We start from the raw sequence: 68,746 nt of genomic DNA, 5'->3' as shown, positions 1-68,746 counted from the left end.
AAAGTTTAAGGAGAGATTCTAAATAAATTCATTAATAAGTAAAACGTACCCTGGTACTCTAACTGCACTCAATCAAAAGAAATCCTTCAAGTTACTCTTTAGGTTTCTCTCTTTCTCATCTCTCTCTTACTCTTTCTCATCTCTCTCTCACTTTCTCATCTCTCTTTCCTTTTCTCTCTCTCTTTCTCTCTCTCTTTCCTATGCTCTCCTCCCTAAACTTAATCAAGTGATGAGGGCTGGAAACAAGGCCTGGTAGATAAAAGTGTTGGAGATGGTAATGATGCCAAGTAATGATTTCCCCAGAGGAAATCTGATCTATTGCCACAGGGAAGAGAGGGAGAAGAAAGACCTGAGGGAGAGACGGAAGGGAGGGCGAGAAAGAGAGAGGGAACGAGGGAGAGGAGGGGAGGGGGAAACCACATCAGCATTTCATAAGAGGCACCTCAGCCATGAAAGGGAGCTAGAGAGGGAGGTGGCAGTCGTATTAGGAGGAGAGCGTTTCCCATCACCCCATGGGTGACTCTTCCCCTAGCTTCCTAGCTTCTCTTTCTAGTGTGTGTGTGCCTGTGTGTGTGTCAGGGGGGTGGGGGGTTATAAAGTGCTTGTGTACACTCAAGGAGGGAGGAGTGTGTGCGGCAGGTGAAATTAAACAGCTGAAAGGTGTGATTTAACAATGCTCAAAACTCAATAAGTATTAGATAAGCAGCAAATTAGATGTGTCTGTGTCAGGGAGATGGGAGGGAGGTGAAAAAAACTCTCCTTCGATCGATCGCATCGTCAAAAATTAATCTCCTGCCCTGCACCCCGGACTCACTGCCAAGGTTGGTGAGAAGTAAAGTAATAAGCACACAGAATATAACTATCCCCCTTCTCTCTCTCTTTCTGTCTCCTTCTCTCTCATCTTAGAACCCTACTCTTGCTCTCAGTAGGGCATTTTTTTAACATGGGGTGGCCCTACCCATGGCCCCAAACACCCATCAGTGCCTCTCTCCCCTCTCCTCTCTCTAATTGGGACAGATGAATGATAGCTCCAACTCCCCCTTCTGCACCAAATGAGGGATGAGTGACAGTTCTCCCTATTCAAACCAATCCTTTTTTTCAACCCTTTAATGCTAGAATGATTTCTCTGTATATTTAGCTGTTCATCTCATCTTGTAAATTAGACTTTATTGTGTTGTCCACCTCAAATTTAAAATTAAAAAGCCAGTAACAAAACATGAATGTAGGTACAAGATCCTGCAGCGGTTGTTGGCTATCTGCAGTAACAGAGCTGTAGAGCTGCTACAAACTGCCCCAGCTCTGTCGTGCTGGGCTGGCAGAGCATCGAGTCTAAAAGGTGACAGTGCACTCTAGCCCATTTGCACTGCATTAAGTCTAACTCCCGGCAGGGAAGTGCCTCTCTGCGTTTCACCCCCTCTTTACCCTAAAATAATGGGGCTCTTTCGCAGCTCAGAGATGCTCTCGCAAGCTGCGCACTTAACAGTTCGCCCTCATCACCTGCCTCTCTCCTCGCCAAACGCCGCCCAGCTGATCTCCAGGAGGGATTGTGCCATTGTTTGAGCCACACTTTCCACAGCTGGCACGGGAGCATGCTATTGCACTGTACTAAAGCGAAGCCCCCATTAAAGCCACCATTAGCCAAGGTGTTGCCGTGGCTGTGGAGCTGGGCCGCAGAGGCTGTCTCCTCCCTCTGCAATACGCATGGTGCAGCAGCGCCTAAATGGGAGTCATGCGCCTATGCATGTGAAAGAGGGGCAGGCAGAGAATTAAGCAAGCCATGCATGTTTTGGACAGGAGTTAACGTGAAGAACACTGAGATGCTCTCTGTCTGTCTGTCAAAGAGAGGCGGTGTCTGGAATTCGAGCGGGAATTTATTTTCGCCTCCAAATGAGTTTCTCCTGTGTTCCTGCCTTCTCTGAAACGGTGCCGTGTGTGTGTGTTTGTGTGTGTGCGTGTGTGTAGAAGCTATTATCCTCGGTCTGTTCAATTATTGATCTGCGAGTGCCACAGGGTGAGGGAGAGCGCAGAATGCGCAGACCAAATAAATCTTTGTTTGGACTTTTTGGGCTGTGTCTCCATCCCTCTGTCTTCCTCAGCCTCCCATGATCGGAGCGAGGCCCGGACTGGCTGCAGCTCTAGGTTCAGTTTACATCAAGAGCAGATCAACCCATAGAGCTAAGCCTGCGACTGGGAGACTCGTAACAGTCCCAAAACTGACTCAGTGTCAGAGAAACACTTTAAAGACTTCAGGAATTTCATTTAGTAGGTTTGAATATATATAAAATGCCCCCCCCCCCCCCATGTATCTCATCTGGACGCATCTGACCCTGCAGATGCCTTTAAGCTGCCATGTTATCATGATTATGATGTGCTTTGTGTCTGGTAGACCACTTGTTCACTGTCCAGACACGAACCTTTGAGATGGAAAGAATCTGTATTTCCTGTGTCATATTTCCAGCATGATTGAAGTCCCAGCCACTTCCTTCACACCCCTTATATTATCGGAGGTAACTTTTATTTCTTTCATAAAAGCAGGCAGATTTATCTATTATTAACTCTGCTACTCATAATGGCCACATTTTATGTATTGCTGAGACAGGGTTAAATGATTTGCAGTTAATTAGCTTGCCTCCAGGTTATTGATTTTCCTTCAGGAGGCCGTCGAGCTTTGAGCAGGCACTCCGAACAGCTCCGGCTCGCCTTCTGAGAACCGCTGCTGAATGACTGGCTGGTCCGCAGGCTGAACGCCGTCTGGATACACTGGAGTTGCCTCCGTGAGCAGTCAGGCTGTTTCACTCTGCAATGGTTTTAAATGGCAGATTTATACAATATATCTTCTGTGCTTGAGACCGGAGCGGGGGTCAAGTGCCGAAGATGGGGACTCTGAACAAAAAAAAAAAAGTTTTGGTTATGCATTTGGCGGAGCAGCGGCTCAAACACACGTGCGGATGGGGTGGTCACGGCTTGGGCCGAGGGGAAATCACGCTCGTCTGCGGGGCTTTATTACAGCTCAAGGACTGGAATGTGATGCGGGTATGCCCAGTAGGCTCATGAAGCATGCTGATGTTAGTGTTTCAGGAGCGGCGGTGGCATACAGGACTGCTCAGTCCAGGCATGTTCACACAGGATGTAAAAAAAAAAAAAAATTTAAAAATCAGCCCAATCAATACGACAATATTGTCAACTAAATCACACGTGTGCCTCATTCTCCCTGGACACTCTACTAGTCTTAAACATGACTTGGTCAAGGTAAATTACCGTACACATTTAGTGCTATGCTATAGTAATGTTCCGTACTGTTAGATTTGCTCTGGACTATTTAAGTGAATAAAGCTTGCTGACTGCAGTTGGCCTCTGTAATGACAGGTCAGGAATGTAGAGCATGGAGCCACAGTAAATTATCTCAGTGGTGGAATCCTTTTGTTGTAACTTTGCATCAGCGATATCTGCATGGTCAAAAGTGTTACTACTGAACAACAGGCACACACTATGAAGTGCTGATCAAATCAGTGAAGCACAATGGGAATGAGAGTCTGGCAAAGAAGCAGACATCAGTGATCTCAGTGTTATTAGGTTCCCAAACAGAGACGGCTGGTTTTCATTTGAGTCTGCTCTCTTGTTCGTCACTATTTCAGAGTTGAGTAATGAAGTTGAATGTCTACTTCAAATGTTAGGCACAGCTGTTATGATCTCTCTCTCTTACACACACACCCACACGGGGGGGGGGGCAATGAAATATGATGGTACACCCCCCCCCCCCCCAACTTGGCTTCCACTGAGGTGGGCTCCCTGACAAGCATAAATTATGTTAATAGAATGGAATAAAAAACACTTTATTCCAAAGGTTTTAGTACTTTGAAATGTCAAAATGATGTAGTGCACTACCTGGAGAGAAGTCTGAAGCTTAAGTTAGAACGCTAAAATATTAAAACAAGAAATTGCGCACTCTCCTGAGGAGCTGAAAAAAGGTGAGTGAAAAATGGAGAATGCGCTAGTGTGTTCTCCCTGGTACAGTTTTCGCTGTTCATTAATTGATCAGAGCACCAAATATAACTTCCACGTAATGGCACGGTGGAATCTCGTAGATACCGCAAAGTTATTTGATGGAGCTTTCATGAAAGGAAATGCCATTAGTCGTGCGCATTGTCCTGTTACCTACATCACCTTGCTCAGTCAGTGTTATCTGAATGCCAAATTATAACTATCAGCCAATTTGGACCTTTGATTTAAAGAAAGTTGATTAACTCCAAGGGTTTTTACATTTGGGAAGAGTAATCTGATTAGAGGTTCTGATGGAATAGTGTTTTCTTCTTTTATTCTTGTCCACATGAGATACAGTATGGATGTTTGGATTTAAATTGGGGGAGTGGTCCCACGGCTCCTTCAGCGGTGGCTTCTTCAAAAGAAGCGGGAGAGGTCCACTGCTAAGCAGCTAAATGAACCAGACCCGGCATGTTAATTGAACCGTTCCATTGTTGCCATGACAAACTGGCTATTGATTGATCCTTCGCGCCCTCGTGTGTCCCCTTTCTCCAGTGATCTATGCTCTTTAGTCCAACGGCTGCATTTCAGCTCGGCAAAGACAGCACGCGCGAGGAAGGGACAGGGGCCGAGAGATCTGCACGGAGAGAAAGAGAGCGCGTGTAAAGGTTGGAGAGGCTTGGTCGGGGTGTTCAATTACTGCATCCGCGAGGTTAAATCAATAACATTTAAATTGCTTATGGTAATCACCTGCGTTCCAATCACTGCGATCAGCATAAGCAATCTGCTGACCCCAGCCAAGCTTTCACAGCACGTCCGCACCAGCACTCACGATCCCCTACCTGAAACAAATGGGCTGCGCGTGCGCGGGGACCTGGGGGGGGCTGCGGGAACCCGGCTCCTGCGCATGGGAGCCGCTGGCTGAGGAACATGTTCTAGAACAGCTGCAGCTTGGTGTGCCACATGTTACACGCTGATGTGGTTGGACAGATTAGTGCCTCTACACTTCAATCCACTACAGAACATTTACGGATTTTATGTCGTTTTGTTGTACACATTTTCCAGTTTCGTTTGGTTAACACAAGTGTTGTCACCATTTAACAATGCTACAATCAAACTATGAGGGCAAGTTGCTCTAGATGTATATGTAATCAGCCCATTCTTTTTTTTTAAACACTGGCTACAACAGCTGTCTCAGTGCTGCCAGCAGCCCAGCACTCTGCTGTCCAATATGACACATAGCATCAAGGGACAGAGGTCATCTTTTACCACTGATGAGAGTACAACCAACTATGGACTGAGAGCCCCTGGCTACAGACAGCACATGGCAAAAGTAGTATAAAGACTTGGTTCTTAGCAGTGCAGAAACATTTCTGCTTACCAGGGAAAATCACACCAAATCTGATAGGCGTCCGGCTGCATAATTAACAGTGTAATATGATGACCATCAAAAGGATGATAAAATGTACATATATGACAAGTGTGACCCAATGCTGAAAGTGCAGAAAAAGTTGCTGCAGGATGAGAGCGAGGGAGCAGCTGTGAAGATATTATTTACTCTTCATTATGTGGTCATTCCATTATGGTCTACTCTCTTTCTCAGATTGAACTGCTGTTCCATCACATCACTCACTGAAAACAAAAAGGTTGTGTGTGCGTGCGTGATCTTGTGCCTGTGACCATTATGAACTACCCTTTGGCACTCTGGGGCCTGGGCTGGATGCAGTGGCATCCATGGCGTGTTACCTCAGGGCCTCAGCTACTGAGCTGTCCCCCTACCATCGCCTTCTGCCCTCAGCACGTCCACGGCGTCGCATACCGCAGGTAGTGAGATAGTGAGGCTCAGGCACAAATTGATTATAATGCGTTGCATCGTCCGTAAGTCGCATCTCAGCAAAGCGTTCATTAATTTTTCAAGACCCAGGGAGCCATTGTGTGATATAAATCTGTGCTGCACCTCAGTGGTGGCTCACGCCACCACTTTGAAGTTCTGCCTAATTAAGCCCCTGTACAGTTAATAAGGCTGACAATAAGGCAGTGGGCAGATCTGAGGAAATATATGACATCTAGTATAATACAGACCCAAAGAGCATAGATACGTTCTGATAGATTCCTAGAGCAGGCACAATCAGTCAGTTCATCCTCCTCTGAATGTATCTCTGAAGTGAGTCACACTGACCAAGAAATCCAAATAAGTGCAAATAAGTGAATCCCACAGGCCCTGAGATCAGTTTTGCAAAGTTTTCAGGACTGTTCATTTTAAAAAGAAGAAGAAGAAGAAGAAGAAGAAGAAGAAGAAGAAGAAGAAGAAGAAGAAGAAGAAGAAGAAGAAGAAGAAGAAGAAGAAGAAGAAGAAGAAGAAGAAGAAGAAGAAGAACAAGAAGAAGAAGAAGAAAATTCCAGTTTCACCAAGAGGCCAGGTGCAGGCCTGTCCAGCCAGCCCTGAGCCAGTGGTGTGGGGAGAGTGGGAGGATCACTCGCTATTGATCACAGAGTAGGGCTCAGGCATTCCTCATCTGGCTGGGCTGTAAAACGCTCGGCTTGTCTGAAATATTGCAGGGCCTGGAGCTGGGCATAGACCCAAAGCAAATGAACGACAGCCCATGAACTGTATGCATGGCCGGGCTCCCTGGCCTTGGAGCTAAGTGGCAGTGTTTAATGTGCTACAACTAGAAGGCCATGTAAAGCAGACAGCAAACAATCAGAGCAGTGGAATGCTATGCCTCACCTTGATGCAGAATATGATATGGCTTTAGTGTCTGTTGAGCAGACAGAACTAGTTTAGGGCAAATACTGGTGCCTTTGAGGGGTTAAAGAGTAGGCTACACGAGGCAACAGTGCTTATCCTCCTGTAGTCCAGAGTGGTACTGAATATACTTCAGTTGTGTAGACTGATGACTGAGCAGTCTATCACTTCCCTCTGGCAGTATCTTAAATAAATTTAAGTTCACAGGATCAGATCTTTGGGATGTAGGTGCAGTGGATGTGGACATGTAGTCTGAGCGTGTGCAATACTTTGGGTTTTCAGACACCTCCCTCTAGTGGACAAAAGAAACATCGCTTCTATTAACGTCATTTTAAGAGTGAGATCCTATGTAGGGGCTTTTCAAGTGATCTGTCTTTGCTCACTCTCAAGCTTAGTCTGTACCAAAGAATAGAAATTTAAATTTGAAAAATTATCCATCTACAACTATGTATAAATTATTGCACTCACTCATACTTTTTTTTCTCAGAATAAACTCAGAATAAACTATTTTACAAAAACTAACCTACAGAAATGCTTGATATGAATGGCATAAAGTGTTTGCTAAGGTAAGCAGCTTACTTACTGAGCAGGTCATCATTGTCAGCCAGTTATCCAATGTAATTCACACTGAACTGAGCAACACTGGGTAGACAGATTTGCTTTGCATTTAAAGATAGACTATAGTGGTGAGGATCCTGTAGGCCATAGAGAAAGTGATGACCATGCTCACCACCCAGGACAAGCCCCATAGGACATGCTGGAAGTGCAGCAGGGCACTGGAGAGGTCAGGCCCGTCAGACTGCATAGCAGGCTGACCAGCACAAAGGGAACAATGTTCTCCAGGTCATTCTGATGGCAGCTGTAGGTAGAAAGGAAATGTTCAAAATTCAGAAAATGCAATTCTGTGAGCCTGACTGGAAAACTGTTGATCAGTCACCAAACAGAAATACTGCAAATGCTGCAAATACGTGATCATAACTGTTTGCATTGTATAGCCCATATAGCCTACCTTTCATACCCTACCACTGACAAACGGGCTGTACTTTATACCGAAAACCAAAAACAAATGACTGCTGTACCTTCACACATGCTTGACATCAGTGTCCATCATCTTCTTCCTCTCCTTAGCAAAGCCCCCAAAAATAACCTCCATACTGTCAATCACCTGTGGTATTAACCTCCACAAAGGAGCCAAAAAAATATATTTAATTAGTCATAAAACCACCATATAGGCATATAAAGTGCTTGGAGTGTTTGCTCAATTTTGATCAATCAAAACTGAATGCAATAACAAAATATTTAATTGCAAAATGAATGGAGTGTATTCAGGTCATCAACGTGAAGTTGTATTTTTATTTCCTTCTTTTGAAAATGGACCTATGAGGTCATGGGATCCATTAGCATCATTTTGAGGGTGTCTGTTGTTGCACAGGTGGAAAAGGCCATGAAGACCTCGCTGTCAATCATGTGCACGATTTCTGCCATCTTTATTCGGACTGCACTGGCACAATTATGACTGAAATGTTACAAACAAGCTAGACCTGTGCTGCCCAAATCTGGTTTTTGTAATCTACCACCCTGGTAGATTAGCTGCAACCCTAAATCTAGCACACTGGGTTCTAATCTTAAAATGTTACGGAAGAACTTCATTAAATGGATAAATTCTGTTAGATTAGGGTTGGAACTAAACTCCGTAGGGCGGTAGATCACCAAGACCAGATCTAAACATCCCTGATCTAAACAATCTGTCAAACCAAAAACAATTTTACCAAGCCATCATAGCAGAGGACAGCGAAAGTAGAATGTTTTCTACTTTTGTTTAGACACGTGTTATGTCGCGAACAAAACGTATTATTTCTGTTGCCTATTTACCGCCAATGGAATGTGTTTTTGGTATAAAAAAAAATACATGTGCTATACTAGCACAGAGTGATGAACAACTACCACTTTTGCGATTTATAAAGGCAGTTCTTACCTTGTTATAATTAATAATGATATTTAAGTTTATTGGTATTTAATATTGGTATTTAAGTTTCACTGCAGTAGAATGAGTAAATAGCGCGGTTAGACGTCAAAGTACTTTTGTTTCAAGAATGCACGCACTCAAACAACTATTCGAAAAATAAATGGAGTTAAATAATAAAGAGCAACCTGAAACGTTTTTTATGCATACATTCTTACTGAAAATCTGCTCGAACTTTTATTTTAAGCGTTTGGGGAAAGTGTAGAGCGTTTTTGGGCGTGCCACAGAATGCTTTTGGAATTGGTCCACAGGACTGTCTTGCATGTTACGCAATACTCATGCTTGAACGTGTTTAGTGCACAGGGGGCGTGTGGTAGGTAAAGGGGGTCAGTCCATCATTAAAATACGCAAAAAAAATCTTTAATGACTTTTCGACACTTTAAAAATGTGCTTCCCAATCGTAAGTAGCCCATACACTTGAAAACGTATAACCTTTTTTTTTTTAACACAAGTTAAACAGTTTAGCGTTTACTAGGAATTCCGTGTGCACGAATGCCACTAGCGTGGTGTGGCCGTATACTTTATTGCTGAGTCACAGTGAAAACGTAATTGCCAACAGACATTCTTCTTCGTAGACATACGCTGCTTTGCTGTTATAAGTATTTTAGCATGCGAATCTGTATTCTACTATCTAGAGGTATTTCTATGTATAAAAAAAAACAGTTTTGAGTAAACTTGTTTACACTGGATAGAAGGGTGTTTGTTTCTATGCATGTGAACAGCATGCCGTGTTACATTAAAAGTAACACCATGACAAGAATCGGCTCTGGTAATTTCTCACAGTGAATTCTCCCTACAGCAGTAGTATAGTGGTGAGGATCCTGTAGGCCATAGAGAAAGTGGTGACCATGCCCACCACCCAGGACAAGCCCCTGCTGGGCTGGGGCAGTGCCATCACGTAGGCCAGCGTGTGGATGAACCGGGAACCCACAAACAGCCGGAAGTGCAGCAGGGCACTGGAGAGGTCAGGCCCCGTCAGAACATAGAGCAGGCCAATCAGCACAAAGGGAACAATGTTCTCCAGGTCATTCTGATGGCACCTGTGGACATGATCACAAGTGCACTGCTAGCCAGTCACCACACCAGATGGGCACACCAGATGGGGAGACAAGTCATTATATATGAGATATTGCACCTTCTGACACGTTCCACGTCATCATGGGTCCGCAACATCTTTTTCTTCTCCTCTGGAATTGTACCGGGCCAAATATCCTCCAAGTTTGCAAATGTCTGTTGGTGAAAAGACTTCACTTCTTGCAAAGCTCATGCACAACAAGAAATTCATAGCTGTAACTGTCCTGGTTTGTGGAATAATGCAATGTGTACTGAATACCAGTTCAAAATTCCTGTAAAATGTCTTACTAGCAGATTTTTCTCAGCAAATGAAACGTGTGTATACAGATGTCTTAACTACCAGTAAACACTGGTGAGCCACATACCTAAAATACTGTTTCAGAGGTGAACATTCCTGAAAAACCACACCACTGCAAGAGGAGCTGATTGAGCTTGTGATCATTGTTAGCTAACGAATCCGGCTTTATACACCATTGCTAAAGAAAAATTAATTAAATATCCTGTGTTTTGTACAATACCTTTCTGGTGATCCTGAAGTATGCAGTCAGCGGAGCCATTAGCATCATTTTCAGAACGACAATGGTGGCATAAGTGGAGAAGGCCAAGAACACCTCGCTGTCAATTATGCTGGCCATTCCTAAGCTTTAAAACTTTCTGTCAAGAATAAAATTATATTGCAATCACCCAAAGCAAACGCTCTCAGCACTTCAATCTGACCTCAGTTGTAACTTTAGAGAAGCAGGTTTTCTCAGTCACCTGAATAAATTAGCCATTATACAGACTGTCCAGTAGTAATGTCCCTTAACCCAACTCCTAGTCGCACAATCTACCATATTCATTAGTCTTGAGCTATGACTCAAACAATCCAACGATCAAATACATTTTTCTTAAAATTCCTGGAGAGGGCATTATATCCTACACAATGTACGCTGATGTAAACAGTCATTACAGGTCAAAGGTATGGTAGCTAGCAGTAATACTCAACCGGTCCCACCAGTTAAAAGGTAGCTCTAAAATAACTTATGAAAACTGCCATGAAAGCCTGTTGAATCTGTACGAAAGGACACTTCGAATATGACGGGTTGTTATTAAAGAAGAGAATGTATTTATGAAAGAAGAATTTTTCGTAGTTGATTTTGCAGTTGTGTCTTAGACACGAACATCGGGTTTTACAGCAACGTAATCTATATTTGAATAATAAAATGACCTTTATTATCATGCTATTCCACTGTATGAAAACATTTGATTATTAACTTTCCTTTAATCGGGTCACTCCGTTTGGGGGGAGCTATGGTCCGACAGTTTCACTAAGACAGATATCCATATTAAACCTCCCGGTTGAGCGAGTTGTAAAAATGATGAAAGACGTTCTGAGCTGCACCGATTGCGCATACAATATTCAGCGCATGAATTTTAGACCGAAATCGTTTAAATCGAAATCTAGAAAAAATGACCAAACTTACCTTTTTAGTGCAGCAGACCGAGACTGAACCTACGCAAAGACTAAGAATGCCTAGACAAATCAGGGGACAATCTATGGGACTATGCTGACGTTGTTATCGGACAACCTACTTAAAGTGAAGCCAAAAACTTCGACGAAGGAAGTTGTTCCTGAACTTTAGTCTTGTTGCAATGTGAGTTTATCTGTCGGACCATACAGTACAGGGGCGCCAGCTTTAGAGCTCAGCTTGGAGTGAGATTTGTTCCCGGGAGAGGAGTATTTTAGGAGTACTTTTTACACAGTGATATGCTTTTAAAAAGTGTAAAGTGTTCACAAGAAGTGTGCGACGTTCATTTACATTTATTGAGAATGTCAAAACATTTTACTGAACAGTCCTTAAATGTATCCTTAAAACCACCCTAAAACCTACTGAAATCCTTAAACCCAACATCTGAAATTTTGAACAGAAACAGGTTCACAAATTTTCGTGTGCTCTGGTGTAAGAGCTGGAGGATGATTTTGCAGCCTTGATCATTGACTGGAATAGCTCCCACTTGAAGCATGACTTCAAGTCTGCCATCTTAATTGTCAATAGAGATGTGAGTATTCCTTGGAGGGCCAGGTGGTTTCTAGTTATTGTGTTGTTGAAGCCTACCCAACAAAATACCCGCTTTGCATTAGCAGTGAAGTGTAGCAGCACAAAGTTAGCGATGGTGGAGAGAGTTTCAAATCTGCCCACCCCTGTTACCTGGAAAACATGGACAACAGGGTTAAGTTGCACAATTAATACATTGAGACAAGTCACTGAAAATAAGTTCTGGTTTTCGAATGAAACATTGCTGACCTTGTTTTTTAAGTTTGTCATATTGGCCCAGAAGCCCTCAATGTCTGGGTCTGCTGCCAGGCACAGGAATTGTCTCACAGTCTAGGAACTCATTCCCCGTGTGTCATGTTCCTGTGGGCTGAGGTAGGGGAGAAGGTGAAAATACCTTTACTAAAGTACATAGTTAAAATATTCTAGTCACTCCATATGAGATAAGGGAAAGGTGAACAATACTAGCTGTTCAGTACAAGTATCTTTGTTTTTATTTCTTAATTCCTGAAGAAGGAAATATATATACACACACACACTGCTTGGCCAAAAAAAGGTCACCACCTGGATTTAACTAAGCAAATAGGTAAGAGCCTCCAATTGGATAATTACTGCATGGGTGGTTATGTTTCAGCTGGCCACAACTTATTTAACCCTAACTGATGCAGTGAGTAGTTTTTCATTTGTTAAACAACCATGTTGAAAGACACATCCTGTGATTGTGGAAAAGATGTTAATCTGTTTCAGAAGGGTCAAATTATTGGCATGCTTCAGGCAGAGAAAACATCTAAGGAGATGAAACTGCTGAAACTACTAAAATCGGGTTAAGAACTGTCCAACACATTAGTAAAAAGTGGAAGGACAGTGGGGAAACATCACCTTCGAGGAAGGAATGTGGTTGGAAAAAAATCTTGAATGATCGTGATCGGCAATCACTTAAACGTGTGGTGAAATCAAATCGTAGAAAAACAACAGTAGAACTCAGGGATATGTTTAATAGTGAAAGTAAGAGCATATCTACATGCACAATGTGAAGGGAACTCAAGGGATTGGGACTAAACAGCTGCATAGCCTTAAGAAAAACACTCGTCAGTGAGGCTAACTGGCAAAAATGGCTTCAATTTGCTAGGGAGCATAAAGATTGGACTCTGGAGCAGTGGAAGAAGGTCATGTGGTCTGATGAGTCCAGATTTACCCTGTTCCAGAGTGATGGGCGCATCAGGGTAATAAGAGAGGCGGCTGAAGTGATGCACCCATCATGCCTAGTGCCTACCTTACAAGCTTGTGGGGGCAGTGTATGGATCTGGGGTTGCTGCAATTGGTCAGGTCTAGGTTCAGCAACATTATGTGCCCAAAGAATGAGGTCAGATGGCTTCCTGAATATACTGAATGACCAGGTTATTGCATCAATGGATTTTTTCTTCCCTGATGGCACAGGCATATTCCAAGATGACAATGCCAGGATTCATCGGGCTCAAATTGTGAAAGAGGTTCAGGGAGCATGAGACATCATTTTCAGACATGGATTGGCCACCACAGAGTCCAGACCTGAACCCAATTGAGAATCTTTGGGATGTGCTGGAGAAGACTTTGCGCAGTGGTCCAAATCTCCCATCATTAATAGAAGATCTTGGGGGGGGGGGGGGGGAAATAAATATTGACATTGCAGAAGCTTGTGGAAATGATGCCACAGCAAATGCGTGCTGTAATCAAAGCTAAAGGCAGTCCAACAAAATATTGGTGTGTGACCTTTTTTTTGGCTAGGCAGTGTATATATATATATAATATATATATGTTGTTGTTGTTTTATTTTTTTTCTTATGTCTCGCTTAAGCAAGGGGTCTCTCAGAGACAACCGCTATAGTGCATACTCTACAGCTGTCACCAGGGCCAGCTGAGTCGCACCCTGGTGGTGTAGGTGACATTCAGTTTATTTCCTGTTAGGCAGATACAGAAAACAATCAAATCAAAAGTATTTTCATAAGAATACATATACTTTTCCTTGAGCTTTATCTTAGTGGTTTACTGATACTAGTCATATAATTCCAAAAGACAGTGTATTACAATCATACATATACAGTGCCAATCCAAAGTCTGCATCTGCCTAGTTGTGGGCAGATTAACGTTTTGTGTGTGTGTGAAATTATGAAACAATCAGACTAATCACATTATTGTATTTATACATAAAGTTCAATATAGTTGAAAAATGACATATCAAGCATGTCCAGGCTTTTGACATTTACTATGCATGCTTTATCTTACTTTACTTTGCACTAAATTACAAATGCCTACATTTCCTAGAATACAAAATGCAGGAATGCAAGTTTCAGTCACTTCTAGATGTAACTAATCTAATAAAAATATAGATGAAGGATTTCTCTTGGGAAGGAGATTCAGAGAGCTGAAGGCTGGCATGAAGTAGTGGTCATGGAGTCAAAAACACCCCCTGTATCCTCCTCAGTCTTGGTTGTTTCTCCTCTTTAAGTGAAAGAAAACAAAGATACTCATACACATACTGTTCATTTCAAGATTGCACATTATAGAATAGATATGGATATTTGTTAACACTCATTGATTTAAAATAGAAAGTGGAATTGGAAAATTGATACCTGCCAGAAAGCCTTAGCAGTTGGTGCTGCCTTTAAACCAAAAGCCCACATTAACCACAACATCCTCTGGATCAAAATTTGACACCTCCAATTACATGTTTATTTAGTGAATTCCTCCTCTGTACATCATCTAAATATTATATATTTTTATTGTACCCTAGAACACTTGATGAAACTGAATTGCGTTATCTGATATTCATAGCTGTATTGTCTACAGAGAGGCCAACACAGGTGCACCATGGAATGATATTTTCTTTTAAAGTGACATCAATATTTTGGAAGATGAGCTCTGCTTGGCTAGATCTGGTACCAGTTGTGGTGCACATACCAAGGAATCGATGGGCCATTTTGTTCACATGAACACACACAGTAAGGGGGTTCATCTTTTCTCTTCCTGTACTGACAAAAGAATTAACCCATTATCTTTGGTCAAATCAAACAAATACATTAAAGTGAGCTCACATTGTTACAAAAATATGGCCAGAATAAAAAAAGAAAAGAATGTTCACTGGATACCAGGATGTAATGGCATTTTCTTCCTACCTGTGTCATTTGAACCATCTATAATGAGGGTGTAAAAACTGTCTCTCATCAGCATTACCAGGATGTTGTCAAAACATGGGGTCACTGCTTTATAATACAGGAGGTTATGGTCCTTGGGCATTTGTACTCCTCTGCAGCAGCTGGATCTCTGAAGCATTCTTTCATGATCAGTGATGATGATGATCATAATATAACCAGTGGTGTATTATGATTTGTCAGCATCACAGCAATGTTTAATTCTGCCCTCCAAGTATATAAGATACATTTGCATTGACATTAGATTTTGAATTACTTAAATGTACACAATTATTTCATTCAATAGATGCCAGCTCCAAGAAGGCAAACCTTTATTTAGGAAAAATGCTTAGGAAAACTAGTGTCATTACCCTCCACTGTATAACCATAACTGCACTGTGCATTACCAAGCTTTAGGTTTTTTGACAGATTTTTTAAAAATATTTCATCATAAATATATATTTTATATAAATAATACAATTTGAGCTCAGCTGTCGTTGACAGTCGTTTCTTTAGAAAACATTAGCATCTTACGTTAACTATATGTCCACATATTTCACTGGGACCGTGTTTTATCACGTTTTAATCTAGAAACGATGTAAATAAGTGCAGCAGTAACTCTGCTAATCTCTACGTGGGCCACCTCTGCAACTTTACACCAAGTAAGTCTTAAAATTAGACGAATGACCGTTACACTTATCATCATGCATTTGTTTCTCGCAATGATGTTGTTGCACGCAATGCTGTTCCTTCACTTAAAAATCACACGTGTAGGTGTGTGTGGCGTGAGACCTGTCTCAATCGTTTACTGCGTGAGAGTTGGCAGCGCCGTGTAGCGCTCAGCTGGCCTTTGAGACACACATTGGCAATGCAGGAAGTGTCGCGAGTTTGTTCAGTGCGAGATGTCTGGAAGATCAGGATGCGTTGATACGCCCCCTGGCAATTATTACCGTTTCTTGTGAATATGTCGCCCGAATTTTGTTTTCTCAGCTGTGTCTTATCGCTATAAGGAACAGTAAATTATGTGTCAAGAGTGCAGTGAATACGTTTTGTGTTTAGGATTTTTTTTGTATGTACGCTCGCAAACTAAGCTCTGTCTGTGGTATCCGCCACTGCAGTTTGGACCGCCGTGCCATTTACACAGACTCACCATGGACACGTTAAAGTAATCTAATCATCTCCAGAGCGGTCAAGTCTTCGTGCTCTATTGAGCATGGTAGTGTGCGGAGTTAGTCCCCTCTCCAGAGGAGTGATAAACAAGGCCTGTCCTTCACGATTGCGCCGTCGCTGCTCTAGACACCGCTCGTCCTGTTGCCATTGTGCCACTTTCTGGAATAGGTTCCAGGTTCTTATCTCACATGGGACATTTTCTCCTCTCCATGTGTATAAGGTGTCGGAGAGAGACGATGCAGCTTGGAGAAGTGTGCGATAACTAGTGCCAGATGGTTGGATACCCCACCGGTAATGCGGCTCTTGCACTTGCTTGGGTATTTAGCATGCTAAAGACTAGCGGGGGGGGCTCCGTTGTCAGAAGAAGACTTGAGAGATGTCAATCAGCAACGGGACAGGAGGTGAGGAGGTGCCTCTTTCTAGCCTGAGGGGCACGAGTGGGAGCGGGGGAGTCGATGTGACGTGTCGATGCGCTCGCCATCACTTCGGTAATACTAGGAGTCGCGTGAGCAGTGCTCGGTTTGATCAGTGGTACTGATAGGGAGATGAAAGCCAGCAGGAGCTCTCGCAGGCCTTGGTGAGTCATACTCTTACGAGCATACGAGATTGCGAAGTTTTGCGTTAGGTTTCAGAGAATTCTGCGTGCGTGTATATTGTTTCCCTGTTCCTCAGTTTAACAAAACGTAAAACACTGCGTATTTAGCCTATACGCCAGGCTGCCGGAGTGAATACAACCGGAGTGAATACAATTTCATGTAATTTTATTAGATAATTTAGTTTATGATTGTTGAAGTCTAATTTTGTTTGTCATATCTGTATGATGTTTAGTTATGCCCATGCGTTTAGCATAGGGAAATGTTGCATGCCTATATATTACAATCCAGCAGCTCCTCTGGGCAGAGTGTGAGAGGGACACCCCCCCCCCCAACACAAATAATGCAATATGATTTTCCTCCAGGACCTGGTAATGGCAAACTCTTCCATTGATCTCTCACCAGACTCACCAGTAATTGGGATGCTGGCTGTGGTGTCACTCTATTGATTTTTAACTGGTATCCAGCTTGTGCTAGAGCTGTTAGGACAACGATGACTAAATAACAGCCCGCCTGATGATCTTAATGCCCGGAGCCAAGCGCAGCTATTGATTTCATTACTGAAAGCCTCCTTGGCTCCCAGCACATACATTTTTTTATCGACCTGGGGTGATGTCCACATTTCTTCCTGCACTGTCACATGCCCTGTGCCCAACCAATCCATGCTTGCGGAATGCTGAGCATGTGCATTAGCACAATCTGAACGCAGGTGTGCACAGGAGTTTTTCCATCATATGGGCACTGTCCAGACTTGGCCTCCACTGGCAGGGCAGATGAGTGTGAAACTGCAGTATGGTGGGAAATGCACAAGCTCTCACTCATGAAGGAATCCTAAAGAATGAAGTTCTCACTTCTGCTCATGTCCTTTATGAGCATGGAGGTAACACTTCCACCTTATGAAGTGTTGCATAAACCTGCATAAACCTACTCAACAGTCTTCCCTTTGCTGTACAGGTTGACTGAGGACCTGGTCTTTAAAAACTAGAAAACTGAAGTAAACTGAAAACTTGAGAACATGTGATCCATTATAATACTGTGAAAAATGTACAGGGGAGAAACAGATCAGAAGAATTATTCAAGCATCATACTAGCCCATAAATTCTCACCAGAAGAGAAAATGTGTACAAAAAGTATAGCTAAATTTGACAGCCTGGCAGTAAGAATGACCCAGAAAGAAGTCTATAATCATAAATGCCACAAACACTTTAATAGAAAAACTTACTTTGCACCTACACCTACTGACCACCTCCTGGTACACTTCTAGGTGTATTATATAAATGTATCATTTAGCGCATCATTCGCTGTGAACAGGTAGGCTCTAACACCTAATGGTTTCAACGGCAGATGATGGTGAGCGAATAAGGGGCATGTATGTTTAAATGAATGGAAAGTCATCCAAATTTAATGCAATCTCTAAGATTAATTAGTTAATATTCTAATTAAGGTAATCAGTAATGCAGTATGCTTTTTGAATGGAGCCTTCTGACTTCCCTTTCTCTACCTGGTCATTGTTCAGTGTCTACACTAAGATGCTGGTCCCAGCTAATCTAAGAGTTCTGTAGCTCCTGTAAAGTAAACCTCAATGTCCTCTTAAACATTATCCACTGACCAGTGACCAGCAGTGAACAAAGCCATGACTGAGCAGCTGGTTGTTTTCCTGTTAATTAAAGGCATCACAGAGTTTCATTGTCCTCTGTCATCAAAGAGCATGTTTTTCATTAGCTTTGGGTGAGACACCACAACTCTCTGTCCAGAAAAGTCGTTGGCAAAGGGGCACAGCTTGTCCTTGTCCTCTTGTTTACTTTATGTCAGCTGAGTGTACTCAACAAAGTTAAGGCATCCATTAATAGGGGGAGGTCATTTTAAACTGGAAAATATTTTTTCGAGCCATTTAGTCACTGTTCAGTTTCAGGATAGTTAACTGAAGTGTGAGGTTATGGTTCAAAAGCATACATTCACACACACAAAAAAAACAACAACAATGGAACGAACAGAACATTTAGGAAGATATACACAGAAATACCTCACTTCCAAAGGTCACACGTGGGTAACAATGAATCCCACTGGCATCCACTCCTGTATAAGATGTCAAAGAATTTATAAGCGAGTTAACTATCTATATCTCCTGCATCTGCGTTCACAAAGAATCCACTCCTTAAGGTTGAGAGGTAAGACAAACACTAGACTTAATAAAAGTGCTGTTCAGCTGAATTTTCCTTCTCTCATGCATATCTAACATAACTAACTGTCCTTGTGTCATTCTTGAGTGGCAGTATGAGTGAAATTGTTGAGTGAATAAAGTGCGGCGTTAGAACGGGATTCATTATGGAGTAGGCCCTCTTCCGTGTCAAGGTAATCTCCTCAGGCATTTGTTAAGGAAAGGGAAAAAAGTGAATGAAGTATCTATTGGGAAAAAAAACAACTACTTTTGGATATAGAGTCACAAGCGCCATATCATTTGTGTTTCTACATAATTCTTCACAAATTATGAGTCAAGGCATAAGATTAATAAGATTCAAAGCCCTTAGCGTGGAGGAAAGTTGGCTAAATGGACTATGCTAAGGAGGCCTGTGCATTGTGAAGTCTTTGTCAAGATTTTAGAGAATGACCCTGAGCATCACTTTAAAATGGGAAGAGCTCCTGAATGCATTAAGTTGGCATATATCACATGTAGAAATCTCTCGTGTAGTTACATTGATTTCTTTTCTATCATAAAGTTTAGCTGTGTTGCATTTCACAACCAGAGCTAAGCCACAAGCATTTTCTTACATAGAGCATATACCAACAAGCATATACATTATAACTTTGGCACCTTTACAGTTTTCACATAAAAATATTAAGTCCAGTAATCCTGTATTATATGAAGGAGAACATTTTGATCACTTTCAACAATCCCAAACAAACACACCCATTCAGCGTCTGAGTTTGCTGGTTATAGAGGATGTCAGTTTGGTGCATAGTGGTCTGTAGAGAACATATTCTAAAGGGATTATCTCGTTTTCTGCAGCAGTGGTACATATATGCCTATGAATAAGGCATAATCCCAATGGGAAGACTTTATATTGGACATGACCTGAGGGTGCAAATTAAGATAATTACAGACAGCAGGGTCCCCCATAAGTGGCCTTCAGTATGCAGGCATTTGTGCATTCGCTTCTTCTTGATGCATGTTAGAACGAAAGTGCGTTTTGCACACTGTAACGCCGAGACCCCACAGCTCTCTATGGGAGCCCGAGGATCATTGGGTTGCTTATTTAACGAGGCATCTCCCCGCTGCAGATCTGTGCACAGCCCCACACATTCTCGCTGCTCCACACAAAGGGAAATAAATCTCTTTTCGGCAGGATAATTACCAAGATAATTTTATCCATAATGATACTTGTCAGTCTGGGGTGCTGATGAAATTAGAGAAGTTCTTGGATAAGAAGCAGAGAAAAAAAATCCCTGCAGATTTGTCTGTCAGAAAAGGAGAACTAGAGAAAGTTGGAACAGAAAAAAATGAAAACTTCTATAGCCTGTCTGACCTTCCCCAGAAACAACTAGTGAAAAAATATGGATCATGTAAAATGTCAAGGTTTAAAAAAAAATACTGCTTAGTGTCCACTTAAGTAGTGAAGACCTGCAGAAATAACATCAGTTAACAGGGCAAATGGGCAGTGTTGACATTATATTAATGTTGCTCTCAGTGATAAAGCTGTAAATGATGAATTCCTGGTCTCCATCTGTGTACGTCATTCAACTTGACACTTCATTTGCTGTACATACATACACCTGGCAGTAAATATGCAGTCAGTCTGTGAATTATGGACAACGCTTTGAGATCCAGGACAACCCTTTAACAAAATTCAACATTTGTTCATCATGTAGAAATTGAGAGAGTCAACATGTACTCCAGTGGCGATGCCACTGTGAGGCTTTGATCTTAGATCTGCATTCTCTCAACTACTCATACTCTTTCAAAAAGGGGCTACTTAAATTATTTCGGATATGCCGACACTCAGCAACATGGCAAAGGTAAACATCTCCTGTGGATCTGGGGAGATAAAAGGGATGCTCAAAAAGACATGACGCCAAGAACGCTATAGTATTTAGCATAAGCAGCGGCAAACACCCTTAAAGGAAGGGGAGCTTTGCTTTAAAAAAAAAATTAATAGGGAGGAATTGGGGTCCCGCTCTGCATTGCATTGTACCACTCAACAAAGGCGCGTGAACAGTCGCTTATTATGTCAAAGTTTGACAATGACAGAATTAGAGCAGGGCTTCCACAGCTCACTGTCCCCCACTGGGAGCCCGCCACACGCACAACTCTGAAAAGAAAGTTTACTTTACTTGTCATTGGAAATTACGCTCATTTGCATTTGCAGGGAGAAGCAGGCCACTTGAGAAGAAGAACACAGTGTGGTGCTAAAAAATAAGATGAGAGTGAGGAAGGGCTCTTTCATACGGACCCTTTTTATGTTGTAAACAAAGCACCTGCGTCCTTGCTATTGGGTCGTCTCTGCTGACCTCAGACGAGTAATTCAGTCGTGACAGACATCACATTACCCAGCAGCAACATGGCTTGGGCCGTAATGAACTTGAGGTGCCTTAATTGGCATCTTACAAATTGTTTATTTTTTATATATTGTATCTGTTTGTATTTTTTCCAGCTCCTGACCTTAATGTGACAAAATAGGCAGAAATCAAGATCTGCTCTAAAGTATGAGGATTTTGAATGACAAATCCCTACTGACTTTATCATTTTGTCCAGGTCTAGGATTAAATGCATGCCATGAAAACCAGATCTTAGAGATAAGTGTTTCAAGTATCCAATCCAGCTTTGACAACTTAGAAACAGTAAGATTTAAAGTGCTGTTGACCTAAGGCCTGCGACAGCTGTCTAAAAGCTTTTAGTATTAAGGAACAGAATTGTGGGCATTGACTTCAGAACAAGTTATGGCATACTGTCAGCACTTTGCAGTTCCTTCATTGCTGGTTAGTTCCTGATGGAGTACAGTGGTTCCAAATGTTGTCATTCTCTCTCCTGTATTTGGTGACCAAAGTCGTCCATATTAATGACTCGTGTCTGTTTTTAGCTATACATAGTAGTTATTCCGTTTTGCTCACATAGCCATAAAACAGCATTCCAAGACTGTGTATGTGTTCTGTGCCATACAAATAAACAGCTGTTTCTGTCTTGTGTTTGATGAACTTATGAACTCTGACCTATACCAAGGGAGACCGACAAAGTCCTTGAAGGTGTTTCCAGGCTGTTCTACTTTACTTGGTTGTCTATAGGAGAATTCTGGCCATGGACTCTTCATAAGGTGCACTATAGTACCAATTATATGAAGACTTCCTACATATGGACAGTTTGGATATGAATGTTTAGTGAAACAAAGATTTTGAAATTATTTTTCATAAAATTTTAGACAGGCAAGTATTGGAAACCTTTTTGGCAAGGCTCTTTGGAACTTTTATTTTGGCATTTCGTGACTCTAGAAACTACTCAAATTTATATTACACAGCTCTGGACCAATTCAGACCTGATTGTTTGCAAGAATATTTCCTGCAGTTGGGTACAATGTGTTCTCATACTTGCCTATGTTCAAATTTAAATGTTTTCATTCCATCAGTCTAAAATTAAAGAACATAATGTAAGAAATGTTGTAAAATGCATAAAAGCAAATATTTTCCCTCGGCATTGCACCAAACTGTCCGTGTCACGGGATGGTTATTATATTAGACTCAAGTCCTAGCACAGTTACAGCGGATATAAGGAATACCATAAAGACTGTGTCCAGTGTTTGATTCTGGTTATAAGTAATGCGATTCGAGTTAAAGGATGCCTGAGTCAATAATTTTTTCAATGTTTCTTATCTCAGACCTTATTAAAACTGCTGTTTTATATAGTTTTATATAAAACATATAATTATAACTATATAATTGTGTGTAGTATAACCACACCATTGGTTTAAGAACTGAGTAACTTACCACTCCTCTACAACTTCCCTTTGGACTTAAACACAAGAGAGAATATGTTCACATTAATGCAATATAAAAACAAACAAACCTGAGTTATACCAGCTGTGACATCCATTTTCAGGTAGAACATCTGAAGACCCATGTGACTATAGTGTGAATTTAACATTTACGAAAAAAGGTTTGTCTAGGATGTTGAAAACATGAAAACTTACTTTACTTAAAGGACTGTTCTTAACTGAGAAGCATAAGTATGGTAGGTCTGTCAGTACTAAAGCTACTATACTGTACTATTGTACTATACTAAACTATAAGTTGTGCTTGCACTGATTATAATTATAGGTAAACGCCATTTTATTAGGGCAAGCGTTGAAAACCACTGAAAATATCCTTTAGCTCACTTACATTCTTTCATTAATAACATGGTATTCATACATCCAACTTCATACATGTACTATATGTAATGTGATCTTCACAACCATTGACAGAACAGGTTAATATGGAGTGATTTCCTATTTTTTTGTTTTGTAAATGAATACAGAAACTACAAAGAATGCATAAGAGAAGACAGTGAGAAGGGGAGAAAATCGATGTGCGAGGATTCGAGAAGGCGCAGTGCAGCATGAGAAGTACGGACGAGGTTTTGGGATGCTGCACACCAGGGCCTCACGCTTGCACTGACCTCCATCCCTTGCACTCACTCCAGGCCCCTGTCATCGACGGGAGAGGCATTGATTGATTAATCAAAGCTAATGTTCTTTTGATCAGCGGGAGCTGCCCTATTAACCAGCGGAGGTGAGGGGAGAGGGGAAAAAGCGCCGTGTTTTATTTACTTGCTCGAGGTCCCCAGTTAGATTCCCCCAACGTTTTCAAAAGAGCTCATCACGGTTCTGTCAGTCATGATTGATAGAAAAAAAAACTTTGCTGTATATTCCCCCTGATGCTAGATTTTGTTTAATCGTTTCCTGTTTAGCTCGTTTTTAAAGTATTGAAGAAGAGAATAAGAAGGTCTCCTTTTTTCCACTACAGCTGCCTTTCTTATCTAGCTGTCTAGTGGGTTGTCCCCTTTGTCACGACGTGCCATTTTACTTGCCTTGCTGGCTGTCATAAGGACACTCGAGGAAACATCTTGCAACTTTTTGTTTTCCATAATTTATCCCCTTGTTTCTGGGTTGAGTCTACACATTTTCACTCTGAAGTGTGTGAGAATAGCACGGCTGCAGCTTTATGTGTAGACTGTGAACTAAATATTTTTTGTTCCTTTGAAATACAACTGTTTGCTTGCAATGACACATGTTTGGCTATTGGGAAAATGTCATACCTCAGGGAGCTTACAATATTGTTAGATTTATATTTTTTAATCATGCTGCCATCTTGAAGCAAGCAACCTCATCATTTATTTGGCCAAATATATTTCTCTTATTTCCAATATATTTAATTGACCATGGCTCTCCTGTTACATGCATGTGATGTGTCATTTCAGATAGACTATACTCAACCCAGAGCTACTGCTGAATACAACTGCTTTAAATGAGGAGAACCAAAGGGAGCTGGGCATCACCCAGTGCAAAGCTTAAGGGCACTGCAGCCTTAATCAGTGTCCCTGCTGCTCGGGCCCAGCGTGCTCCAGCAGTTTGCCAACACAATAAGATGATCGTCCTCGCACATGCTGGAGGGCAGGCTGCCGGGCATTGTGGCGTTTGATAATGTTTTCAAGGTAGTTAAGGGTACAATGGATTCAGATGTGGTCTTTTCTTCATATGTGATGAAGGGCAGCGCACCTGTGTGAAGTCTAGGAGAGTTATCCCTCGCCTCCTCCTTCCTGGTTCTTGTTGGGTGACTCTCAAGGTGATGAGCCGGTGAATTTTTATGTTGATTTTTTTTTTTTTTTTTTTTGGGAGGGGGGGGGGGACGCTCAAGGTCTTACACAGGGTCCTTGAGGTTCACAGGCTTTTGGAGCCTTGCTGAAGTCTCTCAGGGTAACAGTTGTCTCTCATATTTAATGAGAGCAGTGAGCTCAGAACCAGCCCAATCCTGAGCTTTCTCCCTCTTACACACTCACACGCACGCCTACACACACACATAGAGCCTGCTCAGTGTGCAAAGACTGCTTATTTCTCCTCTTGACTTCAAAATAAAATGGCACTTATGACTTTTGAAGTTGACTCACCTCCATCTGTTTTTTTTTTCTTTTTCTGCTTACTTTTCCGGTCTTGTTTGAGAGCCCCTGTTTCCTAACCAGCCTATATCTCTCACCACCCCCCACCCCCCCCGAGTGTTTCCAATGTCAGGGCAAACTTCAAACGCCTGCCAACACGCTCTGAGGAGTCCACTGAGAATCCCAATTCCAAACAATTATTCTATCCCCAACTAACTGGCAGATCTCTTGCACATTTGATTGCAGTGTAGCAAGTGCAATTAAAAGATCCCTCTAGTCAACCTTCACTACAGCATGTGGCTAACATCTTCCCTCATTGGCTGTTACACGTTTAAATATGACCATCAGCACTGATAGCAAATTTTAGAAGCAACTCTCTTTCCTCTTTTTCTCCCTCAAGCTCTGGAACAGATAGGAGATTTCCGCTGCTTCAAATAGTATTAAGCAAACGCCATTCTTCATTCCTGTCAATCTACATCATTCAACATAGATTATAACCCCCATGAGCTTCTCCTGAAACCTCCTTCTACAGTTAACAGGCCTTCATCAGCACTGTCCTGGCGGATCAGGTGCTCGTCAGAAGTGTTTAAACATCATGTGTCCAGTTGCTGATGTTCTTATGAAAGAGGTCTGCACTATGGTGGTGTGTGTTTGTCAGCTGCCTGATAACTGAAAGCACTGAAAGTTCTCAGGCACAGAATCACATAGTATCACTGTCAGGGCCACAGCTGAAGTAATTCAGACTCATCAGTAAGTTCACCAAAGTTTGTCGTTTTGAGCCATCGGCTGTTAAGCTTGAGTTTTTGAAGCATTTCGGGATTGCTCCCACCGGCTCACAGGAGACGGAAGCCAAATCGATAATTATGTTCCCGCCGATTGACAAGGTGGATCAGTAAGGACCACAGCCGTGTTTATGGCGCGTCCATCAAACATTGCATTTTGGGAGTGTGACTCTTAGCACTTCACCTCCACCGGCTGCATTGCATGTATTGGAAGCACAGGGATATTTCCATATTGATTGCTCTGTGATTGTGGCCTTTGTGCTTGGCAAACCCAATTGCAGTGTAAAGCATAGCCTTGCAAATGCAAGTGAAATTGGTAATACCAGACATGCCCATTCCACTGTTGCAGTGAAGATACTCTAACACAGTCAGCTAAGAGATTTTAGCTAGGTAACTCTGGAAATTGATCATCTAATATAGGAATTGTATTTAGCCTCTGTGGAGATAATTGTTATTACTGCAAAATATGCTAATAAATTACCCAAAGAACCAGAAGCCAGAGTCTGATAAAAAAACAAACATGTATCTCATACATTTTTGCTGTGTGCTTATATGTTCCTTTAATATACATGAGTAACCATTTTCTTATATGCATTCACTTTATTGTGTCCATATACTGCTATAAAAATCCGGCTGGCATGTATAAGATGGTAAATACTCCACCGATCTGTCAATGTCAGATCATTTATCTGCTGCAGATTCGAGGGGAACCGAAGCTAATTAACTTTTATCCTTAATTTGCAGCCATGGAGCTCGATGAAACTGCAGCACAGGAGTGAGACTTCAGAGCCAGGTGAGCTCCTGAGCAGAGGGTTTGATCTCCAATACATGCATTCCATCTCTTCTTGGTCGCTGGGGAACTCCACGCCAAGGTCAGCGCTCAAAGACAAGTGCACACGATGGGAGACGCTCAGCAGTGAGGCGTCACCCGGCACCCGCTCCAGTCCCGCTTCCTCTTTTGCTTGTCAGGGTGCTTCAGAAGGTCTAGACTGACACTAGCGAAGTCCCTGGGTAGCAGCCATCACTGCCTGTTTTCCCATCTCCCAGAGAAGCAAGCGGTTGTTTTAATTGCATCATTAATACCATTACAGCTGGAGAGCCAATTATATATATCTGGTCCATGGGTCCAAGGATTGTAGAAAAAAACTGCATGTGACCTTCTTGCTGAGGTAGCAGTCCACAAAGACCCAGGGCTAAGGTCATTCCAGTGACAGGCATTCTACTGACACAGTTCCTTCTGGGAAAAAAGGAAAAGTCAGACAGATAGATTTACAGGCTACCGTAACTCTATGCTTTTTTCTCTAAATGTACGGAAACTTCAGTCAATTTCCATCCATTTTTATTGGTGCTGCTTTGCAGCTCTCTCTCACCAAGGACATTTTCCCCAGGCCAAATGAACTGTGCTGGGCCATATACAGCCACAGGCCTGGCAGCTGTGCATCTTGAAAGAGTTGGCCATAAGAGTAGTCTCGATTCTCTTGGCTCCAGGCGTGAGCTGAGCTCCTGCATATGAGCCAAATTGTCAGTAAGTGTAGACCTCAAATAGCTCCAGCAAAGCAAAATGACTTTCAGCTTGCTTCTGATAGGGCTTTAACTCAGAGCAGTTTATTATGCTTCATATATAATAAGTTCTGTAACTTACAACTTCTATTGATTTTTAACCTGTTAATTAGGGCAGATTTAGGGCAAAGTTGAGTAATGGTGAGTTGAACAAACAAGCTTGCAATATACGCTGGCAATATAGTTTGAATTATATCCACATAAATACAGATCTGATCTTGCACTGGTTGCCTTTACCGATTTTCTCATGTTTGGTCAAAACAGGCCCACCTGTTTAGTCTGTAAACTAGCATATGTCAAAACAAATGTGTCAACACCTGACACCTGCTGTCAGGATATATTGTGAAATATGTCATATAGACAGTGTCAAATAGTGTTAGCAATTGTGCATAGTTACAAAGTCTGATACCATTTTGAAGTGCAGTCATGACATTTTTAGATCATTTCATTTTATACATTTATCATTTTACACTGTATCTCAGTCTTGCGGTATTTTAATGACTTGGCCCAGGCAAGCCAGCCAGTCAGTGGACAAGAATGACATACTCTCAAGGATGCACTAGTTTGACTAGTCCTGCATGTTTTACACCAGATCCTCTTGCTTTTTTAGAAAGAATCTTAGTGTTTTTTGGACTTATTTTCAACATACGTGTTAAATATTTATATATTTTAAGATGGATTTTTCCCTATCAGCCACACAAAGGACTAAAGTGAATCAGTATAAGAAAGCATACAAGAGCACCCAGACTGGATAATTGATGAAAAGTCCACACCTTACATGTCTGTCCCCCACCCCCCATGACTTCGAACTCTACAAATGACATATGCAGGCCCTGGCCTGTAATGAGTGTAGCTGACATGTGACTAGCGTCTCATTACAAACAGTGTGGAAACACCTCCAGGACCATGCCATTTTTCACATCCACTCCCTGGCTAAAAACACTGATGAATAAAACAACAGCAAAGCAATCAGTCTGAGCAAAGGGATGTGTCAGAGAGTGAGTGAGCGCCACTCGGGCCAGCTGACAGATTCAGACACTCTGTTAAAAGGGCCTTCACGCCGCCCCATTCTTTGTCATAATGTGCTACAAAGGCACGTGTATACCAGCCACCTCATTTCCTCTTGACAAACCAGATAAAAAATAGTAGAGCTGGGCTGAGCTCCAGATCTTTACACACTCTATTATGTACAGCGTTTGAAAAGATAGCGTGTCTTAAGTGATACTTGGCCAACTTGTAAAACTCTCATTTAACAATAATCTAAATTATATATAAAGTAGTTGTGCACAAGACTTTTAAGATTTTGTCAGATTATATGTCAAATGTAATGAGTTATGTCAAATGCAAAATTGTGCCCCAAGCATCAAAGTTCCACATTCTAATGAATAATTCAACTGTAATTCAGCTATTCCCCATGGCATCTGTTTCCTGAAAGCTTAATTAATTTACATTTCATTCACTGTGACCTCATAATCAAATTAGACTTTTATGACAAATGAATATATCCATAAAAGCATCAATCTCTCATACAAAGTCTCATTTGGCATACCACATAGCATTACTCTAACCTATATATTTTCTTCCATTTTGATTGTCATTGATCATTAAGGGCTAGATTTACAAGTGACATCACACCAGAAGTCATCGCATGACGGTGGAAATTCGGTAGTAGTACAGTGGTTGTATCTATAGTGTCCTCTTGTTTAAAATGAAAACACATAACCACAGGCCAGAGGGGGTAAAAGAAAGAGTGCTCTCCGTGGAGGGTGGAATCAATCTGGAGGCCGACTCAATCCTTCAGTCTTATCTGGTGCACTGGTGCAGGCGGCAGCTCCAGATTGCAGATGATCTACATGCCTTTATGTAAGTGGAGCTAATCTGTCACGGCCTCAGGGAGGTGGAGAGAGGCAGACAGAGCCGTGACGCTTCATCACTCTCACTCAACCCTTCCACTAAGGGCTTGTGCGCTCCACTACCACAGGTCCTGCTAATGAAACACATCCGTAGGGTGGTCATTCGGTCTACATTACTAATCAACATGTAAAATGTTAATCTGGTTTGTAAGAAACTAGCATGAGTAGTGTATACACCGATGACAGTCCCCTTGTTCCTGATCTAATGCTTATGCTGAAAGGATGATTCATATTAAATCTTTGTTCAATGGGGTACTGCAATGCCAGCATGCTGAAATTCCATTCAGCACAAACCTCCTTCCCATAATGGACTTCTCAAAGTAAGAACCACATTTGTGGGTGAAAGCATTAGGCAGTCATTTATCCATCTTTAGCGTTTAATAACATTCATTTCTGTAGACGGCCCACGCTCGCACAAACCACCTCATGGCCTTTCGAGAGGCTAATGGCAGCTTGCGAACAGGACCTATTAGCGTTTCACTGCGAATTCAGCCCTTATTATTCCTGCGGTCTCCCGGGTCACACTGGCCTGAGTATGCTTCCATTTTGCCATTTTCACCTCCGTTCAACCCTTCTCTTGGCTCATTCTCCATTCCACAATTAATTCACTCATCATTTATCCTCTGTTTGAGGCAAGGGCGGGGCCCAAGATCTCTTAATTAACAAAGAAAGGGAGGAAACAGAAGAAGGTAAGTTCCTCCATCTTCAAATGAAGCCCAAATGGCCACATGGCTCGATCTGATCATTTAAACTCACTTAACCCATCTTAATTAATCCACGGCACACACTCCGCACATTCCGTGCCAAGCTAATGAAATTAGTGCAACTGAAGTCAAATAATATATCCCTCTGACGGCGACCTCACCACCCCCAGTGCGCATGAAGAGGTGCTTAAGGAGAGCAGCTGTCATTGGACACTTGAATTAGAGAAGGCCAACGCAAGGGGCCAGGGCCAAAAGCTGGAACAAGTAATTGGCGACAGTGATCCGGTTCCAGTGAATTATTAAGTGGGAAAATTTAACCACCGCTGCTTTGTCTGAAATGTCTGAAATTAGAACCAACAGCAGAAAAAAATGTAATTTTTTTGTCTAATTAATCTTGTCATGCATTTTTACTTCAGTCATCTTTGACCATGTAAGCAATATGGCCATTTAACGGTACACAGATTATACAATCTATGTTTTCCCCTTAACCTTTATTAAATACATTTTGGTGATTCTTCTTAATAAAGCAAGAGGCAGACATTTTACTGTATTTGGGCAAACTTTAAATTACAACTTTCATTTATACTGATTTTCATCTGCATGAAATGGATGAACTATAAGTTCATTCGCAGGTAGATACTTATGAATTAGCTGCATGTTGGCAGTTTATACACGTAGCCAGTCGTACACCCTGAAGGAGGTTGGTCACAAATTCAGCATCTGGTAACATTACGTTCCCTGAAGGCTGTGAGGTTTTTCTCTGTTGACCAATTGGTGGATTTGAACAGATCCTGGATCTCAATGGTCATTGGCAGTCAGGCCATAGGCAACTCATAATAGGCTGCATAGCATCCAGTTACGTAGTGGTAGATCTGTGAAACAAAGAAATCACACGCACACACACACAAAAAAAATTGTGTTCATTATGGTTTTACTGTGAAGCTCACTAAACTAACCAAAATGAAGATGAAGAATGTGTGCATGCTAACCATTTTCTGTCTCATTTTATCTGGATTATCTACATTTAATAGTTTTCAATGGCTAAATCATTATTGCTCATCGGTTTTGTCCGCTCCTTCGCATACTTCCCAAGGTACATTTTTATTTACTTATTTTAGTTTCCAGATTTATGTTGTCCTTTTCGGTTCAGTGCATTTCTAAAACTTTATGTAATAGTATCAGTTGCATTTCAAGGACAGGGATTTATAATTATTCCAGGAGCATATATAATGGCTTTTACAGCAACAAACTAACTTTCTGAATACTCAGCACTGATGAGTTCAGCAGAAAGGGTGCTAAACAGTGCTTTTATGAGGCAAGTATTTTTTAAAGACCTATGTAAAAAGTTCACATGAGCACGCCATTTTCCCATATTAAGCAGTGTGATTCCTTAAAAGTTCTTTTCACATTCATAACGGTAATAGCTACGTATTAAAAACAAACCAATTTTCCTGGGTTCTTAAGTGCCAGGGGAAAGAGCAGTAAAGGCTTCGATAAGCACTGGGAATCTTAACCTAAATTGAGTGCCTCCCTCCTGTCTGGATGTGCACTGCCACACCAAAGTCACTTGCTAGCTCAAACGACCCCAGGCTCTACTCTCAGCCGTAAAGGCCACTGATTGTCACTCTAGATAGGAGCTGGGATGGAGTGGTGAGGCAGCAGCGCCATGGCAAAACACACACCTGCCGCTCGATGTCTGCGAGCAGGCTGCTGGCTCCCAGGCGGAAGAGAGTAGGAGTCAGCCAATCGTCACCCAGCTCCTCCTTCATCAGGACCAGCCACACCAGGGCCTCCTGCGCTGTTCGGATCCCACCTGCAGGCTTAAAACCGACCTGTGTGCACACGCGCACACACAGTTATGTCACTCAAACAGCATTGCATTTTATAGGTGATGGTTTTGCTCTAGGAAGTGGAATTGGAGTTCTGAATCCTTCTTTAGTTGTATTGGAGATTTGAAGGAAGTGGTTTAAGTAGTTCAGCTGTTTGCTCAGTCTGTACCTTGTGGCCTGTCCTCAAGTAGTAGTCACGGATGGCCCGCACCATTACTATGGCAACAGGATAGGTGGCATTGACAGACTCCTTGCCCGTTGAAGTTTTGATGAAGTCAGATCCTGGGAGTCAACAAGACGACGTGAGTGAGGCTTGTGTTCCGTTGCTGCAACTTATCAATGAAGCTTTGTACACAAATGATATATCATGTCTTGATTATATAGTGATTATCTGGGTTTACATTTAAGCATTGTGCAGGCAAATTTGTCGACCATGAAACCGACCGATTAGCAATAAAGTTAATTTAATTCAGCTGCATGGAATTCCCAAGAACTGAACACTGCGTTATTGCACATGCATGCTTAACTGCTTTTGATGAGCACATTATAGTCTGCTTACTTTGCATTAATAAAGAAGTTCCATAGATTAAGGCTAAGCTTTCTGTTTAGGATCAGAGCTCAAGTTTCTCTGGTTAGAAAAGCAGACCAATGAAACAGCTCCTCTGCTGCAGCTAGATGTTCGGCGGTCGTGGAGGGCAGGACTCGATCGAGCTTCAGGAATAGAAAATCCTGACGCCCAGACGCACATTTTTAGCAGGCGCTTCAGTCTGGGCGCGTCAGAGGCCGCCGGGTTCCGCACACAGACAGGACATTAGTCCTGAGAGCGCGCTGGGCCAGACAAGAACAGATGCTCCCGTCGGCAGAACGCAGAGGGTGCGGGTGCGCTCATCAATAAGAGCGCTCATTTCTCCCTTCCTCTCCTCTGCAGCCTATTATGGTTTATCAGCGTTCCGATAAAAATAGAAGATAAAATGACGTTTTTAATGGATGAACCACAAACTGTGGGCTGGTTTTCGAACTCCCAGTATCCCCTCACCCACCCATCCCACCCCCACCACAACCCCGTCCTGCCCTGCCGTATGCCTAATGACTGTTCATTACTGAACAGGACAAGATGAACATTTTCCAGTTCATTAAAGATGTTCTATGTGTTTTTCCACTCTCCCTACCCCCCCACCTCTTCGCTCTCACCACTCTTTCACTCTCTCGCTCCCCTTCGCCCTCAGACTGGCATAATCCTTGAGATTCGTTCTGGGGAGTCTTAATTACACCATAATAGATAACGGTTATTAAACGCAGCCGACAGTAATGAAGCTCTATTCATTTGCGGCGGCGCAGGGGTACACTGCCGGCGAGCGAGTGGGTAAAATAGCTTCAGCGTTGCAGATTAATAGACGAAATTATCATTCAATTTCAGAAACCTCATACGCAATTCATAGGAACAAGGGGAGATTAAGGAGTGAGCGTGGCGACAAAAGCAATGCATTTTAATAATGATCCCTATCAGAGCCGCTGACAATTGGGTACAGTAATCGGCTTAACACGCAATGGCTATTTAAGCATACAGTCACTGGTTCGCTTTGTGTGTGTGTGTGTGTGTGTGTGTGTGTGTGTGTGTGCGTGCGTGCGCAAGGGCTGGGCAGTATGGTTGGCCATCTGGAAGAAGGGAAGGTGAAGCAACAGTTGTGCAACAGCACCATGCAGTGGGCAATGGAACTCACTGCACATGCGCTGGTCAAAGATGACTCTCGGAACCATGCTGTATAGTGTACGCTGACAGAGCCTTTGATGTTTACCTGTTAGAGCTGGTGGCGTGGCAGCTCGCATTTAAGATGCCCAGATGAATGGAATCAAGTTGTCCTTACATTACTGTAAGGTCTTTGGTGCTCACATGGCAGGCACTGAGGACTGCAGACATACCAGCACTGGTTCTATCTATGATTCCAGTGTTAGAATACACTAATGGACAAAATCAGATGGCACTGCACCAGCCTGAGAGGCTCACTGCAGCCTTTCATGGATCAAGTTATCTTTGCTCTAGACTGGCCTCCCAAACTGCACAGCATTGCACTAGCATATGCTTTAGCACACCTAATTCAAATGATCAACCAAGCATGAGGCTTTTCATAAAGTATATTAGGGTGTAGTGGGGAAAATTCTAAACTGTGCACAACTGTAGCTGTCCAGGGCGAAGTGTTTGAGAGCTTTCTGTTGACTCAGTAGGACCTGTTGTGTGGATTTGAGACTTTACCCGCCATCATTGACACCAGACTGGCTTTGTAGACATTGGTGAAGGTGCCCAGCTCTCCTACTGCCAGGATGGTTTTCATGTGGGCCTCCCCACAAACCTCTCGAAACTGCCGAACTTCATCGTACAACGCTGAAGAGCAGGGAGCAAGAAATGGGATGAAAGCCTTCAGTAAGTCCACCTTGAACGTTTTTCCAAATAAAAGTTTAAATAACTGAAATCACGCTTTAAATTCAAGGAGAGACTTTCATCCAGTCAGCTAGTCATGCAAAATCATGTGGTTGATTTGCACACAGGAAAATGCACACCTGCCCACTGTCCAGTGAGAGCCAGCGTGCGGTTAATGACGATGTCGATTTCGGTGGCTCCATCCTGCACAGCCATGCGGACCTCGTCCAGACGAGTCTTCAGTGGAGTCTGACCAGCAGGGAATCCAGTAGCCACTGCAGCCAGATACAGAAGGTGTGATGTCAGGGCAGAGTGGCTGGGTGCTGCTATAGCAGACTATGGCATACCCTTGTTGGAGGTGTACTCTCAGGATGTCATATGTGCTATGCTCTCACCAGAGGCCACAGGTAGACTAGAGTTGGCTGCTTTCAAAGACTTCACCGCGTCAGCCACACGAGACGGGTAGACGCACACTGCAGCAGTGGTGATGCCTGTAAATATACACATGTAACGTCAAGCAAAGCTCTTGGCAACTTTATTACAACCATCTACACTGTAGGTTCATCTTCTATGGGCACAGTTAGAGACTATTGCCCAGATGTGGGTAGTTACTACCATGTAGTTTAGTTCCAACACAAATCAAAGCCACTTCATGTACTTAATCAAGCCCAAACTGCACAATTTGTATTTTCTAAGGCTTCATCAGTTGTCTGTTCCTTAGTAAAAGACCACTGCTGACCAGGTGTTTTTGGAGGGCAGATAAGTCACCAGTAACACTGATGTGTGTAAAAGCTTTTGCCACACTACTGTGCTTGATCAGCAACTACTACATCACTGCCACCGCTCTGTTGAAACTGTTCTGCCAGCCAAGTAAAGTACAGTCAATCCTGATTTCGTGGTCATGATCTGACCAATGACAGACAGGACATCTATACAAATTTTAAAAATGTACCCAGGAACGCAGGTATTAGGTAGGTGTACCTAATGAAGAGGCCAGTGACCGCATATAGTAATTATATACATTAGCTGCTAGTATGTGACATTTATACAAAGAAATTTGTCTCCCTCTTCTGAGCAATAGTATGGTTGCACATGTAAGGGAATATGAGTAAGCTTATTTTGCAATAATACAGCGAGAAACATCTTGGCCCATACATGAAAGGAAATTCAAGAACTGTTTTATGGACCTTCAGTTTTAGGACTCGTGTGTTTTTATTTTAAGTTTTATACTGTTTATATCAGCAATCTCCAGGCATAATTATAACCCCATTATATAAGTCTTCTTACATCACATCTGCTTTGTGCTCCAAATCAAACTGTTCTTAATTCTACTAGACCCTGATCCAGTTATTCCATTAGCACTCATGCTGGGATTGATCTGTTTATTATACAAGCTCCCTGTGCTGGAATGTCTTCTGAACACAGCGGTGAGGGACCTTTGTCGTGCATGTCCATGTTCTTCAGCAGGTCTCGGCGGACAGGCTGACTGGCTTTCATGCACAGTCGGTGGACATTTGACGGTGTGTCGTCGCCAGAGAGGGTCGTCAGGTCGATGCACGTTACAGCCTTCAGGAGCCAAGCTGCCTGTAGAAGAGGAACGTTACGAGTCGTGAGCTTTCTGGAGGAACCCTAGCGACGTGGTAGAGCTTAGATGTAGCCTTAACCCACCTGCCACTGCTTTTTGGCCACCTTGCGTCCCTGAACCTGCTGGGCCCTTTTCAGCACAGCCTGGGTGTTAACTCTGGCCTTCGACACCCACTCTAGATCTGAAAAGGAAAAAAGCCTATATTGCTGGACAACGTATATCTAAGACACCAATTTAATTATTACTACAGTTATTATTACTAAATAAAAAACTGTATTACTAAATTACTTCAGCAATTACTGTAGCATTGATGTACTAGGTTGTTTAGAAAAACCCCGTTTCGACATTACCACTAGCCTGATAAGATTCCCTCTAGCTCACTCCATGTAGTCGAGTTACGAGCTGACATGAGCTAGCTAATGCAGGCTAAGTTCGGCAAAGAAGTTAGGCTAGAGCGTGATTAAAACTTACCCAGATCTATTCCCGGGTTTTTAACGGACATTGTGATGTGTATAGTATAATATAAATATATATACAAAAAGCAAGCCCAGTCAAGTTTATTATGAAACGTGCCTGCGCATTAACAAACTCACGCAAATCTACTTCCTGCTAGGCGGACGTCACCGCCTTCTATCCTATCACGTCAAAGGTCTGCACGGGCGTAAGTCACATGCTTGGTGGTGTCGCTTGTATTTATCATGCAGAGCTAAACGGTCCGTAATGAGCGTTAAGGGTCACTTAAAGTAATTTAAAGTATTCGTCTGTGTGCGTGGTTTTAAGAGTTATCCCTTACACGCGTCTAAAAAATAGTGAGTACAAAGCAAGCTATTACTTTATTACTTTGAAATATGGCGCAGTGAAATAGAAGTCTTCAATAGTGATAATGCGTTAATAAATTAATAAAGCACGGATTTTTAAAAAAAGTTAATGAATGACATGTAGTTTATTACTGTGCTCCAGTTTACATGTAGCAGACATGTAATCATAAAATAATTCTACAAATAAAATACCTTTCAGATTTCTAAGAATTTACACTTAGAATTAGAAACAAATTATTAAATGTTGAGAAATTGAATGAACTTGGGTTCTGGTCTTCTGCACACATGAAATATAAAGTCCAACATTGTGGGAAGCTCTTTTTTAATGAAGCTTTGTGTTGCTATGAGTAGAGCTTCTACACCGGCAAACCAGACAATAAAATATAGACCACAGTCTTGCAAATCATTATGTGCACTGCATTATTGTTTTTGCACTGATTGGCTGTTGCAAATGAATGTAAAACAAATTCATATGACTTTTTTTTTTTTTTTTAAATCACCCACAACAAAAAATAAATCTTGATTTGTTGTAGTCTAGTGTATCCAGGCAAATGAACACTGGATACTCACTTAACAGTTCAAGAACTTTAACAATAAGATTTGTGCTTTCCCATCTTGAAGTCACTATGACAGTGATGTATGTCTTTATAACTCCAACATTTACTCAACAATTCTGTACGGTATTTGACCAGCTTCAAACTTCTCAAAGCCTTGCAACTTATGCTGGCTTTAAACTTTTTGATGTGGTATAGGTGAAAGGTAAAAATAATCATGAAAATTCCATGGTCTCTCTTAAAAGAATATATGCAACAATAAGAAAACAGAAATATGCCCTCTTAGCAGACAGCTAGATATTTCTGAAGGCAAAAAAAAATTAAAGCAAAAAGCAATATCAACTAATGCTTCAAATCACCTTGACAATCAGACGTTTAGTGCAATTTTTGTCATTACGTCAAACCAATAAAACATACTTTTATTTCATGTATATCCGGTTCGAAATCAACCCATCTGAGTGTGCAAACTGTCCCACAGTCTCCTTTGGTATAATGCTGTGAGTAAAAACATTTGCAGGTTGCTATTGATGTTGGCTTCTACAGTGCCTGGTCCTGGCAGGACTGAGGGTCTTCTGGGAATTGTTGTTTGGGCTGGTTGAGGCCATTCTGAGACAGCAGTCCCAGTCTTGTGCAGCTCAGGGGTGAGGCTGTTGCAGTGGTCTGCAAGAACAGCATTATGCTATTACACTGCTGCTACTCAATTGTATTGAGCCAATGCAACACCAAAACTAACACTACTGGGCACTGGCACCATACTGCATTTTGATGTAATTATTGCTCTTTTAATAGGAGAAATTTGAACTTGTTCTTACCTTTAGGCTTTTGGTTGGTGTAGTGCAGTTGTCAGTGTTGCTCTGTCGCTTGTAGGCAATTGGGCTTCCTAACTGAGATGGGATGCCTGCAGCAAACCCACTACCAGGACTGGTCAAGCTCTGTCCAGCTCTTTCCCTAACAGGGCTTTTTGCATACTGACTCATCATGCTAGAGAAAGCCTGGGACGGACCAGTAGTCGGTTCTGGGTTCAGGAAAGACCCAAAGCTCGACGATTGTTTTGGACTCTGTACCTGAGCCTGGCTGGCCTGGGTGGTCCCATCCCCCCTTGCTGGCCCATGTCTGGCAACCATCTCTGTGACGAGGCCTGCTAGTCGTGTGCACCGTTTGATGACTTTTCCTTTGATAGCGTCCTCTAGACTGCGCTGCTTCGCTATTACGTACACTCGCTTCTGGCCCCGTGTGACAGCGGTGTACACGTGCTTCCATGTTTGACGCTTACTGTCCCCAACAACGTACACGACAGTGTCGGCTTCTGAGCCCTGACAGGAGGGAAAACCATGACAGCTTTAAGAATTGTGCTCGCTGCCTTTCCATACTTGCCATGAACATAAGTAGTACAGGGAAGACCATATGTCCACAAATGTTTTTGTTTTTCTTGTGTATGTTATATATGTACTACTGCATGAAGCATGGGATATTGAGTGTGTGAAAGAGCTCTGTACACAGACAACCTGAAAGGTGTGGATGGTTCGAGCCCAGGCGTGCTGAGGTTTGCACTCTCTGTTCAGCTCTCCAAAGTCAACAGTGAGCTTTCTGCAGCCTGCGCTCTCTTGACTGTCTAGGGTCAGTTCCCGCCTCGTCCTGCCTCTCATACCCCCCTCTTGCACAGTCAAATCCTGCCAAGAACAATCACACAAACCATTCCATGGTCAGCAAATGCTGTGTTACAGATCTAAACCCACATTTGTACTTATTAACAGGTAGGAATGTTGCTGCAGAACATTATGCTGCTACCAATGAAGACCATTCAACTGCCTTTGTATTCAATACTTTGTATTGAAGATATATAAAAAATAAACTGCAAACAAAAACAAAAAGGAACTGCAAAAGTACAAAAAAGAACTAAAAACTCATACATGTGTAATAAAGAAAATCTCTCCATTGCACAGTCTCTCTTTGTCCTCCTTCTGCTCCTCCACATTGTCTTTGTCTTTATGGGTCACATAGCCATTCCTTGTGCAGCAAACTTTATCGCCAATCTGAAAGTCTGTTTTATACTTGTGAGTTCTGAAGTGTGAAAATGAAAGATGAATAGGAAAAATAAATAAGAAAAATACATTTTAATAAAAGTAATGGTATAATGTTACAAAAAGCATATCTGTTGGGAACCGTTTTTTAAGAATCTTGAAATAATGCACGTTACATATCAAAATAGAGATACACTGTTTTATAAAAACATAGATGAGCTAAAATTAAAGGGTGAACATATATCAATAACATATGATTAAAGCACTCACTTACTTTATACAATGTTGGGAGTAATGCTTGCAGCAAAGTTCATTGATCAAAGCACATTCATCCCTGTTAATAAGAACAAATAAGAACTCAATTGCAGGTTAGCAAATCGTTTAACAGCTAATATAAGTTTAATAAAGGAGAGAACAAGGTTGGGATGAACAAGGTTGGGATTAACTTTAAAGCCTATCTGTCTTTTTATCACTTTAGATATGTGGGGAAAAAATTCTACACACAAATTAAGAGTAGGCCTAGGCTTCTGTAAGATTTTCGATTAAGAATCTTGAGTGATGAGATGACACTTTGAACTACTTAGAACTGTGTGACATTACTGAATGTCATTTTACCTCTTGAAGGCAACAAACTGTGAAGTCCTATCATCTTCTAGGCCAGGGGCTGGGCCTTCTAGCAGTAGCTTTATAGCAGTCTGTAGATCTAAAGTAACATTACAATGTTAGTTCAATATAATCACAAATCTTTCAGAGAATTTACTTATTGGTGATTCAGTTTTTCCTTGCCACTGTCGCCCTTAGCTTGCTTACTGGGGGCTTGGACTTGGACATTTGTAAAGCTGTTTGTGACAACATCTGTTCTAAAAAGCACTGTATAAATAAATTTTGAATTTGAATTTGAATTTGAACGATAGTACTGCTACTACCTCAGTATCAGCAGATGATAACCTAAACCTATAATACTGAATCGACTAGTTGTAGTCCATTACCAACATGTGTGACTAATACACTGATGGCATCAGATAGATACACAGCTTATTGCAACTTGAAAATAGGGTGATTTGCTATTTTCCGTGCTGAAGGTGTAAAACCCAAGAGACTGTTGTCCAGATTTACCAAAGCTTGCTAGCATAAAATCACACTTGCGGTAGACATCGATCCAGTGTTCAAAGAGTTGTGTGAATGCTTGATTGTCCATTGCTTTAAAGCATCCATAAGGGTTTGCGTTTTCTACAGATATAACTGATCCATAGACAGATATAAAACAATCAGCACAATATTTTTTTCACTATCATCCAAATGGTGTTACCACTGAATAAAAATGTTTTTTTAGTCAGCCAAGTCCCAAAGGAATCTGCTTTGTATTCCGCTGTCCAGTTCTTTTAACCTCACACTAGTTGGTATTCCCATGTTGAACTGGGAAGGAAAGAGTAACAATGACAATGTTTTCTCTGATGGAGTCTTTGGTTTTGCTGTTCAGGGTATCATTGGTTTGACAGGTCGTTGGCAAGGTACAATGATGTGACCCATTTGATCACGGATAGGTCTTCTCATGATGGGGTGTAGTCTCTGCATGTTTTACAAACATTAGAGCAGTTACAGGGTTTTAGTTTATTGTAGCTTTCAATAACTTTCAATATTACAATCAGAACATACCTCGGTCATCTAGTTAAGAAATACTGTATAAGGAGTTTGTGGAACAGGCTAGAATTCTTTCTTTTTTTACATAAATATATTTGTTGTGTGAATTAACTATTAGTCTAATTACTGAGATGTGTATCTCATAAAGGACCTATTAAAATGGAAACAACTAAATTATTTTTTAAATAAAACAGGAGACACTGTTGCATCACACTTCTCCTGTGTGGTTACTCAAAACAAAAAAAACAGGATTGCTTAAAAGGTTTACAGTATTTGTATGAATCCTTTAAATGTTCTGTAGTTTAACAGTATTTTATTTTTACAATTGAGAGGCCAGTAGATCATTGTATTTACCATCATCTTTTCTGACTCTTGGAAGAAGAATGAGAATGAACTTCTTGTTTGGTGATGGCATAGTGACAGTCTCACTCAGGTCCACAACTGCATCAAAATTTAGGTGACAAATCCTTTTCTTTTCTCCCATATCTGCAATTCTTTTCTTTTCGCCCATATCTGCAATTCTGAGAGATCAGAAAGAGAGTTACTGCTCCAAGATATATATATATATATATATATATTGTGTGTGTGTGTGTGTGTGTGTGGAGGTTGATTACAATCCAGCATTGTTGACGATAAGCTCTGACTCAGCACGGTGATTAGTACGCATTTCAATAGCCCATTTGATTCCCATGAGACTGCTGAAGAGATCATTCAAAACATTCCCTGGGGCAATGCTGGGCAACTGCCTTACATCTCCTTTACAAATAAATAAACACATACATGTAAACACAGACACATACACGCACACACTTTTAAATGTTTAACTTGTCTAATATACATGTTTGCCCACATGATTCACAAAATTCTTATGTTCATTAGTTTGCGGATGTGTTTCACATGAATGGTTACACATGAATGGTTACACTGCTACACTAACACATGAACAAATACACAAAATTTAATTTCTCTCATTCTGTTAATTGCCAAGAGAGCTTCTACTGATACAGGTATTGTGACTTTACCCAGGATGATGAATTTCTGCAGCCGTGCATGTCTAGTAAGCATTGTAAGGATGGATTCAAGGATCTGTACACACACCAGACTGCCCTCATCCACCACCAGCACACATACATTAGCAAACTTCCAGTTCAATGGCTCCCCAATTTCATTCTTTTGTGTATTCCTGAAATTCCACAAGACCTAAAAGAGGAGCAAAAGGCTGTCAAAGTATTGTATATGCAATTAAATGTTGGAAACCCCACACTTAAACAAATGCATCTACAAATAAATAAACAAATACAAAAAAAAAAAAAAAAAGTCCACAAACCTGATGCATGGTGTAAGCAGTAAAGCTGGTTCTCTTGGACAGCAGAGATGCAGCTCTACCTGTAGGAGCAGTGAGGAGGACCTCTACCGCATTCTCCCCAGAGGGATCCTCACTCATCCCAGAGGGAACCTCACTCTCCCCATTCTCTTTCTTTTTCTTCAGCTGCTCCATGGCGGCTTTAAAGACAGAGCTGACCACAGCGGTCTTCCCACAGCCTCCCTTCCCACTGATCACAGTCACAGGATTGGAACACATCATCTCTGCTGCTTGAACCTGGTCAGGGTCTAGCACTACAAGTGTGGGGTCCAGATCCTCATCAACAGGGTCACTCCAGTTTGTGGAGGAGCTTGTCGTCGGTATAAGCTTGCTGCCTGGAGTGGCTTTGTGCTCTTCTCCACATTGCACTGAAGCAGACAGCCCCACATCAGCCTCAGCTTCAACTCTATCTCTCGCTCTGTGGTGCTGCATGGAGTGGAGGACCTCCCGCACATCCAGCTCAATCCTCCAGGGTTCCTGCTTCATCAGGATGTTGAGACACTGTGCAATTCCCACCTCATACATATAGAGGTTCTGCAGGGCAACCTTCTGCTTCTCCACTATTAACACACCCTGCCTCCGGAGGAAGTCTACCGTTTCCCACGTACTCTCTTCACGCATCTTATTCCTCATCCTCATTTCCAGATGCTCCCGATCAATATAGGTATGCCCAAACTCTCTACAATAGGTCTTCAAATCCTCGTACAGCAGCAGAAGTTTTTGTTGTTGAGGAGAAAGTTTTTGGAATATCCCACAATCCTTAAAGGCCCCAAGTTTAGCCTCACACCTGACTAAATGTAACTCCTTATGCATGATCTGTGGATGACAAAAGTTAAATGTTTAAAAGTAAACTCAAATAAAAATCAAATGTAGCAAGATTTCAAGTGTATGAAAAATATTAAATTAATTCTGTGACAAGTTTCCCAAGACACTCTCACTCACATAGTTAAAGCCTAACTTCCATACATCCGTCTTAAGGAGTTCCTCCAGTCTAGCTAATATGGCCATTTTCCTTTTATCCTGCACAGCAGTATCAGAGATAGCTGTATCCTGTTGCTTCTTCTGTTCATCTTCTTCTTTTCCTTTATTTAGCAGATCCAAAAACTGCCCTGGTAGCAATGTTGGCAAATACTTCATAACAAGAGGATACATGCTGGCAGCTCTCACGTGAAAACCTGCATCTAATTGACAACACAAGATTAAAAAGAATGTGGCTTTAGGATACTAATTATTTACACAAAGGCATAAATTATATTTGCATTGGGCTTTTACTGTGTCTGCTTCTACATATATCTATCACAATATCTAACACAAATTCATTTATTATCATTTAACCATCCATTAAAAAACATGTGTAACAGATCCCATGAAATCTCATTCTGATGATTACAAGTGTGTGTGTGTGTGTAATGTGTAAAGATGCACTGAATTCATAAGGTGGAGATAGCTGTGGGGATATCTCAAAAGTCACTGAATACAACAAGTGTTTTCTAGCTCAGAGTTAGGAGGCATCACCTATTTCCATGGTACAATACATTCATAACTAATACACAATGAATAATTACTCAATAAATATTTCCACACAATTAAAATTGACTTTAGTACACCTGATCATGAAATAATTATGGCTAGAAAAATAAATATTTCAGCAAATTACTACTGTACCTGATTTAAATACAACAGTCCTAATGTTTTCAGCTACTTTTCTGTTGTCTTCTTTATCCTTCCCAAAATCATTCAGAATGTCTTGCACGTTTATGGGGTCCACATGTATGCTCTCTGGCAACCACTTCATGAATTCAGTGACAGAGTCAGAATGAACACCACAAGCAGTCAGAAACAGAGACACAATAGCCCGCCCTTCTTCTTTTACATCTGTTCTTAAGCTGTAGGAAGGGTTCCCTTTTAACCTAAATTTGCTTCCAATTTTTTTGGCAATGCAGGAGATCTGCCACCACGGATCCTTGAGGGCAAAGCAGCCACGAATCCTGCACTGTTCAGGGGCAGATGCAGATGCCCTGCAGACCATGAAGTTCACTGCAAATGAAGCCATGCACAAAGACAAACAATAACCTTTTGATAAAACAGAACAAATGCTTTCAGGTATGATCACACTCTAAAGCAACTTAATTCAAATTAACTACCAAGGTCTCAGGCCTCAGACCAAAAAAAAAGATTAAAAATGCACAAAACGTAAATCTGCTTTCTGGTGTGTTACTAATTTTTGTTGGTATTCTTGCGGACAAAAGCTGGGCAATTATTTGCATATTCGATGAACGTGTCTCAGTTCAGCTCTTTGTTCGTCTAACTAACATGCGAGTTATCTTGGGACGGCATATTGTTTAGAATAAGTTGCTTGCTAAATCCCATTTCTACCATGTTAGTAATAGCTTATCAAGCTTCTTTTTTTTTCTTTAACAGCTGTCAGAAACTAAAACATTAAAGACTAACGTTACTTCCGTAGTCCCGCTGAAAATTCGAATGAGTCACCAATGTTCAACATTAATATTTTTAACTAACAAAACCTAATTTTTCACCAAAGCTTGTCCAGTGATCTAGTCATGTAAGTGAAGCAAATTAGCTAACGCTAGATAGCAACCTTCTGTTGTCGCAGGTAGCGACGACTGAAAAATGTATCCCCCAGAAAACACAGAATTCATTTCACTCAAGTCCAAAAACTCTGGTTGTTTCTCTGCCTCTTCGTCGTCGATTTCAGCATCTTCAGCTGCGTTTCTCGCATTGTCATCTTCCTTGTCTGGCAAAATGTAACCTACAAAATGTAACAAGTCATCTCGAAACTCCATGTTGCCTTAACCTTCACTTTCGGTAGTTGAATTTACCGCGGACTTGGATATAAACGTCAGCCTTCCGCATTCCCGCAGTCTCAGCTTGGTAGCTGCTTGAAGCCTCTTATAGGTCACGAAATATTGAACTTGTTATACCGTTATAACAATAAATGGTACTAGTTTAACTATTTAAGGTTTAGTCTTTAGTTTTAAAGATCCCCAAACGTATGTAACAAAATAAAGGAGGTTGGTGATTATCTAATTAAGGGTTTCATGGTGACCAGCTTCCCTTTAAAAACATTTTTAGGTCTGAATCAGCTTGGTATAGCCCTTTGTCTAATTTACACATTGTCTTACTCCTTGAACAATATGTGAAAAAAATGCAAGTACAAATACTCAAAATTGTATGACATTAGAATTTTTTTTAGGTATTTATAAAATATTTAATTAATAATATTTTATTAATTGTACAACATACAAGTACACAAATGTTAAATTATTTCAAATTGACTTAAATAGCTGAGTTTGTCTTGGTCTTGGACCGAGTTAAAAAAAAAAATTTAAAAAGATGCACTGAGGTATTCATGAAATCTTTAAGAGTCCGGTCTTGAGTCAACATGTGGTCACAAAATCACTGTGATGTCATTGAGAAAAGTTCCTCTGTCTTTATTATGCCTTGGTTGTATAGCTGGATTTTATCCTTGAGTCTCTCTTTAACTGAGTTCTCGATTGCACTCTGAAAAGACTGGCTCCTGGCCCCTACAACAGGAAGAGGTAATGCAAAGCTGATGAACACTATTGTAGTGCCATTACTTGGCAAATTAAAATGACCTTAATCAACTTTAATGTCATTATAGTCACATGGTTAGTTAACTTATGGATGAAGTGTGCAAAGCATATGATTTCTCTGCAGCCACCTCCACTAAGTACATGCCTTGAGGGATGAACATTGCAGTGTCGCTGAAGCCATTGGCCCAGCAGTCCTCACAGCTCTGGGCTTGTGCTCCGGCCATGCAGCTGCACTCCACTGGCCAGCTCCCGTACAGATCAGGCTCAGGGTCATGGGTCGCCTGCAGGCTCTGCACCAACACAGCCCCTCTCTCGCTGTCCATCAGAGGGGCGCTGGAAGGGCGCATGCCCTGACCCCCAGCATCCAGGAAAATGACCTCTGATTGGCTGCACTCACAGGGCACCGATTGTTCTTTTAGTGGAGGATCCTCTCTTTCGTCATCCTCCATAGGCAGGCTGGAACTCAGCTCCTGGTCATTTAGAAGAAGCAGAGGAGGGGCTGTGTCATGCAGGGTCCTTGGCTGGTCTTCAGGGCAGAAAGGCAGAGGGAGGATTTGGCTTAGCTTCTGTAGCACCTAGGGGACACATGAGAAACAGGAACATCGCAGTTCTCCGTTAGGCTGTATAACATTTATCGATGTACCACACCCATTTTTTGTTACCCAATTGTTCATCTATGATATTTGCCATGAATTCAGGGGTAATATCGTATGCCTGTTGCCTGTGATTACCCTGTTCTGCCACTACTGAGTATGTGCGAGTGTGTCGGCAATACTAACTGTCTCCACACAGGGCCTGGCTCGGGCTCGGCTGCTCGTACAGTCCAGACCCAGGCGAAGCAGACAGAGCACTCCTGCAGTGGGCCACTGTTCTACTTTGACATCCAGGAAGCGCAGACAGGCATCCACACCGCCCTTCTCTTCTGCCTCTAAACTCAGCATGTCCCTCTTGAAGAAGAAAATTACAGTCTGGTATTACAATCTATCGATTGAAAGCAGAGTTCTTATAGAAGTGAAAACCTTTTGATTGCAGAGGGGGTTCTTACCAATAATGTGCGCTTTGGTGTCTCCAGTATCACTTTCTGCCCTGTGCATGTCTCTAGAATGACCTACAGGTATATAAATATTTACAAATCAATTTTATTATGACTTTGTATGAACTGTGCTGTACAGGTAATGTTGTACAGCTTTAAAATAAATATAATCACTGCATCATTGTTCTTTGCCTTCTTTGGTCAAGAAAGGATTTCTAAAAGAGAGAAAATTGGAAACTGCTTTAGATACAGGAAGAATTACAGAGATTCATGGTGGACTCGAGAGAGGAGGTTTGTACTCCCCCACCTGGTGTGGCCATGGTTGAATAAGCATTACTAAAGTGTCCCATGGACTGGCAAAAACAACAGGATGTATCCTACTGGCTGCCCTTCACATGGAAAAATGATTGAGTGCCCTCTAGAGTGCCCGTTCATGCAATGAATGATGATAATGTGCCCTTTACAGCAAGAAAATGTGATAACGAATCTTAATAGTGCCCTTCTGGTGGAGAAAATGTGATGAAGGGTCCTATAAGGTTTCCTTACAACGGCCATTATGAAGTGCCCTCTCTACCACCCATGCATTTCCAGTAGAGAAATGGGATGCAGTGCTGTATAGGGGATTCCTACAGGTACCCATGATGAAGTGCCCCATTAAGTGCTTCTCTAATGGAGAAGTGCTCCCCAGTGGATACAATGTGATGCAATGCTGTAAAGGATGTTCCTACATGCATGGGAATGTGGGGATATTTCCTAATGGATATCCCACTCCAGTGTGGTGCCATATAGGCACCCTCACAATGAGATAAACTTGACGTTCTATACAGGTGCCTCATGAAAAAAGCTCCTGATGTGGCCTCTTAGATGCCATTGAGAAAACGTGATCTTGCAATGGAGAGAAATCAATTCCCGTGAAGTGAATAAGTTCAGTGCCCCCCAGCCTCCCCTACACTGTGACCTCTAGGGCAAGCTGTTCCAAAAGTGGGTGCCATGACTGCAGTCTATGCATGCTGCCAAATACTTTAATAAGATTTTGAATTTACCACCCAAACCATGTTTACATAAATGTGTACTTTTAAAAACAATGTTAATCTTAATAAATGATTTCCTGCATTATGCATCATAGCATTTTGTATGCTGGTGGGGTCCCAAGGCATGTAGTAGGTGCCCTCTTTACTTTTTCTCTTCTGCCGAGTCTGCCACTGAAGAGATGATGCTAGCCTGGGATGATTACATGGTGATTCCTCTTTCAGAAACCTATAGTGCTTTTAATTTAGGTGTACATGTTAAGAACTGGATCTCATTATAAGTAAAATCAATTTGCACAGGCCTGGACAACTACCTGTAGGCCATACTGAGTTCCAAGAGTGAAACGCATAAGTAATATTCAGTAGGCCAAATTCATAAAACATATTGCCAGATTTGACATGAATTTAACATCAAAAAGCATTGCAGTAACACATTTGCTCATGAATAAATGTGGATTACCATCTTGTCTTCAAGCTTACATGATATTTGCTGCTACTGCAATTTGTCTTCATTTGCATATATAACATTGGTTATTAATAACTGAACACAGCTCCATAAAAAATACCTGAACCTGTAAATTTCTCGGTAGGTAGACAAAGCCAGACTTTACAAGTGCAAGAGCAGGAATGCAAATGTAGGTGTTACAGAGGAAGAAATTATAAACAGATATAGACTGAGAAGAGATACAATTTTGCTGGTCTGCCATAGTTTACAAGAACTGAACTCATCAAAACCACAAGTTACACGTGTTAAATTTTTATGCAGCTGGCAGTTTTCAGCATACCACTGGTCTCACGGGGTTACTCATTTGTCTCTTGGTGTGAGTCTTTAATATGTATGGCCTCATTTATATGTCGATTTTGACTGGCTTTCACCTTGGGCACAGGTGAATTTACAACGGCAGTAGGGTGACATTGGTGTGCTAATTTTCACTATGGTGACTTTATGAATAGGAATTAAATACAGTGTCACACAGTTACTGTCAAGTTTTCTGAATATGGCCTGTTGTGTTCAATTCTAATTTATCTGTATAGTAATGCCAGTCTTCAGTGATCATAATAATAACCTCTGATCATAATAATTTAACATAGTTTATTTTACTGTGTAGGTATAGTGACTAGATTTACAGTATAAACACATGAATCATGGACTTACCATCCCAAGGCTGTAAACATCTAACTTGACAGACAGTTTGCCATCACGTATATACTCCTCTGGCAGATAGCCCAGGTTGCTGCAGGAGGGCATGCCCATGGTGATGGTGCAGCTCTGGTTAATGGAGTGTGGTCTCAGTCGAGCCATCCCAAAGTCAGACAGCTTAGGCTGCAAATGCTCATCTAGTAATATGTTTGAACTGTCAACAGAACATAGGGTGTGGGTTCATCCTTAAAGTCAAACAATATTCACAGGACTTAACATATAGGAGCTTCTTGGTACGATATACAGTGTAGCTGCCACAAGCCTGGTGATGCAGCACTGATACCTTGTGATGTTAGCACAGATAACCATACAGGGCTGTGCGGTGTGCAGATGGTGCACAGCCTTTGCTGTGCCTTTAATGACATCAAGTCTCTCCTGCCATGTCAGGGGCCTCTCAGTTTCCTGTGTGAAAAGAGCCATTCATGCTCATGCTCACCAGTCATAAGACCCAGCCCATGAAGCTCTCCATTGCTGCAGAGCTCAATAAGAATTGTGACTATACTGTTGCATACATTGGCAGGCAGTTACTTGAAAAAAATATTTCACCTCGTGCAGCCTTTGAAACAGTGATCCATTAGAAAGGAATGGACAGACCAAACAGTAATGCTCCCGCTCTGAAAAGCTGCCCCAAAGTTCCAAGATGTTGGGATGCTGGTAGCTGGGAAAGGACAATATAATACACAAAAACCTCTTTCAGTACTAACATGAATTACAGAGAAAAGAGGATTGGTATATGAATAAATGAAAAAAAGTATATATTTATATATATATATATATTTAACTATATTTATATATTTAAGTATAACAAACCATCAAACCTGGCTGAACTCACAGTTGTAGTACTTCAATCTCTGTTTTGAACTTCTCCCACAAAGTCTTCCATGATCCCTTGTTCACCTGTGCTCAAAATGGTTGAGAGGGTGGGTGAGTTGAATCTAAAATGTACATTAAGCAAACTCAAAACTAAAAGTATTTAAAATTGTTTAAATATAGGAAAAGTAATTCAGTCATTCAGCTGAACTGTCTCACTAGTGCAAATTTTCTGTAGAGCAGAACTTTTTTTCATTTTGAAAAAAATTGCTTTTTTCAGGGTTGACTATTTTGAATGTTTGGCCAACATATTTCAATCAGTTATGGGCTTATTCAGAGGACTTATGGAAATCACATTTCTAATGTAAATAAATAATGACCCTATTTGAATGAACTGTTTAATAATTATATAAAGTTTTGTAACTAGATTAAGCAGCTACAACTCAGTAAAGTCCGAAGGCTAAAGACAGCAACCACACCCAGTCTTGGACCCAAGTCCTGTAGGTGGCAAACACGTGCCTTGAGCATCGGACCAAGGAACCAGCTCTCTGGTAGGGCAGCCAGAGCACCCAATTCACCTTCCTGAATGACGATCTACGTTACACTGCCTTGAGCCTTCGCTACAATCCAGATGGACAGCTGCCTTTGGATATCACTGAGGTATTATCCAATTTCAGGTTTTATTCTCAGACACTGCTAACAAATAGACTTTCGGTCTGATGAAGAAGTAAAGAAAAATTGAAGGTACATTTTTGGAATATCCCTTCCAGATGTTGATTTGTCCCACTTGTTGCCAAGCAACACAATACCTGCTTGAAAACCTTCACAATAAAGCTCTCATTTCCCCGTATTCCACGGTAAACATCCGCAAACGTGTTCTCCCCGATTTTCAAATCCTGATGGAAGTTTCTAGTTCCCTCTATGACTTCTGAGTAAGTGATCAAAGCTTTCTGTCTTCTGGCTATGAATAGAGGGAAAGAAAAATGCTGTGATACAAAACATCCTGTGCTTAAACATGTTGAACCTATTTGAAAATAAAAAAGTAACCCATGAAGCCGCAGTATAAAAGGCCATAGTCATAAACCTTTCATGGGAGGATCCTGTTACAGAGGTGTTAATAAATTCTGTTCAGTGAATTACCTTCATTAAAAACACAGTCAGAATGGGGGACTGATGCTTTTTCTGGTTCTTCATTGTAAGGGTGAGGCTGATTTTAAATCACATGTGAAAAAGATATTGTGTCTTTAAGCCATAACATTTCAGTAAGAATTTTTGGTTGGAATTGTGCCAAAATGTGTAAAATGGGAATAAGTTGCCACATTACCATAGAAAATGTAGGAGTTGAAGAGAGATTTGAGGTTTTTCTACTAAAGTCTAAAAAAGATCAAAACAGACAAATGAGTCATTTGTTATTTACATCACAAAGTTGCTGTGCATTAACATAAATATTCCTAGATCATAATTTGTTGGGGATTTTTATAGCCACAATGTTACAACATTGGACTGATGACTAAGAGTAGGCTTTTGATCTTACTTTAGGCACCCAAGATTAAAGATTAAATCCTCATAGACTTTATCAGTTTGAGATTTTAGTGCTTTCTGTGTTAAAATGCTGAAGCATTATCTAATATTCCTCAAAACATCAAAGCTAACTGATAAATAAAAGTAAATAAAAAATAAATAAAAGAAGTACTGTAGAAAGGAATGATACAGCACTGCTATGACAGATACCACAGATGTATAGCATAGTTTGCTGACATTTAAAGGTTCTAGTAGTGAAAAGAGGAAGCGGGAGGTTTAGAAGTATACAGGAACTGAAACACATATCAAAATAATAAGAAGGAAAGCACAACATGCTCAAATTTTTTATGCTTCTAAAATGCACAGGTGTTAAGTAAACAAACAAATGCATTACACTAATTTAGTGATGTGTTTTAATGGCCCAATAGTCAGGTCCAAAGAAATATACATCATATATACTCCTCCTCATGCAATACTGCAAGAGGTGCCTATTGAATTACTTGGAGATATCACCGCTGATGAAGGATCTCTGTCCAAAAAATTGTTTCTCTTGAACCAGCAACCTTCCTATTACAAGTCAAGTACCTTAACCACTGAGCTACTAAATATATGACAGTTTGCATATGACAAAAAGGTAAATGACAGTTTACCTTTTTGAATGAAATTATGAACAAAAATGAACTTTTTCAACCTTTTCAAAAAGGTAAACTGTCATTTTATATTCATTACACTTAGTGTCTTATTCCAAGCCTTTTTTCTTTGTTTTTTAGCATTGTAGCTCACCATATAGCTTCATGATATTCTAATTTTTAGATGTACCTACAATACACACACACACACACACACACACACACACACACACACACACACACACACACACACACACACACAGGATTCATTCATTAATCCTAACCCACCCCATACATACACACACACACACACACACACACACACACACACACACACACACACACACACACACACACACACACACAAAAAAAACGCTTAGAGTTAAATTACTATTAACATATTAATATTTAGACTTAATAGTAGATGAACTGAAGTGCCAACAGCGTACTAACCTTGAGACTGAAAAAGATTGAGCGCTCGATAATGACCCATATCTTCCAAAACCCGAAGCAGGTCTCCCACGGTTTTATTCTGCTGTGCCCAGGACCAAACAAGTTCATGGGTGGGACTTCGTCCAGCAGCTGCACACATCTCGGTACACCTTACATCTAGCCAGCTGGGCAGGATACGCGCAGCTGGCGAGAGGTGTTTAAGATAATTGAAAACAAAATGAGATCTTCAAATAGAACATCTATCTCAGCAGATGTACTCTAGTACAATTAAAATAAACACTATTTTAGAGCGCGCGCAACAGTTTCTTACCCAAACCTCTCCATCCAAGACTGTCAGAACAGCTGTCCATTACTTTACAAAACATCTCCATTAACAAAGGTGGTATGTCGAAAAGATACGTCGACGGATCCAGCTTGCCCGCCATTGTTCTAATGAATGTATCTGTGAAGTAAAGTCACGCGTAGCTGATATTGCAGTAAGTTGGAAATGCCCAGGCTCCACCCACTTCCTTTGACTCCACGGGGGTGGACGTGGGTTCTTTGCTTTTAAGCGCCAAATACAGAAGGTGAACGTAAAAGGTATTTACACACACGTAAGAAAAATCCTCTCACCCTCATTTTTGCATGATCGTATTCTCCTGTGAAGAATGGAATTTTCTGCATTAAGCAAAAATCTTAATATCTTAAATTTGTATGTGTTCAATTGCATCACAGCAAAAAACTTTAAAGAGAATATGTAAGAGTGTATGGCTCAATTTGTGAATCAACAGACAATACAACAAATCATGCAATAAACTATACAAACAAGTTTAGCAGTACAATAAACTATAAGATGGAGGAACAGTGTATTTAATGTAATGTTAGAAGTTTATTGGTGTCTAAAGCAGTTTTTAATGTAAAGAGAACAGACAATGTAAATGGACTGTTAGGCATTTAACATTTTGAACTTATTTTTCACATTTGGAATGTTGGAGGACATACTGTACAGGATCGTTGATTTGGAACTCTTTTGAATTTATTGGGTTAAAAATAGTCCAAAAGCAATGTAAAATGATCAGATTATGTTTATAGGTCAGTCTGTTATCACACATTACATTTTAACAATTTAAACCTTACTCTTCATTAGCTTCCACATCCATCATATGAGTCCTTGAGAACATCAAAGTGCTTTGTATGATTAATACCTTTTGTAGTAGCCAAATAGCAACATTTGAGTATGTGAGGAGGTTACTATTATAGATGTTGATTTACTACAGAACACCTATGTAAAAGGAATAAACGTAAGATATATTTGGAATGAAAGAGAATATAAACATGCCTTGAGCAGTTTTATTACCTTTATTTATCATTACATGAAATGAGTCATGGCATATTTAGTGCAGATTTACATATTTGAAAGAAAATATTAATCATTGTTTGTCACAATCCTCCCAGCCTCTATTTTTAAGTGCAGTAGACAAACTTGTTGCTTCTTTTATAAAGTGCTTAATCTATCAAGAGAGACATCCACAATTCCATTTTAGCAATCAAATCCAGGAAATCCACCACAATCTGACATAAAGCATTTAACAAAAATGAATGATGATCTAAGAAACAGTAAAATAATCTTCCATCATTCAATAGTATTATCACAAAAAAAGATACAGTGTATGTTTCAAACATCTGGCAAATCAGTAAGAGGAAATATGAAATTCACTTTTTAATGATTACAAATCTCTCATTTAAATGTAACTTTTGAGTTTCAGTTCACAGTAGTCTTTAGAATATCTAGGGGCCATCAAGGTGTTTTAACTGATTCGCATTCAAGCATTTTTACATATGCAACAACCTAATATATATCTGCCTAATAAATCAAGGTTATATAAACTATTAAATGACCTGTGACACATTTCAGTGTACAGGTGGTAAGGCATAAGGCGCAGGCATTCTAAATTAAATTAATTTGCTTACATCTCTTCAGTGGGCTTCATCTCTAACTCAAGATAACTGAACCTCAGATTAATTGCTTGGACCTTCTGGAAAGTGCTTAGAAAGAGTCCTATAAATAAACTTAGAGAACCAGTTAATGCAGTCTTTTTTTATGTTCTCAAACAACATTTCTTGTTCAGGTAATTTTTGCAATTAGAATGGTTTATAAAACACGAAGATCTTCGTGGCTTACATGTCTGGCTCTGTAAAAAGAATAGGAAAAAGAGTGTCATGTTAGATACGCATGGAGAGGGATATAATTAGATAGACTAGATTTGTTTATCAACGCTACACAAAATATTTGCCATGCATGCTTTTCTTACCCCATGTGAAGAATCTGGTGTTTTCCATGTGTCTGACTCTGCATGTGTACTCTTCGCCTTTTCTTGGTTTGAAGTGCACGCTCTTGGTAAGCTGGAACATCCAGCCCTTCTCAAAGGACAAGTCCGTCTGTCGGGCATAAGGAATCTGGATTCCATCCCTCAGAAGCTCAATGCTGATGTGAAAGGGTGAAAGCCACTGACATGGCAGATCAGGACGTTGTCCTTGTCAAACTCGCCAGGGCTATAGCTGTACACCTGCACCTTGGGCACAGCTACACAAAGCACAGAGAAGGATTCAAACTTGTGTTGTGTCATGTAACATGGCAAGATTGCACTTTAATTCTAGTACTGGCATTTTGGCATTAGAATTATGTAGCATGTACTAACTTGACTGAACAGACAACAGAATCTAAGTGCAGAAGACAAATACATCCTGTGCATGTGTGTGAGCAGTAATTATGGGTATTGTTTAGGCTTTGGTATTAACATAAATTTAGACATTATCTTCTTCAGAATTATAGTGATAAGTGACATTGTGGTGAAATGTGAGTGATGAAAAATAATTTAAAAATTATTGCTTTAAAACTTGACAACACAGACTGCTTCAGACACGAACATACTGCTATCATCTACACAAGTTATCTGTGCTCATTTGGTTGGAAACAAAAATTCTGGCATATTGACACCCTCCAGCTGGACAAGTTCATTTGTATGTACCCCAGCATTCTTTGCCATACTGAAAATCTACATCATAATCTTTCCAAATGGCATTTTACAATATATATTAGTATTTAATTAGTGATGCGTTCCTGTGGCCTGTAATTAAATGCAGTCTTTTGTATTGTATACATTGTGAGCTAACCATAGCACAGAACACTTGTACAAAGGGAATAGTTAAATAAAGGCGAAGCCATGATAATAAGGCATATGGTAATTGTTTGAAAGCAATAAAACCATAATTTACTTACTATACTCATTTTAATTGTGGCAATATAATTATGTATAATTTAATATAAAATTAAAAATCGTTAATGGAAGCATTGTTATTTTTATCTGCAATGACATGGCACCAGCTCTGCCTAATCATGCCTCTGTAAGCAGTTTCAGTTATTAATATTGATTTTTAAAAGAAAAATGCTTAAATTTGCATTGAAAATTAAGTTTAACTTAACCTGTTTACTTTACAAATAACTCAACAGTTAAGTCTGAATTTAAGTCCGAATCATCGATAACATTTCCATTATAGATTGCCCTTTGTCAAGCAGTCAAAAGCAGCAAGCTAACAAAATGTGTAAAGCATTCAAAACATATAGGCTACTTACATTGTTTTGCCAGAGAGCTTGAACCCAGGATAACAGAAATGACAATAAGAAGAAGAAACTTCATATTTTCAGAGTAATTCTAAGACAATATACATAAAAACCTTCTGTCAACGAAAGCTTGTTCAGCCAAGACGAAACTGAAAGCAAAAACTCCGGTGTTGTGCCAAATTCAGCTCCCCGCTGTGAGATGCGTCCACTTATCGGGAGCGGGTGCGGATTTCGCGTGAAAGTAGTACAGCGCGCTCCCGAGAAGGGGATGCATCTTGCGGCGGGGTGCTGAATTCGGCACAACACCAGCTCTGCATTCGAAGTCAAACTCCTCCTCCTGAATGTGTACGTCCAATGACAAAATTCGTTTTACTATTGCCAAGCACACTATAGATCTGTAGGTTTCCAGCCAGCAGGGACCGCTTAGAAGTAACGTTCAGAACTATGGATAGTAGTTGCTTGGAATTAGAACAAAGCTTGTCAAATACTACTATATAGCAGCTTAATATGCTTTACTTCAAAATGTGGCAAACAATGAAGTTAAATCCAGTACACACACAATTTGATTCAATTTCCGTACGTAACCTTTTAATCTTTAAACTTTCAAAAATAACAATAGGTGTCAAACCTTCATAAGCAAAGTCAAAGGGCAAAGCCAACAGTTACATTTTCTTTGTATTGCTTCATTTGACTGAACAAATCAGCTATTTACGGAACCGATTGTAGTTTAAATTTAATCACTTAGAGCAGTAAAAAATGTTAATTATGAGATAACTAGTTCCACAAAATAAAGAAGCTAAGGGCACAATACCAACAAGTTTATGAGTAATTTTTAATGTAAAAATATCAAGATCATCCCCACACACACAGTCTAGTCAATCTTTTCATCCATTGACAAAATTTGTTCTATTGTTGCCAAGCACATTATGGCTCTTGAGGTTTCCAGCCACCAATGACTGCATGGAAGTAACGTTCAGAACTATGGATATTAGTTGTTTGGAGTTAAAACAAAGAATTAGAAGATTTGAATTTGAGCAAAGCTTGCAAATACTACTTTATAGCTTAATATCTTTTACTTGAAAATAATGCAAACAATGAAGTTAAATCCCGTACACACACAATTTTATTCCATTTCTTATAAATGTTGCTATATATTTTTCACTGTGTTCTGTGACCTTTAAACTTTCTGTGATCTTTAAACCTTCAAAAATAATAATAGGTATCAAACCTATTTCATAGTTCATAGTGACTAATACTGTTGGGTTGTTTGTGTGTGTGCACGTGTCTGTGTGTGTGTGTGTGTGTGTGTGTGTGTGTGTGTGTAAGTAATTGAAATTATCATAATTTTTAGGAACAGTGAAAAACAACAGGACCTTACACTCAATTTATCTAATAAGCAAAGCCAAAGGGCAAAGCTAACCATTACATTTTCTTTACATTTCTTCATTTCACTGAACAAATCAGCTATTTATTGAGCCCTTTGTGGTTTAATCACTTAGAGCAGTAAAACCTTTTAATTATCAGATAACTAGTCACCCAAAATAAAAAAGCTAAGGCCAGAACAAGTTTATTTTTAAGAATTTTTAATGTACAAACATCAGATCAGCCTCTACTACACAATCTCAAAAACAGAGCCAAATCATCATATCACCATAAAGCAGGCTTCAAAGGATTGGTAGAAAACATCATTCTGTTTAAAGAATGCAACAGCTCTACATTTAATTTATAAGAGTTTATATTATACAGTGCATTGTGCATTGTTTCAAGTGTTGCATCAAATACATTATTTTTACACCCTGGTGTGAAGAATATAAAAGATTTCCATCCCTATTGTACATTTATATAATGGAATGATAAAGGTAAAGCCAAACTATATCTTTAAAAGATTTGTTTTCAAAACACAAACTATCTGCAGCAATTGACAATAATCAGTTAAGAAGAGAAACAGAAAGACCTGTCCAACACATAAGGCGGCGCCTCAGGCGCATCATGTCATGTGGTACATGAGGGTCATTTCTATTAGAATCATAGAAGTGTATAACAAGGTCCTGTGACAAAAGCAAGGAGGAAAAAGAATTAGCATGCAGAAGCCTCTGACAATCAGTACTTTAAAACAGGACCGTGCATCAGTCTTCCCTGCATGACAACTCACAATGAGTATTCTACTCATTTGTGCATTTCAGAACACACATTAGAGTTTTATGAATGTCTCGAAAGATGATATCACGCACCTTTTGTCATTCCCCTTCAGTTTCACATATCGGGCTCTGTTAAATAGATAAACAAATAATCAAGTTATACAAATATACACTATATGTTGCAGACTTTGTCTTACTTTGAAATTTAAGTAATACACACCCCACAAATAATCCCAATAATACTAACCCCTCAAATAATCCTAATAATACTTGCCCAATCGAATAATCCTAATAATACTTACCCAATCGAATAATCCTAATAATACTTGCCCAATCAAATAATCCTAATAATACTTACCCCACATATACTTCTTCGCCTCACTCATATGTTTCACTTTGCAGCAGTAATCATCGCTCTTTTTTGGTTTGAAGGGCACGCTCTTGGTAAGGTAGAACTTCCAACCCTGGCTGAAGGACAAGTCTGTCTGGTTGGCATTAGGGATCACAATGCCATTCTTTAGAAGGTCAATTTCGATGTCTGCAGGGTGGAAGTCACTGACATGGCAGATCAGGACGTTTTCTTTGTCAAACTCGCCAGGGCTATAGCTGTACACCTGGACTTTTGGAGGGGCTGGGGGACAAAGAAAATGCGGAGATAAAAAATACCTTAAGGTTAACACATCGCATTAGCTCGCTCATCTTTGGCAAGATGTCAAACCTAATCATTTCATTTATCAAATTTGCTGCTTCTCTTTAGTAAATAAATAGCAAGCAGGCCTAAACAAATATGATTTTGATAGTAGAGAACTTTAAGAATATTAGTTTACAATAATCTGTAAAAATGTAACTAAGTTCCACCCTTGCTAACTATATTTCATATAATTTACTGTATTTTTATCATAAAAATCACAAATCTAAAGACATTATAGTTCCTCGATTTTGTAGGTTAGGCCTAAAAAACAAATTTACAGCAATAAATACAAAAGCGGTTTTATATACTTACACGATTTTGCCTGTACACTGATGTAGAAAGCGCAGACAACCGCAAAAAACAAGAGAGGCTTCATTTTTTGAGAGATTAAATGGAGACTTGTCACAAAGCTCTGCAGCGTGTAGCGTGTAGCGCGTTTTTACCGAAAGTAAGACAACTGTTCTTATTTAATATGAGCATTTACCGCCCCCTCCACAGTTCAGTAGCCAATTACAAAAACAAACGCTACAGTTGCTAGGTAGAATGTCCTGAAAAAGGTTACGACCGTGATAATGGTGTGGTAGAGCGTCCACTCACATGGAAATACCCCAAAATTCCATAATATATTAACCCCTCCCATCTGTTGTTTTTTGTTACTGTTTGATAGGGAATCGAAAGCGAAAACAAACATAAACGTTATTATGGTGTAATACGTGGGAAATAAAAGAAGGATATATTTTGTTACTTTTGATTAAACAATACAATTATACACATGTTAAGATGTCCCTTACGTATGCCAAGATATTAGGGATTGCATAAAGGCCTAGCTCAACTTCCTCCTCCTGTTATCTGTACTTGCCATATTAATATATAAACTAACTTAGAGAAAATCACATCACATGCTTTTAATTGGGATTGTAGGCACCCTCTTTCCCTCGTGTTTCATTTAATTAAGCCTACTACATCTCCAGAAAACTCAAGAGTGAGATCTAGCACCCAGATCAACCACCCGCCAAGCCCAAGAACCACATCCATACAAATAAATTCTTAAACACAATGTGAAGCATTAATTTTTAAACTAAAACAGTTCTGTAGATGCATCACCCCAAAACTTGGGAGTCTTCACCATACACCCCTCTGTGCTTTGTCAACAGGCCCTCAGTGACCATTATCACACAGCCCCTCCTCAAGGGTCTGCCATTCCCAGTGACCCACATAGCCCAAACATGGTCCCTGTAATGTACAGGCATGCATTGCTCATGCTGGAGTCTCCCCATAGTCATAGTCCTGGTCTGCCTGCTGCCTAGGCCAGAAAAAGTGGTGTGATTGCCAGCAATTCAGCAGTGGGTGCCTCAGCAGTCTCTTGATCAGTTACAGGGCCAAAACCAGTCCGATGCCCTGCCAGTATTCCACCTCCCTCAGACGCTCGCTTACCACAGCGGGGCCCTCCCTCTCACATCACTGTCTGTCCCAGGCAGCGTGTGCTATAATTCTCACTTCTGGCAAGTGCTCGCATCACTATGGTGGCTCCTAGTAAGCTGATGCATGGTGCGGAGGCAGTGGTGGAGTTCCTTACTCTGGGTACAATGTCCTCCTTGGTTCCTGGTGGACAGTTCCAGTTTTTTTTTTTTAACTCTCCATGAAGATGTAACTCTGGAGGTGAAATGGAACAGTTAGTCTCCTGGAGACACAGCAGGTTGCAGGCTTCAGCTATGTCTGCCGTCACAAAGTTGCACCTCTAATAACTGTAGAGCTCCTTTGATAGCCCAAACCAGCAGAAATCTGCTATGATGGCCACACCCTCATCTGAGACCGCATATGCCCCAGGCCACTTTGAGAAGAAGTCCATAGCCATGATGTCACAACAGTTCCCTGAACTACAAGTCCAGGGCAACCCTCTTCATGGGCAGGCTGGAATGGAGGGACTGAAGCAGTGCATGTGACTGCTGCAGCGGTCCCTTTTTGGTCATGCTCTGGTCATAACCATTCACATAAAGCTATGTCTATGTGGATGCCACAGCCCGTCCGGTAGAATCGCCATGCTGAAGTGTAAATGCCAACTGGCCTGTGTACCACACCGGCATAGTCTTCCTCAGTGCGTGTGACATTAGCAACTGGCACACACACTGTCCAGGCACCTGCTCCTCCCACACATAGTACAGCAGCTTGTTGTGCAGCCAGAAATATATTAGTTGTGAGCCCACTTAGCATAACATCTGCCCAACTTGGGTTTTGTCCTGCTTGGAGCCATTCATGCACCCAAAGGAGCAAAACATCCTCCTCCTGGCCACAGAGGTATTCCTCAGCTCATAGCATGACAGCTGCTATACATCCATGCCAAGTGACCAATTGTAGCTGTGCAGAGTACAGCTCCCAGGCACCTTCACTGTTGAAGTGTGGTGTCTTCTCTCCCTCACCGGTCACCTGCTGGCTCTGCTGTTGATCCCTTCTGCGCTGTTTCCTTCATTGTCTTCCCCAGCCAGTCACCTTGCTCTCAGCTAGATGTAACTGTCTCTTATGGACCAGGCAGGCATAAGAGTTTGTACTCCCTTCCATCTTCTTTGTCACCCACCTTCGAAGTCAAGCTTGTTCTCCTCAAGCTCTCTTCAAGCTATATTACAGTTAACACAACTGAAGAATATCCAAAAAATGCATAAATAATGCATAAATAAATTCAGTAATAGAGAAGAAATGACCAGTATGGTGGGGAAAATGGGGGGCAGGTTATGACGAAGACGGCAACGACTAACATGGCACAACTAAACCATACAACGACCTACACATAAATACAGCTCCTCAGTAACTGTCATCACAGTACAGTCCAGGCCCATATTAGGAGTAAAACCAAATTCATTTGAGATCACAAGCTACATAAAATAGAGGAGAAAAACAAATAAAGTAAATCATTCACATGATTTGTGATTCCTGATCTTTTTTGAAGGCCTCATTAACCACATTAACTTCATCTGTGTGCACAGTTTAGTACATAGTGCACACAAAATAAAAATAGTTTTTTTCTGTGGTATCTTGAGGGTTCCAAACTAATATCCTGTACAATATTTTTTGGTTCCAGTAAGTTTGATCAAACACAGAATTTGATTACAAGGGGAGAGCAGCTTAATTCAAGTAAACCCAATGAAATATTTACAGAGATGTGATCAGGCTTGACTTTCTGCCTACATACAGAGCATGTGTAAGCAGTTCTTCCTTAAATTCCACAGTAGGATTGAGTAGGATCACACAGTGGAGCTCAATAGCACAGGTCCTGAGCTGAATTGGAATTCTCAGAACATGGAAAAGTGCTGCATGTCCCTAGGAATGAGCTTGGGAGCCACTGGATTATATCAATGTAATATAGGCAGGGGGAGAATGTAACCCGGTTCCAGGCCTGTTGCCAATCTGAGCTACAGAAGGTGCAGATCTACTTTAAGAAAAGTGGAGCCAAATGTCCCTTCACCTTTTCCCAATAACAGCAGCAGTTGTTGGACTGTCACATGGATCCTGTACTCTCCTGTGTGCCTCAGACTTCGGCACTGTGGGCTTCAGTGCTTTGAACTCTGTGGTGTACTAAAGGGGCAGCTAAACACAGCTTAGCTTGGAGGCTTCATCCTTTTGCCACAAACATTCCATCCCCCCCAGTTTCCATGGATACCCAGAACAATATTATGGCACCATACTTTGGGGAAGCCTTGTAATGTTTTATGGTGTTTGTAGGGAACTATAAAATGGCAGCATAGGTTGCCTGTTTGTCTGCTCCTGCCACTATAAACGTATAAAAGAAACATATACATTTTTGATACAGTTTGTTGCAAAACCATATGTACCTGACAGGTTATGCTGCAGTTCGACAACAATAAGAAACAGAAAGTAATGTGCCATTCATGATGATAATGGTATATTTGTATTTTTCAAACAGTACACATCATCAGAGTCATAGGTCAGAGTTCCGGACTTTGAAACAGAAAGGTAGTGACACTGGTGTTGTCATGGTCGCGTAATTAAATAGTCCATGAAGCTTTCAAAATGGCGAATCCATCAAGACGGTTTGTACATTTTTGTCCACATGATGGTAGTGTTGCGCCACTTTATGTACGTTCCTCATATATTTTGTGTTTACAAGCAGGGGCTTTTTTAACCAACAGCGAAAATGTCAGCACTTTGACAGCTACAACTCTTTAATTATACCAAATTTTAGGATAGATTACTGTGTTCCTCATCCAGATAATAAATTGTTTCACTCTGTATAACCTGTGTGTGTGTGTGTGTGTGTGTGTGCGTGTGTGTGTGTGTGTGTGTGTGTGTGTGTGTGTGTGTGCGTGTGCGTGCGTGTGCGCGTGCGTGTGCGCGTGCGTGTGTGCGCGCGCGTGTGTGTGTAAACCTATCCAAACCTCAGATAGGACATTTCCAACATTAGTCCCTTCACCTGTAAGGGTAAGTGTCTGCCCACTCTTAGCAAGGTTAAGAAACACAACCCACCTTGTGCACACTTTACATATTAGGTGCAAATACAAACTGTGATGGAATATGATATAATTGATCATCACTCCACACTTCTGTACTTCTGTCCAATAGCACAAAAGAGAACTCTCAACAAAGACTGCTGGCAGATGAGAGAGTGGGGGAGAAAGAGAGAGAGAGAGAGAGAGAGAGAGAGAGAGAGAGAGAGAGCAAGAGAAAGAACGCACCTGTTTCACTTTTCATGTCTATATCTACAGTGGGCCACAAATCTTCTAGCTGACAGGGTTGGAGGTTTAGTCTGCTGGGGCAGCGCATGTGGTAACATTCACCTCCCCATAAAGGCTTCAGCAGGGACCATAACAAAGGCTTCAAAGTCTGGAAGAACGGATCCTCTCTGCAGACGCAGCAGGTGTGCCGGTCACTGGTTTGTTTGACCCTGCACAAGAACAGCCCTGTACTGTGAATTAACCACTTAACAACAAATAACCAGACATTTACAGAACAGCTGGGCTGGACTGCTGTGCTCCCCAGAAGAAGCAGGAGAGCAAGCAGACAGCTCACATTTTCAGTGTATGGAAAAATGCATAAATGCTATACTTATTTTTTTGTAGTTTATGATACAGTGTCATGCTGCAATGCAAGAAAAAAAAGTACTTTTATGCACAGTATTATTGCGGCGTGATGTAGACCATGTTCAAACATTTGTTGTGAAACTTCAGAGCCGTTCAGCTCCATGGGTGTCGTGTTGGAGCTCGGACGAGAGACAGCTCCCCAAGCGCAAGACAGTGGAGAATGCAGAGGAGAGGGAGGCTACAGCCCTGCGGTGTGCTCTCGTTGCCAAGTCTGGGCTTCGTTAAAATGAGGTCATTTACAAAGCCAGGAAGGAAAGGGAAAAAATGGGGGCGGGGTGGAGGAGGATGGCAAAATGAAACCAAAATGAGTCACAGAGTGTGTGATCCAAAGAAAGGAGTAAGAGAGAAAAAGAGAGAGAGAGAGGAAGGGAGAGGAGGATGAGGAGGAAATCGTTCCTCGATGACTGTGCAGATGTGGCTGGGTTGTGTGCGGTGGCACGCGAGCCCACAGCCGGTGATGGCGGGATGAGTCAGGACCACGTGTGTGACTCACAGGGGTGCTACATCCCAGAGCGAAGCAGACAGCCAGACATACCCTCGAACAGGAGCATTCACACAGCTCACACATAGACAGGCATGCGTGTGCGCTCACAGTGCAAACACGGAACCAAGTGTGAGTCATAAACGTTTCATAAATAGTCTTATTCATAAACATTGCACTGACATCCAGCCACTGTACAGCAGTACTGGTGCACATTTGTCTGGGATCAAAAGCAATACTACCCCCTCGTTCAGTGTGGTGAAGCGACTCTGAATCAGCCATGCCCTGCTTCCACCCCCATCCCTACCAACCACGTGTGAGCCACAGCCCACACACTTGAGCTCCGCCTTCCTCTGACTCAGCTGCACGCCTCCACATTCCCAAGCCCACACTGCCCCCTCCTTCACACCTCTCCATGGCTGACACACCCACACAGGGCGTTGTCCCGGAGAGCCTGTGACATGCCGTGGGGGGTTGTTGGGGGGGAACCAGACCTGCTCCCACCATGCACATCTTTGAATTATTGATATGCTGTGATTCACCTGCACCACTAGGATACAAGACAATGGCATGGCATCAGATTATGCAGAGCCGTTGGAGGGACTAGGAGACTCCATCACTAGGCTACTGTTTGCTGTGTATACCTGCAAGTGACTCATCTGTTGTTATACACATTTCAGTCCACACCAGGTTGATCTATCTTCTGTTTGTACTGAGGGTGTTCACGTACATCAGTATGGCTTTAACTTGTTATGTAGTCCTCAGAGCAAGCTTGCTCAAATGCTTAGAATCCGAGGAACAGGCTCAATTGTCCTCAACTCAGCATTTTTCTATTCTTTTAATTTTTTGGTTTATTTTTTCCTTTTTTCATCTCCATATTTGACTGAGAATCAGACATCCTTTTTCCTGTGTTAGGCAGGGAGTGTATATGCCTGTGTGTGTGTGTGTGTGTGTGTGTGTGTGTGTGTGTGTGTGTGTGTGTGTGTGTGTGTGTGTGTGTGTGTGTATTATGGAGAGGAAGGAAGAGCTTTTGCCATTTTATTTTGATGAGGAAATGGATGAAGAAAGGGTGACATCCTCTCTCAGATATAAGAAAAACCCACACGCCTCTTCTCCCATCGATCTCCCACAGATGTCTGTTCAGTCTTGCATTCTGATACCGGGATGATAAGATCTGATATTGGGGTGATAAGGACTGCACTTGGAACTGTGAGGAAGGGTGTTCTAACGTGCACTGAGTCTTCATGTAACCCTGTAAGGCCTGTAATGCCAGTGAGTCTTTCTGTAACCCTTTGACACTGTGCAAGTTCATAGGATTTAAGGGGTGGCCCTACACCTGTTTGCAGAAAGGGAATCACCCAGATTCAGAATGGCATCGGAAGGGAACTCGGTCTCCAAGCTTCTCTCTAGTGGAGCCCCATCTTTCCCTTGCAAAACAGAAGCAAGCGAGCAGACACCCGTGACCTATCAAGCAGCCACTACAAAGCGCTATTCCTAATCAGACCTCAGATGGGGAAAATGCACTTTCGCACTGCTCGCCAAAAGATCTCTATCATCGCAACAGTTCAGGGGCCCCACGAGTTACTGAAGCCACTCTCCTCTGCCGGAAAGAGCTGGAAACAATAAAACATTTGGAGGAATTTTTGTCCTAAGTGATCTTTCCCTCTACTGATAGCTCCTACTGGGCCCTTTTAGGTCTTAGTATTTCATCTGTGCTACCCAGGCCTTAAATAGAGATCGAGTGCTTTGACTGTACGTGTAATTTTAAACTTGGACATCGGAAAGCTGTGCACAACCAAAATCTCATGCATCTGGAAGTTAAATGTGTGTGAAGGATGGAGTAGGGTGCAGAGTGTGTCAGGCCACACTCCTCATTGTCTTTTTCTGTCCTCCCACAAGGAGATACAGAACTTCCTGAACGTCCAGAGAGGGATATTGAGGTTAAATATTTACTCAAGAGGCTGGGAAGTGGCTGTAGAGGAGTGTGTGCATGTGTGTGTGTGTGTGCATGTGTGTGTGTACATCTGAGTGCGAGTGGAGGAGGTTGGATCCTATTTTTACACTACCAACCTCAGACACTGTTTATCAAGTGGCAAAGACCCCTGCTCACTGTTACTGTCAGTATCACTGTCAGTGAGACAGAGACTCCCAGCGTATGAGGATTAATAGTCTGTGCAGCCTCTTCTCTATACACCCTGTCTACGGAGGCCCACTTGCAACACCTGGTGAGGTGCCTTCCTACCCAAACCAGCATATTCCCTTGCCAAAATCTTTGACTATGACCTGCAATTGTTTGGTCACACACATTTGTTTATTCGTGGTATGCCCTGATGTGTTTCCTTTGCACTCTATGCTTTGGAGCTGCGGAGGGAGCTAATCACCGGGGAAGGCCTCCTTGCCCCGCCAACTCACTCTTTGGGTCCACTGGGGCACCTGACAGGGCATAAGGAGCGTATGGCAGGCATGCAGTAACGATCGACACCAGCAGCAGCACAGAGACATGCAGAGGAGCAAGCATGTTTTATTTGCTCAGCAGAGAGGACAGACATCCTTTAGTGAGGAAGATACAGGAAACAGCCAATTATGTCTGTGAGCAGCTCACCTCACAGAGAGAGAAAGAGAGGGACTGCATAGTTTACGTGCTGATGCAAACATACATTTACCACTATAGAAAAGCCTGCAGTAACACCTTGTATATAGTAGGGATTGGCACTGACAACTACTGTATATAAATTGGAATATTCAGTGTTTAATCAAGTAAACAGTACAGATTGAATACACATCACATAATATTGCATTTAGTTATCTATCTAGATTTATATTTAAAAGTGTTTTTTTTTTGTTTGTTTTTTTTTTTTTTACATTTCCTTAATTTGAAGGGCATTGTCATGGCTTGTGGAAGAGGTGGAGTCTTTCAGAGTGTTTGGGGGTGACTGGGTATGGAACTGCAGTAGAGTGGCAGGCAGTAGGGCCTCTTGAAGGTGTGAAGTTGCAGGCTGATGAGGGTGTTGAAGGCATAAAGCAGAGGACTGAGGTGTAGGGCTACTATGAGCAGGATTACTGGAAGCCCTTTGTGATCTAAATCTCATGGGAAATGTGTCTGGGAAGAGATTTGACAAGATGCGTCTGAGGGAATAGCCTTTTAGAATGTGTTTGTCAGGTCTGAAATACCCAATACTTTTCACAAGTCTTAATGGTCATTAAAAATGCAACTAAAAAGGCAGCTTCCTACATTTACATTTATATTAACATTTATGGCATTTAGCTTCCTACCTAAGGAGAACCAATACACTGGAGTGGGTATCTACCTCTCAGCCTGGGAATCGATCAGCACAGATGCATCACAAGTCTGGCTGTGCCCACCTATACTCTGCACTCTATACACCAATGATTGCACTTCCAGTAACCCACTCAGTAAAATTACTCAAGTTTGCAGATGACACCTCTCTTATTGGTGTAAGCCTAAACAGAGTAAGAACTGAACAGAAGTGGATGGTCTGATAAAAGGATGTGCCTCAAACATCCTGAACCTCAAAACCACAAACACTGTGGAAATGATAATAGACTTCAGGAATCCTTTCATCTCCAGCACTTTTTCGGTTGGGATGAAAATATCACTTCTGTCACTAATAAAGCACAGAAGCACATGTATTCTTGCCCCTGTCTAATGTACAGCAAACTGCATTCAAAATGTGTGCTTGCCTTTAGGAGCCCTTATTATTGAGCGGCTGGAGCTGAGGAAAAAAGCCTGGATTTCACCTCTCCCTGAATGCCCAGAGCCGGAGGCTGTTTTCGTAGAAAAGAGGAAGAGCTGGAAAGATCACCTCAAAGCAGGGAGCTCTCTCTGCGCAGACGGCAAGCCCACTTCCCTCTGCCACACACCCCCTCCCTTGCCCCCATCTCTCTGTTGCCCCCACCCTCTCTATGGGTCGCTGAGAGAGGAATTAGCAGCTATATGATGTGTGGTGCCACTGACGTGGGACTCCATGAAGGGGGTGGGGGGGGTTGCTGCATGCGTACGAGGGGAGAGGGGTCGTCAGGGGTTTGAGTGAATGACGGATCTTGTCATTGTGTAGGGAGTTGTGGAGCTTTGAAGTGCAGCCTGCTCTCCCATTCAGAGGGGCCACCGCAGGGCAAAGGTCAGAGGCTCAGGGGTGGGCTCAATCTCCCCAATGAGGGTGCCGTACAGCGGGCGTTTGGGATGTTTCTGAAATGGAATGTGGGGGGAAAGAAGTGGAAAACAGTGGGGGGGGGGGGGGGGGGCAAGGTAGAGGAACAATTAAAACACTACATATTGCCCATCCCTGCACCTCCTCTAGAGGGGGTGGAGGGTATGTGGACCTGGAGCTCCTTTTGGTCAGCACTGAAATGTGCTCATGAAAGGTGACCTTGTTTTCCAGACA

General features: G+C 41.5%; 5 protein-coding genes and 1 pseudogene across 6 annotated transcripts; all 6 read right to left on the bottom strand.

Moving 5' to 3' along the window:
• Positions 1 to 9,088: 9,088 nt before the first annotated feature.
• Positions 9,089 to 11,428, bottom strand: LOC113572508 (microsomal glutathione S-transferase 1). Its single transcript, XM_027002156.2, has 4 exons — positions 11,288 to 11,428; positions 10,343 to 10,478; positions 9,886 to 9,980; positions 9,089 to 9,790 (listed from the first exon to the last, which is right to left on the bottom strand). The coding sequence occupies exons 2-4, from the start codon at positions 10,457 to 10,459 to the stop codon at positions 9,544 to 9,546; spliced, it is 459 nt and encodes a 152-aa protein (XP_026857957.1). The 5' UTR covers positions 10,460 to 10,478; positions 11,288 to 11,428; the 3' UTR covers positions 9,089 to 9,543.
• An 18,902-nt stretch (positions 11,429 to 30,330) lies between these two features.
• dera (deoxyribose-phosphate aldolase (putative)) lies at positions 30,331 to 36,313 on the bottom strand. The gene is made up of 9 exons (XM_027002236.2): positions 36,167 to 36,313; positions 35,779 to 35,876; positions 35,547 to 35,694; positions 34,506 to 34,601; positions 34,251 to 34,385; positions 33,946 to 34,074; positions 31,864 to 31,976; positions 31,548 to 31,697; positions 30,331 to 30,737 (listed from the first exon to the last, which is right to left on the bottom strand). The coding sequence occupies exons 1-9, from the start codon at positions 36,195 to 36,197 to the stop codon at positions 30,681 to 30,683; spliced, it is 957 nt and encodes a 318-aa protein (XP_026858037.2). The 5' UTR covers positions 36,198 to 36,313; the 3' UTR covers positions 30,331 to 30,680.
• Positions 36,314 to 36,619: 306 nt separating this feature from the next.
• On the bottom strand, positions 36,620 to 44,901 carry helb (helicase (DNA) B). The gene is made up of 13 exons (XM_027002168.2): positions 44,692 to 44,901; positions 43,758 to 44,129; positions 43,035 to 43,273; positions 42,057 to 42,908; positions 41,752 to 41,929; positions 41,344 to 41,485; positions 41,084 to 41,250; positions 39,704 to 39,791; positions 39,363 to 39,422; positions 38,978 to 39,128; positions 38,573 to 38,737; positions 37,880 to 38,380; positions 36,620 to 37,727 (listed from the first exon to the last, which is right to left on the bottom strand). The coding sequence occupies exons 1-13, from the start codon at positions 44,894 to 44,896 to the stop codon at positions 37,605 to 37,607; spliced, it is 3,243 nt and encodes a 1,080-aa protein (XP_026857969.2). The 5' UTR covers positions 44,897 to 44,901; the 3' UTR covers positions 36,620 to 37,604.
• Positions 44,902 to 45,311: 410 nt separating this feature from the next.
• Positions 45,312 to 52,770, bottom strand: irak3 (interleukin-1 receptor-associated kinase 3). Of its 2 annotated transcripts, XM_027002250.2 has the most exons (13): positions 52,653 to 52,770; positions 52,343 to 52,525; positions 51,064 to 51,113; positions 50,880 to 50,946; positions 50,549 to 50,700; positions 49,762 to 49,826; positions 49,476 to 49,587; positions 49,213 to 49,331; positions 48,885 to 49,083; positions 46,713 to 46,775; positions 46,447 to 46,614; positions 45,813 to 46,242; positions 45,312 to 45,637 (listed from the first exon to the last, which is right to left on the bottom strand). In XM_027002250.2, exons 1-13 carry the CDS (start codon positions 52,765 to 52,767, stop codon positions 45,510 to 45,512), a joined length of 1,851 nt encoding a protein of 616 aa, XP_026858051.2. In that variant the 5' UTR covers positions 52,768 to 52,770; the 3' UTR covers positions 45,312 to 45,509. The 2 variants fall into 2 exon arrangements, with proteins under 2 accessions (XP_026858051.2, XP_026858052.2); XM_027002251.2 differs by lacking the exons at positions 52,343 to 52,525; positions 52,653 to 52,770 and adding an exon at positions 52,044 to 52,084.
• Positions 52,771 to 53,661: 891 nt separating this feature from the next.
• On the bottom strand, positions 53,662 to 57,419 carry LOC113572526 (annotated as a pseudogene).
• A 90-nt stretch (positions 57,420 to 57,509) lies between these two features.
• On the bottom strand, positions 57,510 to 59,224 carry LOC113572527 (beta-2-microglobulin-like). Its single transcript, XM_027002188.2, has 4 exons — positions 59,085 to 59,224; positions 58,440 to 58,712; positions 58,175 to 58,210; positions 57,510 to 57,991 (listed from the first exon to the last, which is right to left on the bottom strand). The coding sequence occupies exons 1-3, from the start codon at positions 59,146 to 59,148 to the stop codon at positions 58,197 to 58,199; spliced, it is 351 nt and encodes a 116-aa protein (XP_026857989.2). The 5' UTR covers positions 59,149 to 59,224; the 3' UTR covers positions 57,510 to 57,991; positions 58,175 to 58,196.
• Between the last annotated feature and the right edge of the window lie 9,522 nt (positions 59,225 to 68,746).

The sequence above is a fragment of the Electrophorus electricus genome, chromosome 7 (assembly GCF_013358815.1).
Source record: "Electrophorus electricus isolate fEleEle1 chromosome 7, fEleEle1.pri, whole genome shotgun sequence".
NCBI lineage: Eukaryota > Metazoa > Chordata > Actinopteri > Gymnotiformes > Gymnotidae > Electrophorus > Electrophorus electricus.
This window is presented reverse-complemented; position numbering and strand designations above follow the sequence as displayed.

Coding starts and splice junctions, on each gene's coding strand:
- LOC113572508 (XM_027002156.2), bottom strand. CDS start 10,459: ATGGCCAGCATAATTGACAGCGAGGTGTTCTTGGCCTTCTCCACTTAT. Junction 9,981..10,342: donor ACTTCAGGATCACCAGAAAG/GTATTGTACAAA, acceptor TTTCACCAACAG/ACATTTGCAAACTTGGAGGA. Junction 9,791..9,885: donor GACGTGGAACGTGTCAGAAG/GTGCAATATCTC, acceptor TCATGTCCACAG/GTGCCATCAGAATGACCTGG.
- dera (XM_027002236.2), bottom strand. CDS start 36,197: ATGTCCGTTAAAAACCCGGGAATAGATCTGG. Junction 35,877..36,166: donor AAACCCGGGAATAGATCTGG/GTAAGTTTTAAT, acceptor TTTCCTTTTCAG/ATCTAGAGTGGGTGTCGAAG. Junction 31,698..31,863: donor ACTTGAGGACAGGCCACAAG/GTACAGACTGAG, acceptor GTGTGCACACAG/GTCGGTTTTAAGCCTGCAGG.
- helb (XM_027002168.2), bottom strand. CDS start 44,896: ATGGAGTTTCGAGATGACTTGTTACATTTTGTAGGTTACATTTTGCCA. Junction 39,423..39,703: donor CAGTTTGTTGCCTTCAAGAG/GTAAAATGACAT, acceptor TCTTATTAACAG/GGATGAATGTGCTTTGATCA. Junction 38,738..38,977: donor AGATTTTCTTTATTACACAT/GTATGAGTTTTT, acceptor TGTTCTTGGCAG/GATTTGACTGTGCAAGAGGG.
- irak3 (XM_027002250.2), bottom strand. CDS start 52,767: ATGGCGGGCAAGCTGGATCCGTCGACGTATCTTTTCGACATACCACCT. Junction 50,701..50,879: donor TGACTGTGTTTTTAATGAAG/GTAATTCACTGA, acceptor CTCTATTCATAG/CCAGAAGACAGAAAGCTTTG. Junction 49,332..49,475: donor TGTTTCAAAGGCTGCACGAG/GTGAAATATTTT, acceptor CTTTTCACACAG/GAAACTGAGAGGCCCCTGAC.
- LOC113572527 (XM_027002188.2), bottom strand. CDS start 59,148: ATGAAGCCTCTCTTGTTTTTTGCGGTTGTCTGCGCTTTCTACATCAGT. Junction 58,713..59,084: donor CAGTGTACAGGCAAAATCGT/GTAAGTATATAA, acceptor TTTGTCCCCCAG/CCCCTCCAAAAGTCCAGGTG.